The sequence below is a fragment of the Dermacentor andersoni genome, chromosome 10 (genome assembly GCF_023375885.2).
Source record: "Dermacentor andersoni chromosome 10, qqDerAnde1_hic_scaffold, whole genome shotgun sequence".
NCBI classification, from domain to species: domain Eukaryota; kingdom Metazoa; phylum Arthropoda; class Arachnida; order Ixodida; family Ixodidae; genus Dermacentor; species Dermacentor andersoni.
This window is the reverse complement of record NC_092823.1, coordinates 100,910,230-100,982,318: the sequence shown is the minus strand read 5'-3', so window position 1 is coordinate 100,982,318 and position 72,089 is coordinate 100,910,230. Positions and strand designations below refer to the sequence as shown.

Sequence of the window (72,089 nt, the reverse complement as noted above, 5' to 3'; positions counted from 1 at the left end):
CCGTAGGTTGTCGGTTCGAGTACCGTAGGAATATCTTAATTAATTGTGTCTTAATTAAAATTGCGTTCATTAACACACCAGGGGTCATGGGCTCGACTCCCACCAAAGGTCGTGGGTTCAAGTGCCATTATTAACTATATCTTAATTACCTGCACGTTAGCACCAAGGATCGTGGGTTCGTAAACTTAAATAACAACACAGGTAGTGGTTTAGAATCCCACGAAAGGTCGAGGGTTTGTAGTCTTTTTTGCACCATCGTCTGCTAACGCCGACAAAACGGAATTTTCCGCCTCATAAGAAATTTATTATTATTGAATCAAAAATTTCACATCTTGGCGTCTTACACATTAATATTTGATGTGCTTTGACATTAGCAATAACAAAAAACGGTTTTCTAGTCCTCTGATCAGAAATCTTAAGGTGCATTACCATTTGAGTCTCTGTTGTGCTTGTGATAATAAGGGACAGACCAAACCAGTTCAGAACAAACAACAGATTCCAAAGAGAATTAGACGATACATTTCTTATGCCTGTGTGATGTTACATTAGGAATACATAGCGTGCTCCTCAAAAAGTCATAGTTCGTTTTCATGCGGTATAACAAGAAATATAGGGAGGGAGGGAGGGTGACTCTTTTGCCCGTGTTCAGTTTAGTGGAAGCGGTTACGAGAGCAGAATAATTAGGATGTTATATATGCAATTATCACACAGGATATATTGGCATATCAAGAAAGTGCTTGCAATGGGCGCTGCATCTGTATGCTTCTCTCAGAAAGGCATCTCCCAAACGACATCTTCTATGATAGAATGATTAATGAAGTGAAATGCATATTAAGGTATGGAGTTTCCGTTGCGACTCTTCGTTAGCAGCGGAGTTCATTAACCAGAAGGATATAACGTCACAGGGCAGGTGAACGGGGTGACGTCTAATGGGAAAATTCGAGGAATAAACCTATGCGATAACTCCCAACATATATAGAAGAAAAGCTTGAAATGGTGCAACCAAATATCATCTGTCTGCTCCTCTACCTTTACGATGTGTCAAGAGATCTACTCTCGAAGACGAAGCAGATTTTCTAGGTGCACGTTTTGAACAAACCTTCAGTTCGCTCACGATTCTCTAAGATTCATAAGATACCAAACAGGTACAGTGACCGCCCTTCTATCTGGAAAGTTCACAAAAAGACTTCATTAACACTTAGGAATAACGTCACAGGGCAGATGAACATAGCGATAGGCTAAACGGGAAAATGCTGAGAAATAAACCTACGCGATAAATTCCAACGTATGTAGAAGGAAAACTTGAAACTTCGTCAACAAAAAAAGAGTGAGCTGTTTCATGTAGCTTTGCCAAACACCCACACATTTATAGTCGATGACAAAGCCAGTTTAATACGTGGACGCGTTGTACATACTTTCACCCACTACTGTTTTGTATTCATAAATCACAAACAAGTGCAGTGACGGCCTTTCTATCTAGAAATGTCACAGAAAGAGTTGTAGAATGATTCTTTCAGCGTAGTTGAGTTTCAGGCATCCTTGAAGAGTTGTAGGAAATCGGCAAGTCGTCGAACTCAAGAACCGACCGTCAAGTGTTCAGCGCTGACATTTCTCAAAAGCCAGTGATCTTTGAACAATGTGGGAGTGTTCGAGAATGCCTACGCTGAACGCAAATCAGTTTTTCATGGCGTTGGCGTGGAAGAGTTCCCGGAAGACAGAGTTCACATACGAGCACACAGATTGTGAAGCTGGAGTTGGAATATAAATTCCAGACCTGAAATTGTGTCTAGCACGCAACCACTAAAAACATTTCATAAGCACACGAATAAGGTGCTTGACAGCTACACAGCTGAAAAAAATCGAAGGTGACTTGAACTGGTAGCCGCAGAGGAATGTAAATGTTCAAAAACAGGGACCAACTGGTTTATTACATGCCTCTTATTATCACTAGCAAATATGAAGTTGACTAGCGTGTTTTTAAATCTTTGAACTATTCCTTTTTTCAGTTTGCACATTTTTGTCAGGCAACACCTTTCAGACATAACGGTCTTTCCGGAACTGCTCCACCATAACCTACTTTTAGGATAGCTCTAAAGCAAACTTATTTTCACCATCAAAATAGTTCTTGGCATTTCTTCGATTGCAATAAGCTATGGCATATTCAGCGTACGGTGTCAAGACAGAAAAATAAGATGCAACTTCAAGAGACGACATTTTTACACAAATTCCAAGTGAAAACAAGGGACCGTTCTCATCCTTTAATATATGTCACCGTTAAGGAATCATTTTAAAAAGAGTAAATGTATCTCTTCCATATTACAATGTTAGGTTATTATAATGAAATATGCATTTGAAAGAATAATTTGTTTAGTTATAGATAATTGCTTACTTCAGGGTGCGGAAGTAAAGGGGGACCAGCTAAGAGGAACTCTGATGGCCAACGCAGGTCACGAGATAGTCGCTTCACTGGCACCGTTATGCTGTTCCTTGCGGCCCCTTTTATTGCATGCGCCTCCCCCCCTCCAGCTTTGTATAGAATAAATATAATTTCATGCGTAAACATTTATATTTAAATTCCCCGCAGGGGCGTCTGCGCAAGCAGGCGTTTGGTGCGTTGCGACACCACGTACCCGAGCACACGAGGGTTGGACCCTCCCGCGTGTAGCCGTGCGCGGCTTAGCCGTGTCTGGGGAAAAGGGGATCCTGGGGGTTGAGTCGATGCTGGGTGTTTGGACCTTTAAGGCCCCCCGGCGGAGGCAACACACCTCTTCGGCCTCGGCTTCACACAGACGGCACCTCCAGGCTGACCCACCTGGAGGAAATCGGCAGTCGCCTTTTCCTGTCTCTCTCTCCTCGAATCTTCGTCTTTATCTCTCACTTTTTAATCTTTCCTGTCTTCTTCTCTTTTCCATTTACTTCCTTTCTCCACGGCGGCAAGGGTTAACCTTGTGTATGTGCCCTCCCTTGGGTATAATATATTAGGTTATAGTGGCAATATACGGTTGGCGCCTGCAGCCTTACGCGTTAAGTCCTGCAGCGTCCCCATGTTGGGCTCCGCGGTGGGTGGCCGCCATTGCCGCTGAAAAGAAACTGAAATACTATGGGAACACCCGCATTTCCCCGCCTTCTTGATCGTCACCCTCAAAAGAGGGGACGCACCGATGGCCTAACCATATGCTTAAACAGAACAAGAGAGACATATCCGAAATACCATGTTGTGCACAGCGAGAACTCCGAAAAACAGGCCAGATTCATTTCCCCTTTCATAGTTGCAAAATCTTTAACCGAAGCCATAGGGACAGGTTATAAAGTAACGAAAATGGCTAGCGGGGACCTTCTCCTAGAGATCCCCCAGAAACATCAGTACGAAAAGCTTGGCAGTCTTGTAACATTTGGTAACATACCAATCTCTATTTCACAACACCGAACAATGAACAGCTCACGGGGAGTCGTGTCAGAGGCAGACCTCCTAGACTTGACAGAAGCTGAACTCCTGGAAGGATGGAAAGAACAAAATGTCACTGATGTAAAACGTATTATAATTAGACGAGACAACAAGGAAATCCCCACTAAGCATCTCATCCTAACATTTGCATCCAGCGTACTCCCAGAAACCATCGAAACAGGATACATCAGATTAAATGTTCGACCATATATCCCCAACCCTAGAAGGTGTTTCAAATGTCAGAGGTTCGGCCATGGCTCGCAGAGCTGCCGTGGTCAAACGACTTGTGCAAAGTGTGGAGTGCAGGGCCACCCCTCCGAGAACTGCAGTGGCACACCTCACTGTGTGAACTGCAGTGGTGACCATCCAGCTTATTCACGCTCCTGTCCGAACTGGAAGAAAGAAAAAGATATTATCACCCTTAAAGTCAAGGAAAATATTTCGTTTAAGGAAGCCCGTAAACGGTGCTCACCTTTCCACAGCACACCTTATGCTGATGCGGCGCGTCGGGGGGCAGCGTCGCAGCGGCCATTGCCAAGTACCCAGCCCGCGTACAGCGAGCAGGTACCTTTGGCTCCTGCCCCCAGGGTGGAAGTAGGTAAGCCTACTCCATGCAACCAGCAACCAGGCCAGGCTACCTTCGGGTTGCCGGCCCCAGAAGAGTTATCTGCGGCAACCTGCGCTACACGCAGCGATCCCGCAGGACCGATAGCGGCCACGAAGGTAGGCGCAGCTGAGGCTGCCGCGACCTCCCCGGCCCCCCCCCCCCCCCCAGCGCTGGCAACAGCCGGCGCAGCCAAATCCCACAGGGAGCCCCATCGACCTCCGGGCTGGTGGGCGCAGGGGTCTCACCTTCCGAGGTGAGACTCTCCCGAAAAACTTCTCGCTCGCAAGAGCGCGTGTCCGGCGCCTCACAAGAGGCAATGGACACAACACCTATCCCCACGGCGCACCAAGCGCCTAAGGAGCGGCGAGGCTCCCTCGAACGCTCCAAAAAAGGCAAAACCCCGGTTACAGGGCCTCGCAAGAGCCCTGTAATCTAATTAATCATTTGTTTCCGTATACACAGCACCAATTTACATTAAATATGGATACACAAATCATACAATGGAATATCAGAGGTCTTCTGACAAACCTTGATGATGTACAAGAACTCATCCACCAACACAATCCAAAAGTGCTGTGTTTACAGGAAACACACCTAAAATCAAAACACACAAACTTTCTCCGACAGTATATAACCTTTCGTAAAGATCGCGATGATGGTGTCGCATCATCGGGCGGTGTTGCCATTGTCATACATAAAAGCATTGCGTGTCAACATTTACAGCTACAAACGCCTCTTGAAGCAGTGGCGGTTCGAGCTGTTCTCCTAAACAAACTCATCACTATTAGCTCTGTTTACATACCCCCACATTACAAATTAACTAAACATGAATTCCAATCCTTTATAGATCAATTGCCAGAACCGTATGTTGTTCTGGGTGATTTCAATGCACACAGCAGCTTGTAGGGAGACTCTCGTATCGATGCGCGAGGTCGTCTCGTTGAACAATTTCTTTTTTCGTCCGGTGCATGTCTGCTGAATAAGAAAGAACCCACCTATTACTCTCTTGCAAACAATACCTTTTCTTCAATTGATCTTAGCCTAGTTTCCCCGTCAATACTGTCTGAACTCGAATGGGAAGTTATAAACAATCCTTACGGGAGCGACCACTTCCCCATACTGCTGAGAACATATAAAGAAAACGCATATCTACCACATGCTCCTAGGTGGAAGATCGATACAGCCGACTGGGAGAAATTCCGAACTCTTACTAGTATCTCCTGGAATCACATGTCTTCTTTAGAAATTGATGCTGCTGTGAAGTATTTTACAGCGTTCATAATAGATGCCGCATCAAAATGCATATCCGAAGCAAGCGGTTTGCCATGCAAACGACGTGTACCATGGTGGAACAACGAATGTACGATCGCCCGTAGGAAACAGAACAAAGCGTGGGGATCGTTACGCGCCTCTCCCACTGCAGAGAATCTTATTAACTTCAAAAAAGCAAAGTCTCAAGCCAGGAGAACGCGCCGACAGGCCAGAAGAGAGAGTTGGCAGAAGTTTTTATCGGGTATCAACTCTTATACAGATGAGGCGAAAGTCTGGAACAGGGTTAACAGGGTAAAAGGACGACAAACTTATTCACTCCCCCTGGTAAACACACAAGGCGATACCCTGCTTGAACAAGCAGACTCACTTGGGGAGCACTTTCAGAGCGTGTCAAGTTCCAGCAACCCTTTCTCCAATATAAACAAATAGAAAAATGCAAGCCACTCATAAAAAAGTGTCGGCAGAATGAACCGTTCAACCGCCCCTTTAGTATTGCAGAGTTGAGAGCTGCCTTGAACGCATGCAAGAGCTCTGCACCGGGATCTGAAGAATCATGTACGAAATGCTCAAAAACTTACACAATGACACGCAAGTAACACTACTTACACTTTTCAACACCATCTGGGACGCAGGGTACCTTCCAACGGCATGGAAAGAAGCCATTGTGGTCCCCGTTTTGAAACAAGGGAAAGACCCTTCTTCAGTGGCAAGTTACCGCCCGATAGCCCTCACAAGCTGCATGTGCAAGGTATTTGAAAAAATGATAAATCGGCGACTCATCCATTTCCTTGAACAGAACAAAAAGCTTGATCCCTATCAGTGTGGCTTCCGAGAAGGGCGCTCCACTACCGACCATCTTATACGTATTGAAGGAAATATCCGGGACGCCTTTATACACAAACAGTTCTTCTTATCAATATTTCTCGATATGGAAAAGGCGTATGACACAACGTGGCGATACGGGATCTTGCGAGACTTAACGGAAATAGGCATTAATGGTAATATGCTAAAGGTAATAAAAAGCTACTTGTCCAATCGCACTTTCCGGGTAAAAGTTGGCAGTGTCCTGTCACGTCCTTTTACACAAGAAACTGGAGTACCCCAGGGTGGCGTGCTCAGTTGCACACTCTTTATTGTTAAGATGACAACACTTCGTGCTTCCTTGCCACCGGCCATTTTGTATTCCGTCTATGTGGACGACATTCAAATAGGTTTCAAATCCTGTAACTTCGCAGTGTGCGAGAGACAGGTACAGCATGGTTTGAACAAGGTGTCAGGTTGGGCAGAGAAAAATGGATTTAAAATCAATCCTCACAAGAGTTCATGTGTTCTTTTTACACGAAAGAGAGGCCTGGTCCCGGATCCTTGCTTAGAACTGTGTGGTCAACAAATTCCTATCAACAAAGAGCACAAATTCCTAGGTATTATACTTGACGATAGACTCACTTTCATTCCACACATCAAATATCTCAAAGAAAAATGTCTAAAAACAATGAACATAATAAAACTTCTATCCAAGACTACGTGGGGTAGTGACAGAAAATGTCTAATGAATCTCTACAAGAGCCTAATACGGTCACGATTGGATTATGGGGCCGTAGTGTATAACTCTGCCGCCCCGAGCGCACTAAGGATGCTGGATCCTGTCCATCATCTAGGTATCCGACTAGCCACTGGTGCTTTCAGAACAAGCCCGATCGAAAGCCTATATGCCGAATCGAACGAGTGGCCGCTCCAATTACAGAGATCATACGTCAGCTTTACTTATTTCCTTAAAGTGCATTCCATTCCTGAACACCCATGTTTTAATACCATTACCGATATGACGTATGCTACACTTTTCCGCAACCGTCCGTCTATAAGACAGCCTTTCTCGCTGCGTATGAAGGAGCTTAGCGATGAAATGCATGTCCCACTCCTGGAGCACCGCTTAATGCGCCAAACCAAGCTATTACCTCCTTGGGACTGGCAGGTCACAGAATGTGACGTATCCTTTCTGAAAGTTTCAAAGCATGCTCCAGAGGTAGAAATTCGAATGCATTTCCTAGAACTTCAGTACAAACACTCGTGCACAGAGTTCTACACAGACGCTTCCAAGTCACATGCCGGAGTATCCTATGCAGCCGTCGGTCCTTCTTTTTCGGAATGCGATGTACTACATCCAGAAACAAGTATCTTTACGGCAGAGGCCTACGCTATATGGTCGGCTGTAAAGCATATAAAGAAAGCAAAACTCCCAAAAGCCGTAATATATACAGACTCCCTAAGTGTGGTGAAGGCCTTAATGTCACCCTACAAACATAAAAATCCTGTACTTACTGAGGTCTATTCCGACATGTGCAAAGCTTATCTATCTAACCAGCAAATCATTATATGCTGGGTACCCGGCCACAGGGGAATCGAAGGTAAGGTCTTGGCAGACCAGATGGCTACGTCAATTGCACTCCCTTCTGTTAATAATACTGATTTGGTGCCTCTCACAGATCTGAAACCTTACATACGAAAGAAACTGCGAAACCACTGGCAACGCATGTGGGACGCAGAGATAAATAATAAACTGCACGTTATAAAGCCGCAGTTAGGTTTTTGGCCCTCGCCAACAAAATCTCGGCGAACAGATGTCCTATTCTGTCGCCTCAGAATAGGACACACATTTGGCACCCATAATTATCTGCTTACTGGAAGTGAACCTCCAATCTGTGGTAGATGCGGTCAGGTGCTTACTGTCCTCCACGTGCTCCTGGAGTGTCGGGAAGCCGAAACGGAGAGAAAGAAACATTTTCCGCTTGCTTACAAACATCACATCCCTCTACACCCGGTTATGTTTCTTGGTAAGGAACCGCTTTTTGACACCAAGACAGTCCTAAGCTTCTTAAATGATGTGGTACTACACGTTATAGGCCCAAGAAATTCGTAGAGCATCCTCACTCCAGAGGATGCCGCTGCGATAACAGTTTTGCCTAGCACATGCCTCCAGGCCCTTGTTTTTTCAAGGGCTCTAAGGAGGCAGTAGTGCTCGAGCATATCTTATAACCTTAGATATTTTTACGCATCGTATCATTCTATTTAAACGCATCCCAATGTTCATAGTACACGTCATAAGTCATCGCCATAATCTTATTATACAGATTTTGCGCACTTTAGCGCGACCGTTTTTAAGGCCCCTCTACAGCCACGTCACACCAACTTCATCGAACTCATAATTTCACTGCAAGCCCATTAACACGGACATGGCGCTCTTTGGCCATACTTGGCCCTTGCGCCACAAAACATCAAACATTCATTCATTCATTTATATTTAAATATAATGGTAAGAAAAGGAGTTCTAGACATATGCTTGCGTAGAGGTTGGGTTATGGTTCAAATTTTTCTATTGTACAATTTCTAGCTACCTATCGCAGCGGAGATCTCTCAATGAGTTCTTCCGCAGAAGTAGCTGATACCAAGAAAACGCTTTTGGCACGTGGGACCGCAAAATCAATTTATTATTCAAAGATGATTCTTAGAAAATCTAACAAACCTGAATCTTATATCACCAGACATGCGAAGTTGCAATCTCGCTGGCAACCAAAATGCCAAATGGTGCACGACAACGTTATACGTCGCTCCATAACAATAGTGCGATGCACACTCCGCTGCAACCTCAATTATCTCTAGTATCTTCACTGCAACTTCATTTCAGTGGCTATCCATGAAGCGGTCGCACTCAACGCGGATTTATCTGTTGCAGATTGGCCTCACTCGGCTGGCTCTCGGCCAACTCGTGTCCTACTACCCTAGTGCGTGTCCTAGTCCACATGACTGCCAACCAAACAGGTAACTTGCTCTCCTGGCAAATTTGCAAAGAATGGGCAAGCACCAATGTCGCATACGCGGTGGCGATGTTGCCTGTTTGAGCACATATCCGCTAGAAGATACTCAGTCTTCCAAAACAGTAGCAAAATCAGTAGCATTGATCTGCATAATAAAATGTTTTTAAGCACAGCACCATGCGTTAGGCGAAATTTGCTGAAGAATGCAGGAATTGAGCATTACCGATTCTGCTTCGGCAAATCCGGTTTCATGTGTAGCTCAGACAAAAACATTTCACCTGTTTCCGCACATACCCACTCCCTACCGGTCCCGCAGGATTTCGCAGCACCACTAGTTGTAGTAGGCCGTTTTCATGCCAAGGAATCCCGACAAGTACGGTTTGTGAACACATCTATTACGAATGCTAAACTTGAAGCGCACGAGATGACGGGTTGTCGATGGGCCTTTTGTGTAGTTACACTGGCCTGGCTGAAGCGTACTCTAAAATTTTAGTTAATAGAGAAAAGTGGTATTTATCATACTCTCGAAAGGCTTACTTATGTAGCTTGTGGCCGCCATCGGTTAGAAGCTTTTCACTTATGATGTGTAAATAGCTAACTTGAATTTGTGGCAACAATAACTTGTTTCCATTTAGTTGGAAGGCGCTCTGCAGCATGAATAGAGTTAAAACCAGCGAGAAGCATCATTTTCGTGTCCCTGAGCAGGATCCTAATCATGTCATACATTATAATCTCAGTTTGCGGTGACGTTTACGCACGTTACGCTCGGCAATCTTACAGGCATGGTTGTATGATTAGTTTTGTGTGCACTGCCTGTGTGTGCTTCCTTCTTTCTTTTTATTTGACGAATTATTCTCACTGGTGCAAGGTGATGGATACACGCTCGACGTGTTCGTGATGAGAATCTGCCTGCTCTTTCATGTTGTTTTCTGGGTCACTCACCGCGAACAACTGACGAGTTTCATGCCCCTTTAGCCTTCTGAGCCCTTTCCACAGGTGTGTTTCGTGCGTAAAAGAATTGACGTCCGAAAGAAGCCTTTTCCTGCTTGCTCTTATGGCCGCGCGTCGTGTCCGCCTTCCCCGTGATTACTGTGTTCAAATTTAAAGAGAACTTTCGCACTTGGAAATCAGCGAAGTATGCTTTATGCCTTATTATGCTTTCATTGCTCTTCCCTGCATTCATTATTCTAGCATTGGACCCCACCTTTACGTAAACTTCCGTTTGTTTGTGGAGTAACATTTTTCTGTGCCATCAGTATTAAAAGCAATGTATTATGCTACTACGTAATCTGTGTTGAAATTACACAGAAAACTTTCATGATATGTGCGTCGATACTTTAAAGTATTTGGAGGAGAGTTTGTTGTTGTATTAAGTTCAGTGGTATGAGGAAACTGTCCCTCCCAATAGTTCCTGACGACGTTCCACTGTAAGTGGGAAAAAAGCGATTGAAAGAAACCAACGACTGAATCAATAAAAGTACGAAATACGCGAAATATTTTAGTCAGCGGGCACCTTTTATATTGAATAGAAATGCATCGTTTGTTATAAGAAATTGTTCCATCCGGGCCACGCCGCAGGTCGCGACAGAAGTCTTTCTGCAAACAGCCATGGCGATTAAAATCACCAATGATAAAGTAACATTGTGGAGCTCGTTCATGAGACCTTAGAATTCTGGTTTGCTCAGGTGATATGAGTAGTTAGCTGGTATGTAAATGCAGAAGGTGGTTATTGACTTGTTAAAGGGAAGTTCTTTCAAAACCACCCGTCACCTCGATGGTCATTTGTAGGGCCAAACCTTGTCAAGCAACTTACTAACCTACAAATGTTGCTACGCCTCAACGTGAAGTTTTAGCATCTTCTCGTTGTTTGCGGGAGAAGGCTATTTGCCTGAGAAAGCAAATTGTGGGGTTTAGATGGGTTTGTTGAGCACAGAGCACTTTCAAATTGATTTTATGCAGAAGTGCTGTGGTATTACCGATGTTGTGGAGACGTCCTGTGATGTTCCATTGTGTTATACATGTCGATAATAAAAAAGAAAGCCATGCTGTGCGCATAAAAGAAAAAAAATGTTTGCAACGTAATTCATCTGGGCTGTCATCCTCGGCGAGGTCTTGAGACACGCGCCGTTCCTTTCGCGCTTGCTGGGCCGATTGATGAGGAGCTGTGTGCATCGAACCTTGCTGGGCTTGGACAGCTGATTTCGGGAGCACTGTGTGGCTGATGGACGTCTTACCTCGTGAGACGAAGCCCTAGAGCCCAAAATTCCGGATGTCGATGGCTTGTTCTTGTGGGATGGCGGAGCAACGCTGCCTACAGCGGCCGCGGGCGTGGACAGCGTTGCCGCCTGCTTGCTGTGTACGAGCCAAACAGTCACCGGAGGCCGTTGTGTTGGGGCCCACTGATGTGCTATTTAAATAAAGCTATTATTCAGCAGATAGCACACCCATCTTTGTGCCTGTGATGAGTGCAGTGATGAGCGCGAAGTGCTGTGGATGGCGAGAAGAGGACAACAAAGAGTGAGCCCGTGGTCGTCAATCAAGACGAGGTCGAAGAGCGTGAAGCACGAGAACATGCCGTACAAGAAATACATTAAGGGAAAATGAACCAATCATTGGAAAACATGCAGCTCGAGAGCTCACCAAATCTGGAAAGACACAAGGGCCAGAGAAGACGAAAAATTTGAGCGCGGGGTTCGGTGGAGTTCCAAGGAAGCGACGGGAGAGGAAGGTCGGCCACGGGACCAGGAGCTGAAGAAGGGCTGTCGGTTTCCAAACCCGGATCTCCAGGGCTTCACCCGACCAAGGCAATTTGTCGACCTGTTCCTGCGCTTCGTGACTTGACCGGGACACCGAATTTCACCTCGATAGCTGTGGACGCCTGTACCGGTTGGCTGAACGTAAGCGGTCGGGTTACGGGTCCGAGCTTCCTGGTCCGGACGTCCCGGCCTTCTGCCGCTTCCTACTGAATGTTCCAATGAGACGTCTGCGTCTCTTGGCAAGGCAACTGTGCGCCACTCATCAAGTCGTCTTTCACCCCCATTCTCACTTTGGTAAGATCAGCACCGCTGCCATCATAGCCTTACTAGCCACCATTCACCGGTGAAATAATTTAACAATAAATACCTTGAACAATAAATACCGTATGGTTCCGATGACGATTTGCTATGCCGCCACCTTGTTTGTTTGTTGGTATTTAGGTTTGCGTTGCAGTGGCCTCTTTATGTTAATATTTTAAGTGTGTATTACCTATATTTTTATCGTTGGTATATATATTGTATTGCGTGTATTGCTGGGACAAACGGCCTTGCCCTTGATTGGCTACTCTGGGGTTCTGCCTCATGGACCTGTCCGAAACCTTACAAAACGAACCTGCATTATAAATTGGCGTGCGCGACATTGGGATTCAAGTTCTCTAGCTGGATTAAAACACACCGGTACAGCAATTAAGCCGGGGTAGATGATTAGGAAGGGGTTATTGACGTCCTAGCCGGGCACCTGTCGGCTAGCTCCAGCCTGTAGCCGGACCATTCTTTTCGGGTTTGGTGATCTTCAGAGCTCCGTGTTTAAAATGATGGTTCTTTTTCCCCTGATTTCTTACTTGCGCCGCGTGTTCTCATGCTTGACGCTTTGCGACGTCGTCGCCTTTTTCCTAGCACGAAATTCGCGCCCGCACTCTTCGTTGACCACTTTTCTTGTCGCCAGCTACCTCCCTTGGTTTCACACCGTGCACTACTCACACTGCTTTCTCATTGGCATGTTCTCTTATACTTTGCCATAATTTACTTTTCTTCCTATTCAGGATGGGCCGGACCACGAATATGCTGCGCGCTTCCATCATGGTTCGCACGGTGTAGAATCCTTACACAAGACTAGGAGGATGTTCATGAGCAGTGCATTTACCTGACCTCAATCAGCATCAGCGGTTCTGTCAACTGCTGCGGAATCTCTAAACTTGAAAGGACGGAAGAGGAGTTCTATTGTATGGCCTTAACAGCATCCTTGTATAACCAGCCACGACAGTTTTGGGCAGCACAGTTGAGTCGAAAGTAAGCATGTGGTGCTTGATTTGTATCTCTTTGACGTTACGACTCACCTTATTTCGTTTAACAATGATCACGTTCTAATTCCTATAAGCCTCAAAATGTTTAGCTTTAGTCTACTCCATCAAATTATCATCGGAAATGACACCACGGGTAGTGTTTATGGCATGACGCGGGGTCGCTCTCACTAGATCATCACAAAATGGCACTAGAATACGAAGGCTTTCATGCTGTTGCTTATTGAGGCATTCCAGAACAATGACACCAAGTGCTACTTTCGAGGCTGTATAACCAAGACCAAAAGCACCAGTTTGTTATTTCGTAACGAGAAACGATGAGATTTTCGTATTGTTTTTTTCTTGTTTCTAAGAAATAATAGCGTGGAATTGTGGAACGTTTCCTCTTTGGCCTCCGAATAACTGTAAAGATTCTTAGGCATGCCCTCTTTTCTGAGGGCGATCTGTGAGCAGGGAAAATAATCTATCTATAATTGTAACTGATGGTTTTGAAGTAGTGCCAGCCAGCATCGTATAGCTCAACAAAGGGACGCCACAGGACTTGTAAGAAGCAAATCAGGTGTTCAATAAGTGTATGTTTCTGCTATGCCTCAATGCGTACAGTCAAGATAGGTTGGTTCACTTCAGAGTAACTCTAGCCGCTAGGAAAACATGGCGCTGTAAACGTGACGCGGTGGTCCCGCGGTTCCGGTGTGCGAGAAGGCAGGGAGGGAAGGTAGCCTGCGGAGAAAAGGTGAAAGTGTCAACGCTATAAGTGAAACGCGCCTCCTGACAGCATGACGACAAAAAATTTTCATTTCTTCTATATGTCCTGTTTTGAACTTATTTCCTACTTAGGAGGGAAGGGGGCGGCGTTTTTTTCTGGCAGGAACGGCGCACTTGGTGACCGGGCGGAAGGGGAACTGATGATCACCGCTCAACCTCGCGCGCGCAACAGGAAAGTTGGGAGGTAGCGCTGGAGGGACTGGGAGAGGGGGCGGCTTTAGCTCCGCTAGCAAGTGCATACTTTGCGCAGCGGCAAAGTACGCGTGCCGCTTTCAACATACGCGTGACCGTATCTTGAAAGCAATCTGCTGACAACTCATAAGTTTGGTCGTATTGTTTTCTTGTCGCTGTTTGCATTGCAGCAATTGACAGCACGATGGTCGTCTTCGCTCGCTGCTGCTGCCGCGCTTACTCACGCCAGCGTTCTGACACCGAGTCTCCGCGGTCATCGGGTGTGACGTGTTCATACTTGCCTGTGCGCGCTGGCACCGTGCTTCTTATTTCAGTTAGCGAATAATTCCAAGTTTATAAATCGGAGAAAACTATTATCCTTAGTTAGTGTATATGGCTACGAATTTTCTATCGTAATCGATGCTTCGCCTTTCGGGTGAAACTGCAACTCCTTATTCTCGATGATGATGTTGTACTCGCGGCATAAAAAATAATTCACTGAAGTGTTAGCAGTGATCATTCTATTGGTTATAAATAAACTGCAAGAAGATAGAGTGTTGATGTTTTCGTAAGCGAGCATCGAAACGGCTCCAGCGTGAAGCTGCTGCCTAGTGTTGTGGGAGTGCATGCTCTGCGTTCATCTAGGGAACACTTGTCGGTTTTGTAGTACAGTAATCTGAAAGACGCCAAACGAGAAAAGCATGAAAAAACAAAAATGAATTAACACGTTACGAGAATTAATCACCAAAGAAAACTTGGTACATTTCGGTCTTGGTGGGAGTCGAACCCCGATCCCCGGGCTGCGAGACGAGCATGCTTCCCCGACGCCAGAGTGGCTTTTTTTTCTTTATTACCTTCATTACAAGCTTACTAAACGCGTGCAAAGCAGGTCACTTGGTGCTGAAAAATATTACATCATTTGGAGAGACTGTACAGATTTCAAAGGCCTTCAAAGAGGATATAGCAGACACCAAACTGTCAAACTCCGGAAACCACTCTGGCGCTTCAATCATGTGCTAGAGTGCATCAAGCGTGTACCTAAGACTTTCACTTAAGTTTCCCATCGCGGATCTTTTATCTACGAGGGCAGTCCTGATATCCATGCACGTTTTCCACTCGCTTCTCATACACAAAAGCACTATCAAGTCCGCCGGGACTCCCCCTGTGTCTGTGCATGGTGAGAACCGAATACGGAAAGGTTTTAACGGCAGTTCTTTCTTCAGGGTTCGTTTGAGAACATCCCTCAAGAAAACGGAGGCGTGGCAATACAAGATGTGCTCAACAGTTTCAGGTTCCTTAAATATGATGCAGTTAACAGACCATGGAACAAAGAAGCCCTTGCTTTGTAGCCGTGGCTTCACAAGCGAAGTGACAGAATGCAATTGAAAGAAGAAGGTTTTCGGTGAAGATCTAACTGGCATGTTTTAACGCGTTTCAGCACATTGCGCTCCGGTCCTAAGCTATACATCGTGTTGTAAACAGGATGCGGCAAGAAAACATCAACCAGGTCAGTATAAATTTCATACACGTCGCAGAAGTAAAAAATTCATTCGAAAAAGGCTCTTTCAGTAAAGAAAATGACATAAGTATTTCCCTGAGAAGGCCCATTGGTGGTCGCCTTTGTTCATTTGTTGAGGAGACAACCCACACAGGCAAGGAAGAACTTAACATCACTTGAATAACAGTACGAAGAAATGTATCACTTGGGTCTTTTAAGAAAAGAACCCACGAACAATGTGTTTCAAAAACAAACGTGTTAGCCCTAGTCCTCCATTCTTCACCGAATGAAGCAAGTTAGGCAAGCTACTTATTTCCCAAGTAGAACATTATATATATATATATATATATATACCGCGAATGCTCTTTGAAGTTTCTGCACCGAAATTCGTGCCATGCCTAACACTGGTAGTACATCATACCCCTTTGTAGCTAAAATCAAATTGGAAACACTTGCTCTTAAAAACATCGAAAAATAACGTACGCCCCACTTTTCTGTCTGATCTTTAACTCTTTTTACTTCATCGATCCAATACGTGGCACTGTCACGATAACGTTGTAATGGCACCCGAAGAGGTTCTCCAGAGGTAACGCTCCTGTTCATATTGCAAAAATACTCCGGTGCCTGTGGCCAGCTGCCGTGCCATAAATCTAGGCACTTAGTCCAGCTGGCAACACTTCCAGTTGCGGCGCAAAAAGAAATAACCTCTTTTATAGTTTTATTCACGCTCTCTTTATCACGGAAAAAAATTGCCATGTCATCTGCATAAGCCAAAACTCTAGTCTCAATTCCTGCATAGATAAACCCACGAATAGACTGGCTTTTCATTATTTTCAAACAGAACGGCTCTAAATACAAGGCAAATACCAGGCCACAGTGGCTCCAAGGTTATGGTTGATTAAAGTGTTGCCTAGTGCGTGTGCCATTGCAGACGTCACTTCGCTGCCTCACGCGCGTCACTTGGTCTTCGCATTGTATCGATGCTGTGCTTGCTCTAAGGCGTCGACTCTAAGGCGTCGACCTTAGCGGCATCTGTGAAAACCGCTCGTCCACGGAAGCACGCGGCAGTTTACGAAGCAAAGCAGCACAAAAAAGAATTGTGTGCATGTTTACAACGTGCACGACGACATACGGAAGAACACCCAAGTGAAAACATTTCCCCAAAGTGACTTCAATGCTTTCTCATTCTCACACATAAGCAGTATAAAGTGCCTGCCTAAATTTTAAGTTTTCAAGGAAGATTGGCATACTTTTGCTTGCTATGAAGGGTTATTCATAATATTCCGGAGAATTGAGTTACAGCCAGTCGTTTAATAGAGGATAGTCAAACTTTGTGACATTGAAAACGGTCTTAGCCCTGCTTCGCGTTTTCGAATTTTATAATGGCTGCAAAAACAAAGACCCATCGTCCTCAGGGGATATGGCTACAGGTGAAGCAAACCTGGAAACTGGCACTCTGGTGATGGGGTCAACATCCAACATAGCTTGAATTGAATTCCCAACCAATCTTTTTCTCAGTTGACACATTGTAGGAAAATTTCTAACCACGGTTCTCTCTTCGAGTTCTAAGGGAACTGCACATGACATTGTCCGTAGAACTTTGCTTCCTATGCCCAGGAGCTCAGTACACTTCGCTCTGACATATTTTTCCCAATGAACTGACACTACAGGCCTTGATCTTTCCACACTTTTCGTCAGTTTAATAATGTGTTCAGCGAAAATGTTGCCATCACCCTACAGGTATGTATTTCGCTTTATTATGCCAGGGCGAGGCAAAAGGAAGTGATAGGTGATGCCGGGTATTGCCAACACGACACTTGGTACGCAGTCTGTTTAAATTTCTTTCACCGCAGACCATGTTTATTGTGGGAGCATACGGCACTACCATTACGTTAGACGCGTGTAGTTCGACCTCTGCGGAGACAGCTATGGGTAAAGACGTTCCCATGCCCTCGTGTGCATTCACCCCAACACTATGAATCTCTACATGCTCGACATGGTATGTTAAGTAGGCTAGAGGATACCATATTGGACGGTTTCATAGAAGTCTTGCATGGAAGGTGGTCGTCTTTACCTAGTTTCGTTCATGGTCGCGGTTCACATGCAATCGGAACACGAAAAGTGCCGCCAAGGTTATTCGGGTAGCAATTTAAGAACTGAAATCGTCATTTAGGCTCCCTGCACATTCGGTTGGTCGTACACGTGACTGTATTTCTATTCTGTCATTCATGTCATATCTTTCCAAGAGAAATTCTTGTCTGCAAGGACGACTTTCTAGTTCTGGTTACACTTATAAGTTTTTCAGACACCACATTAGGCTATTGTCTCTGGGACTTTCAATTTGATCTGCTTTAGGAAACTGACAGAGAGTACCAGGGTTATCAAGGCTATAACTGCGAATAAGAGTTCAGGCTATGCCATGTGCCGCGTAGAACGATTCTTAAGGTTGTTCTCTCCTAGCTTGGCATGTGTATATATGAATCCATCAAGGAACGGTGTTTCTGTTTGCCCCAATTTGTTGGCTTTTAATTCAGAAAACTGCAGATCGAATCTCTAGATTCAGAACTGGCATCAACGCCAAGGTGACGCCGCTTTTTCGGAAGTTCATCGAATAGCCACTCGTTATTGTTACAAACATCCCCATAATGCCATAATAAATGTCGCGGATCTTGGTATCCTGTTTCAAGAACATCTAGCTCAAATATATCCTGCGCTCGTTTTCTTCTCCCCGGGGACTCGGGTAGTATTGGCACCAGATGAATTTGTTGGATCATCTGTCCCTGTTGCACTTGAAAACTTGCACTTTTTACTTCATTTTAAGCATCGCCAATAACACACAGACAAGAGAGCACACGGCCAGCGCTGACTGCCAAAAACATCTTTATTGAAGCCCTCACAAATGTATACTATTCTCAATAGACTGAAAGAGAGAAAGCAAGAAAGGAAACGCGAGTCGCTGTGCCGGCGTCACAAACGTAAAACTCTACAGATGTAAAATACACAATATGGACACAACCGAATCTGATGAACTTCAATTTAACTGAAGTTCCTTATTGTAGACAGCTATAGAAGGGGTGCTTCTGTAGCTATCTGTCATCCTTGACGGAAGTCTTATTGCATGGAGGTCATTCCCCCACGAAACCACGCGAAGTGGTAAAAGACATAACCAAGAGTGCTGTGATCCCGTATGTGCACTCTGTGTGCCACTGCATCGAGGAAGCCGCGAGCCCGGCTGCTATTAAGGCGGTGTTTACCGCTCCTACCAAGTTGGGAAGGTTCTTTAAAAAGTCAACGATAGCCTGCAAGCGCCGGGACTGTGTAGTAAGCGACATACCGCCAAGCCCGCAGATTGCAATACGAATGTATTTTATGACATTCCTACCTCTGGCGTCTGCACTTACATAGGGCAAACAAGATAAGGGACGTTTACGTGAGTAAGCGCACTGTGTCAATATTAAGACTGGTAGTAATCTAGCTGGTTATTGTGCAAAGTGTGGCTGCTTACCCCGCCTTGAAGACACACGTGTGCTGAGAAGGTACATCCATCAGATGGCCAGGGAAATCTTCGAGGCCTTGTCAATTTGTGAGTTAGGAGCTATCTCATACGCGCCCCTTCTATTGCTCCTTTCGATAAGAAACTTAAGTTCCGTAGAAGTTAATCAGTTTCGATTGCGTCCATATTTTGTATTTTACATCTGTATGGTTTTACGTTTGTCACGCAAACGCAGCAGGACTACATTGAGGATGTCTCGCCTACCCTTTCTTCCTTTATCACTTTCAAGCCCTGGCGAATAGTATATATTCGTGCGGGCTTCAATAGAGATGTTGGCGGTTAGCGCTGGTCCTGTGCTCTTCCTTGTGCGTGTGTTTTTTGGCGCTGTTTAAAGTTACTTTTCTAAGTAACTTTCTACACTCGCGTATTCTCTGTTGCGGGACTACGGCTGATGGGTGCTGCAACAAGCTCTTTTCCTGTCGATAGCAGCGGGTTAACCTAGAATGTCTGCAAAAGTTTCCCACGGCATGTGGACGCTTCTGTGAACGGCCGGCGCGTCCAATAAAGCCAAATTAAGCTTCTGTTATTTGGAGGAGTTGCTCACGGCTTATCTCTTTTTAGGTTGCTACTGAACATAAATGGCGCAACAAGGCGCTTTTTGGCGGTCATTTATACTCTGTATATAAGGCACGATTCAAAAACTTGAACTGGAGTTGATTAGTTATCATTGGAGAAATTCCCTGTCCTTGTACATGTAAAGCCATCTTGCACCAATGTTTCAAAGGCTGTCACAAATGATCGCACGAAAAGCAGGCATGCGGATTGATTTATTTTCCCCAGGACGCGCCCGACTGTGTTGGTATGAATGTGTTTTAGCAGGCAGCAAGGTTTGCTCGGTAACCTATTTTCTGCGTATTGCGAGAAAAGGGGGAACAAGGTTTTGCACAACTTGACAGATATTTCTACCACAAATCGATAGTAGATTACACGGAATGTGTAGCTGTAAAAAAATACCCTCTGAATTTTAATGCGACAGCAGCGACGAAGATGCTGCAGCGGTAATGCAGCACTCTTCCAATATTGCGTTCTTTAAGCATAACGCTGCTGTTCTTTGGAGTGAATTTCCGTATAGGGCGGCGCTTTAATCAAAACGAGGGATGGCTGTTTAAAAGTACCGATTTCTTCGTGGGACGAAAATTTTTATATTTTGGTTATTCGATCTTCTTAGGAAAGAAAGCGCTGATAATATGTTAATATTGTTTGTTTCTGTCTTATACCTTTTATTTTGAGAGTATCCTAAATATAACGGTAGTTCTCTTTAAGTATATTTTATTACTCTTCTCAGATGCATCTGGAAATAGTATACTCAGCACTGTACTGAGTAATTTTGTGCCGAGTATTTAGTATTAGAGCGTAAATGTGTATGGTATTGCCTCTGCTTGCCGCTGCTTGCGGAGAAGGTCGAGCTCCTCCACTGTAAAATATGAGAACCAGTGAAGAATACGAATGCAGCTGGATGAATAGGCATTTAGTTCAGAAGATTTGTTAGAAGAAATATAGTGTCAATGTACTCTAGCAAACGCTTGCAAGGAAATTTGACGTATTTAAACAGGCCAAAAGGCATTGGTAAGGAGATTTGTCTAGCTTAAATATAGTACAAAATGAGAAGTGTACTCATTTTGTCGCAAACCTCTTGGTGCAGTTTAAGCTCGGTGGTGGAAAACATCCTTCTGCTCCTATATTATTGACGTCAATACTTTACCGTTAACGCGTTGACGTCAATGCTTTGACGCGAAACCATCGTGTCCTTTCCTCCTTGGAAGCAGTGGAATTAGTGCTGAGAAAGTCATGACTAAATATGTCAATCAAAGACAAGTGGTAGGCGATGCAGTTGGTCACACCAGATATTCCTGTTTAAAAAAAGTGTCAAAAGGCTCCTTTGAACAGTGAACGAAGTACGAGAATTTTAGCGTAAAGTTCGTGATGACGGAAATATTTCCTCCCAGCTATAAGAAATGAGGAAACAAAGTTTTAATAATATGTTTACAAGGAGCAATTTTCACATTATTTATTGGTAATTTTTTTTTGCTCGTAAGAGGTGGTTTTTGTTTTGTTATAACTGAAATGGGATGTTAATCTTCTTTGGAACTCTGGCTTATTTCTTTAGCATGACAGTGCCTGCAATGTAAAAAAAAAATGTATGAGAACTGTAGAAGCCGCTGTAAATACCAAAATATAGATTTCTTTTAAACACTTTACTTGTAAAAATAGCTGCTTAAAATCACACTATATCGTTGTTGATGAAGTGAGGGATGCCATTACCTTAGCGGTGTTGCATACATTGGCTGAAAACACATTAAAACCTATACACTTTGTCAATTCAAATTTGGTTTAGCATTTGCAGTACAAACACTGATTTCTGATTTGTGAAGAAATACTAAGATCTGCTTCCGAAAATGCACCTTCAATTGTTAAATAGCGATATTTTAGGCCGGAATAGGCGATATCAAAGTCTTTTTGAGGTGTTTTTTAACTATTTTCTTTTGTCTACTTCAACACTGCGAAATTTTATCTGCAAAATTTTGTCAACTGCTCGTGTAGCTAGCCGGCAGGAAGGTCTTGATCTCCAAGGCAACCTCTACAGGCAGTGCTCACAGGGCAGTCATGTGCCGCGCTCCTGTCTCTTGCAAATGGCGCTCCATTGAATGTGCAACAGAACGGCAGTTCCAGTTGCATTTCTACAATAACTCTTCGGATCTGAGACCTATTTCACAAAACTGGTTAATGAACAAATTACCGGTTAATAACAGTATTGTAAGTGCTGCCTTGTTTTGTATATACCGCCACAAACAGACGCGCTACATTTGTTAAGCAATACAAAACCAACGTGGCGAAGCTTAAATATTTTGGTTCTAGCGGGAAAGTCGCGTCACTTCAATAACAACGCTAGGATGGTTGCAAGAACGATGGGCCTACCAGCTAATCCAGAATGTACGTCTAGCCCGCCCTGACAAACCGCATGGCGGTAACGAAGTTGGGGCTGCTGTAGCATGCGATTGTAACTTAACAGTCGGCTGTGCATGTATGGAGCTGAGAAGTGATAAACGTGTGGACGGACCCATGTTCCATGTGATGGATAGGTTTTGAAACTTCTATGTGGTACTTCACACTCTTGTGACCTCTCAACACAACAAAGGCGTGAATTGGATGTTTGCCACGAGTCAAACTATCATCAATCCAGACGTAAACGCAGCATGGACACCGACTCTTGACGGGTGCCGTGAAAAGCCCCCCCCCCCCACCCTTTACCTGGAAGCCTGAGGGAATGATGAAAAGGAGGGGCACAACGACAAGAATTTGGGCGACACAATTTTTTGGACGTTTACCACGAGTCAAACCACCACCTATTTATCAGCGCCTATGCAGAGGTCAACGCAGCATGGACACTAACTCTTGACGGTTCCTACGAAAGGCCCTCAACCCACCCTTTACCTGGCAGCCTGAGTGAAGGATAAAAAGGAGTGGAGCAACGAATACGACCTAGGACTAGCAGTTTGCTTTTTGCCACATATTCGAAACCAGTCTCTTCGGAGGCGGAGTGACTGCGGGTTATTGCGAGTACGGTCGTGGTATCACCAAGAAGTCGAGGAGTGCGATTTGCGGCTGGACAACCATCAGACTCCCTGGTCAGTTCGCCTAGGGCAGATGACGGGATTAAAAGCGGATGCTTTTCGAGAGTGAAGACACAGGGTCCTGATATGAACTCAGACGTTTACCTTGCTCCTGCATGAAGTGGGCTTCCGTAACAGGAGCCGTGCAAGTTAATAAACCATTTCTCGTTCATTTTCTACAAGCTGACGTAGAAGTCCATTGGCTTGCTGGATTCTTTGCCCTAGCGCCACTCTAAGCCGCAACACTCTTTATACGTGAGCCGATCCTAAAAATAATGCATTGCTGGGCCGACGTGCAGCGGAAGTGAAGCAGGCTTTAAGCACTCCGCATACGAGGGCTGATCTCAGAGACAGTGCAATGCTGGGACTACGCGCGGCGGAGGTGCAGTTCGCTTTAAGGGGCCCGTATACACAGCTTCGCTGGTCGTCCTTCTTCCCAGAGTGGAAGGGCACTGAGTTTTTCTGCCGATACTGCTGATTTCGCATTGTAACGTAGCGGAAATCATGTCACGCCTGGTGCCCTGTGATATAACTGTCATAACTGCGCCTGGTGCCATAACTCTGATTTATTTGGCAATACTACGCATGAAAACAGGAAAACAATCAAATCCCCCTCCCGAGACTCCACATCAACTGTAATGCTTTGTGAGATCGAAGAAAAATGTTCACATTCCTTAGTCCACAATAAAAAACGCGCACGTCAGACCCTGCTGACTCTCATTCACCTGGAATGACTCCACATCATTTGCTTCTTGCACTTCAAGAAAAAGCGTTAAACGGGGAGGATTTGGGGAAAAGCGCTTGTACGTAGCAATCCAGCCATGACTATAGGGCCGACGGTATAGCATTAGAGACATTCTGCTTACCGCCTAACTAGACCCTTTTAATGATCTTGCCAAAAATTGGCAACAATTATACTTCGATATATTATCGAATGTTCACTTAACGGCAAAAGATTCAACACAAATGTATACGTTCACGTGGAACATTTGCGTAAGCCTTGCAATTTCTCCACACAGGAGAACGTTTTTTGCGAACGTGAAGATATTTACATAAGCTTGTCTACTTCTCTGGCTGTAGCTTTCGCATCTAAAATTCTTTTGCTTGTTTATTTGTTTCATTTTATTTCAGGCGCTTCACAGTTAGGAAGTTTATAATCGACTTTCTCTTTCTGTATTGCCTCATAGCTCGTCTGCGAATTTCCCGAAGGACGCTACCCAAGTGCATCAACATAAACGTTGGGCTCGTATATTTTAAAATATCTCGCTGAGCTTGCATCGGTTGAAAGACAGCCATTTCCACATACAAAACGAACCGTTGCTACAATTACGCTCGACGAATACGCTGAACTTCCATGAAACTTCGGTGTAGAAGCAGACGAGAAACCCCGCTCATAGTGAATGCTTACAAGTTCTGGGTCAGAGGTTTCCATAATATAAATTAGGCTCCAACCAGCCGGTATTGTCATGTCTCTGGGTAGCGGGATAATGTACACTCTGGATAGCTCTACGTAGGGGAAACATATTGTTACGTGTAGCTGATGTACGAGTCTATTTACAATATATTTACACGTAGACAAACGGTGGCAATGATGGCGACGCTATATCAAGCGGTGGCCACGTCGTCTTCTTTCTCCTCAGTGCAGCCACACTGTGGCGGCTGTTCCGTAGCATCACCCCCGGCAGTAGAAGCGCCGTCCCGGTGCTTAATCTACACATCCGCGGCGAAAGGTGTGTGATATGGCTTTAGTCTCGCCACGTGAACGATGTCACTTGCAGCCGACGATGACGCTGAGAGGTTGGCGGGGATGACTTCATACGTGACATCGGTCACTTGTCGCACCACACGGTATGGGCCAGTGTAGCGCGACAGCAGCTTTTCGGAAAGGCCCACACGTCGAATGGGGGACCAGAGACACACCAGAGAGCCCGGAGTAAATCATACGTCGCGATGGTGGCAATCATAGAGGCGTCTCTGATGCTCCTGCGAGGCCTCGAGACGGGTGCGGGCGAGCTGGCGCGCGTGGTCGGCGTGTGCGATGGCATCGCGGGCGTATTCAGTGGTTGAACGTGTGGCCGAGGGCAACAAAGTGTCCAAGGGCAACGCGGGTTCTTGGCCATATAGGAGATAGAATGGTGAATAGCCGGCGGTGTCGTGACGCGATGAATTATACGCGAACGTCACATATGGTAAGTGAAGATCCCAGTCGTGGTGGTCGGTCGCGACGTACTTGGATAGCATGTCGGTGATGGTCCGGTGGAGGCGTTCCATGAGGCCGTTGGTGTGTGGGTGGTAGGACGTGCTGAACTTGTGCTTAGTCGAGCAGGAGCGGAGGATGTCCTCGACCACGGCCGACAGAAAGCTGCGGCCACAGTCAGTGAGTAATTGGCGCGGGGCACCGTGCACTAAAATGATGTCATAGAGCAGAAAGTCAGCAACGTCAGTAGCACAACTTGTCGGGAGGGCTCTGGTGATTGCGTACCGCGTAGCATAATCAGTAGCGACGGCGACCCATTTATTTCCGGAGCCCGAGAGAGGAAACGGTCCAAGAAGGTCTAGACCAACACGGAAAAAGGGTTCCGGTGGGATGTCGATCGGCTGAAGACATCCAGCTGGAGGTGTGGAGGGCTTCTTCCGGCGCTGACAGGGCTCACAAGCGGCAACGTAGCGCCGCACGGAGCGGTCGAGACCCGGCAAAAGAATCGACGGCGTACACGGTCGCATGTGCGCGAGACGCCTAAGTGTCCAGCCACGGGAGCGTCGTGAAGTTGTTGGGGGACAGTTGAACGCAGGTGTGATGGAATTACGAGCAGAAGGTCATGGCCGTGTGGATCGAGATTGCGGCGATATAGTGTCCCGTCCTTAAGGAGAAACATCCGGAGAGAGGCGTCGCCAGGCGTTGACTCCAGATGGTCGATGAGGGCTCGTAATGAAGGATTGCGGCGTCGCTCATTGCCGATTTCGAGCAACTGGGACACAGAGAAAATGCAAGCGATGGTGTCCACATCAGCCGGGTCGTCGACGGGGTAGCGGGACAAACAATCGGCATCCTGGTGCAAGCGTCCCGTCTTGTATACCGCGGAGAAGGTATATTCTTGCAGGCGTAACACCCAGCGAGCGAGTCGTCCCGTGGGGTCCTTCAGCGAGGATAGCCAGCAGAGCGCGTGGTGATCAGTGATGACACAGAAGGGGCGTCCGTACAAGTATGGACGAAACTTGGCAACAGCCCACACAAGAGCGAGGCACTCGCGCTCTGTGATTGAATAATTGCGCTCGGCGGGTGATAGAAGTCGGCTGGCATAGGCTATAACGCGATCATGTCCACGCTGGTGTTGTTCTAATACTGCTCCTATGCCGTGACCACTGGCATCAGTTCGAACTTCCGTTGAAGCAGATGGGTCAAAATGGGCCAGAATTGGAGGCGTGGTAAGGAGAGTAGTGAGCTGCGAAAAAGATGCGGCATGGTCAGGTCCCCAAGAAAATAGGGCGTCTTTCTTCAAGAGGCCGGTAAGGGGACGGGCGATGGTCGCAAAATCCTTCACAAAGCATCGGAAATATGAGCACAGCCCTACGAAACTACGAACGTCCTTGGTAGACTTCGGAACAGGAAAGTTCGTAACGGCGTGAATTTTGTCCGGGTCAGGTCGCACGCCTCTGGCGTCCACGAGGTATCCAAGGACAGTGATTTGGCGGCGAGCGAAGTGACATTTTGACGAGTTCAACTGGAGACCGGTGCGGCGGAACACGTCAAGAATCGCTGAAAGGCGGTCTAGATGCGTGTCAAATGTGGGTGAATAAACGATGACGTCGCCCAGATAGCACAAACAGGTGGACCACTTGAATCCCTGAAGCAAAGAGTCCATCATTCGTTAGGTGGCGGGCGCGTTACAGAGACCGAAATGCATCACCTTGAACTGATAAAGGCCGTCAGGGGGTAACAAATGCAGTCTTCTCTCCATCCATATCGTCGACGGATATCTGTCAGTATCCGGACCGTAAGTCGATAGAAGAAAAATAAGTTGCACCGTACAGGCAGTCTATAGCGTCATCAATACGTGGCAAAGGGTAGACGTCCTTTTTTGTGATCTTGTTCAGGTGGCGATAATCTACACAAAAACGCCACGTTCCATCCTTCTTTTTGACAAGTACGACGGGAGAAGCCCAGGGACTACAGGAAGGCTCGATAATGTCCTTTGCAAGCATCTTTTTGACTTCCTGTTGGATAACAGCTCGTTCTGACGCAGAAACACGATATGGGCGTCGGTGAATAGGGTTCGCATCGCCAGTGTTTATGCGATGGGTTACGACGGACGTTTGACCTAATGGTCGATTGTCAAAGTCGAAAATGTCGCGATAGCCTCCAAGAACGCGGCAAAGGGTTGCAGCTTGAGCAGGTGTAAGGTCAGAGGAGACCATCTTCTTAATGTCGACGTCAGTACTGTGCGACGACGTCACAGTATGGGCTGAGCTGTAACGATCTTCCACTGTGAATGGCTCGACCTCATCATCCTGCAAAGCGTGAATTATAGCCAAAGAGATCCCCTGAGGCAGAACTTGCGCGGTTAGCGCGAAATTGACGAGTGGAAGGCAGGTGCGGTTGCCAGTAATTTTCAGCACAGTGTGCGGCACGATAACACCATGTGTAAGCATAACGGCCGGAATTCGTGCGGCCACGTAATTGCCGTCAGGTACAGCTGGTGAGGACAACAAGTCTACGTGTGTCATAGAGTGAGGTGGTAGGCGAATAAAATCTATGCAGCTCAGATGGCTGGGAGGCGGGTCCACAGGGTCGGCAAGAAGAGGCAAGTCAAGGCGAAGTGAGCCGGCCGAACAGTCAATGAGGGCAGAATGATGGGCAAGAAAATCCAGACCGAGAATGAGTTCGTGAGGGCAATCGATGACTGTGAAGAGAACGACGGTGTGTCTCTCAGCAATGGTCAGTTGGGCAGAGCACATGCCAACAATAACGACAGTCCCTCCGTCGGAGACTTGTACAAATCGGTTCGGGGCAGGCGTCAGAACTTTCTTGAGCCGACGGCGAAGAGCAGCACTCATAAGGGACACATGCGCCCCGGTGTCAATCAACGCGCACACAGGAACATTGTCGACGAGAACGTCCAAAAGATTCTTGTTCGTCGGTAAGGTGAAGCGAGGATTTTGAGCCAATGTCGTCTTTGCAGCTTCACCTCCAGAAGCTGCGCTATCTAGTTTTCCGGTCTGGGGTGCGGCGAGTAGGTCGGAGAAGGAGCACGGCGAGACGGGGGCGAGCGAGATTGACGACGGGAGGGAGAAGGCGAGCGGGAGTAGCGGGGTCGTGTGAAAAGCGTCGCAGGGTCAGATGATGGGGTGGGCATAGAAGGGGCGAAGGAAAAGGACGCACTAGAGGGGCGAGGGTGGTAATTAGGAGAATAGCGTGTCGGGGATGTCCAGCGGCTGCGGCAGTGGCAAGCGACATGTCCAATGCGTCGGCAGTTAAAACAGATCGGCTTGTTGTCCACGGTTCGCCATTCGGAGGGGTTGCGCTGTTCATAAGAGTAAGAAGGGCGTGGTGGGGCCGTGCGTGGAGAGAGAGGTTCCGAGCATGCGGAACGAATGGAGTGCAGGCCGACGTTGGATAACTCTTGACGGACGATGGCCTGGATCAAGGAGATTGTCACCGGATAATGATCAGGTGACGGAAATGAAGGGGCCGCCGGTTGTGCCGCTTCGACCTCACGACGAATGATGCGGGTCAAGTTGTCACATCGCGACGGCTGGTGGAAGAGGTCGTCACAGGATGACGTAGCAGCTGTGTTGGGAAGTCGCGTGATGGGCTGGGATACCCGGCGGCTTTTAGCATGCTCAAGACGGCGGCACTCCTTGAGGATCGTATCGATGCTGGTGACGTTGGTAAACACCAGTAAATTGAAGGCGACGTCAGCAATCCCTTTGAGGACGTGATTTACCTTATCGTCCTCAGACATGGTCGGGTCAGCCTTGGCACAAAGGGCCAACACGTCGAGAATGTAGGACACGTAGGACTCGGTCGACGTCTGTACACGTGTGGCTAGGGCTTCCTTGGCATTGACTTGACGACCGAAGGGATTGCCAAAAAAGGCCGCGGAGCTTCTCTTTGAAGAGATCCCAGCTCGAGATCTCCTCTTCGTGAGTCTGGAACCATGCAAGTGGAGCTCCGTCGAGGTAGAAAAGAACGTTCGCGAGCATAATAGTCGAATCCCACCTGTGACTGGTGCTGACACGTTCGTATAAGCGGAGCCAGTCATCAACATCAGGACTGCCGACTCCGTTGAAAACACCAGGATCCCGAGGTGGGGAAATGGCGACGTAGGTCGGGGCTGCAGGCGGAGATGGTTGCGTAGATGAAGTGCCGCCAGCCGGAGCCGAAGTTGCACTGTCGCCGGTGCGACCGCTGCGAAGCTCCATGACGGGTACGGGGAACGTCCACCTCCACCAAATTAATATTACGTGTAGGTGATGTACGAGTCTATTTACAATATATTTACACGTAGACAAACGGTGGCAATGATGGCGACGCTATATCAAGCGGTGGCCACGTCGTCTTCTTTCTCCTCAGTGCAGCCACACTGTGGCGGCTGTTCCGTAGCAATATATATCTTAGTTGTGTAAAACATTGCTCCTAGATTGAGCATTCCAGCTCGGCTTCCAAGGAGAGCAGCCAAGAACAAAGCAGGGACAGAGCGGACAACATCATTCGCAGGTGCTTATGGTGCTTTCCTGTTTTTTTTTGTACTTCTTACCAGACGGTGGCAGGGCTGATGACGGCCGAGGCCGTGAAATCATGGAAATTTAAAACTAGGAGAGCCCGCCAACGGCCGAGCATTGACACGGCTCTTCCTCCATCTGGAAAGAGAATCTAGTTGTCGTTTGGTCAGATAAGTTCTTCTGATCAATACCCACAATTTCTTCCGCTTCAGAAAGAAAGAGTAAAGAAAGGCATGAAGGTTAACTATAAAAATGTCGGGATTGCTACCCTCTACCGAGGAAAATAGAAACTTAATATGTGTCGCGCCAGAAACGTGGTTTTACCACTATGATAGTCACTCTCATTTTTTTATCTTCATTGTAGTTAAAAAGCAACTGTAGCTGAATGAATATGTTTAGAGTTGCAAACAGGACTCCTAAGGTTCGAAGTGTAAATTTGGGCGTGAAAATAAAAAAATAATTGTTCATACAAGAAAGTCTTGTTCATTTCTTCTATGTCTTCCACCTTGAACTTTGCAAAGTTTCTTGTACCAAACCTGGAAAAGAAGTGAAATGATATCAGATTTGGTGAAGAACAAGAATCAAATAAGCACAATAAATGAGAGTTGTCGAAATTTTATTACTCTTCAGGTTACATTCGTATGTTGTGAAAATATAAACTTGAATAAGTAGATGTTTTTTTTTGACTGAACACATTTTTTTTATGACCGCCTGTGACATCAGCCATATTGTACTGCTTCAGTTGGCTTGCTCTAAAATTTATACAAGGTTTCTACAAGGAAGTTAAATGCTTCTGAAAATCTTTTTAAAACTTGGTCTACTAAGATTTAAATTTCATACTTTATTACATACAGTGCAATTTAAAAGTGGCAGCCGATTAGTTCACAGGATGTATCATTGATAAATAATTTGAGGATAAGAACACTGTCTGTATATGCACCCTGAAATTATGAGAAATGCATGGGGGCTTCAGTTATTTGCGACCTTACATTAAAAACATCAAAACGGACTTGTGGGACCTTGGTGACTCACAATCCTCTTTCGAGCGAATCTGTTTCGTTAGAGTAGTTAAAAAATTGTCAGTGGCCCGCATGCCTTAAATACTCACTGTTGCCCTCATATGACCAGCCCCTTTGAAATCTTGCCCGCATTGGTTGCTTTCGAGTACTTTCGAAGGAATGATTCTCACATTAGGGTAGCGATTAATCGCCACTCATCTTAATTCGCGAGAACATAAGCAATATAGCTACCACAACTTTCGGTTACTTTCCTCTCGGGGGTGTTTGCATTTTGCTAAAGAAATCAGGATAAAATGTGCGCTGTCGTAATGCATGCATACAACGTTTCGCATCGTTGGAATGTGTGACACTCTGCAAAGGGCGTAATTATTACATGTTCAAGTACGCCTACACGTTACTTCGTGTACGGTTCATGGTATTGAACGAATATAAAGTAGGTGGCCCCATTAGTCAACTCGGGACAGCAGAAGAACCAACTACGAACCTCGTATAACACCTAAAGACAAGCAAATAACAAAGGATAGTTGTAATTTGCAACTGTTTTAACTAGGCCAGCGACGTTAAACTTTTGTCAGACATTGAAATTGGCATTAGCCCCACTGCCGCTAAATATAAGCATGGAGTGACGTAGAGTTTCCTGACGAGGTTGGCGACGATGAGCAAAATGAGAACAAGATGAAAGCAGGAGCCAACGTTTAGACAAGTTGACTTTTCTTCAAGGCGACGCATGCTTTCCTCGCCACAGTAAATATAGGTGGCGTTCTTCTAAAGGGGAGAGGGTGTAAGGCGAGTAGGTGCGACAACGAGAGAAGGTGTGTTAGCGCTAACAACGCTAACACACCTTCCCTCGTTGCCGCACCCACCCGCCTTACACCCTCTCCCCTTTAGAAGAACCCCACCTGTATATCCTGTGGCGAGGAAAGCATACGTCGCCTTGAAGAAGACAAGTCCACTTGTCGAAACGTTGGCTCCCGCTTTCACCTTGTTCTCGTTTCGCTCATCGTCTTGAATTTCCATATCCCGCATTCCCCGTGTTTTCTCTGGATTTCTCATGAGATTGGGAAAGATATCATGAAATGGCCAACTACCGCTATGAAGCACTTCATAAGTAAAATTTTACGAAAGCGGTTTAGGTGCACAGGCAAATGAATTTCCTACAAAAGATTGGTCATAACATTGCACGATTTCTGCCAAATTTCTTATTAGTGGCATTTGTATTGATCCGTGGGCGGCGGGATAAGTTTTGTCCCCCTCGTGAAGCATACTAACCACTGCGGAGCACTTGAACACGTATATATTTGAATGGCCGCAAGACGCTGAGAGTTTGAAATTGCTTTGATGTTATTCATACTGTTTCCCTTATATTCACCAAATAAAAGAAAGCGCTGTCTACGATTCAAGGAAGACACCGGTGAAACCAATAAGGAGCCTTGTCTAATGTATGAAAATAAGAAAGCACGAGTAATAAGCAATCATCAGGGACGCTTCGATTTAAGCGAGAAACGCCAGACTTCCGTCACACATAATACTTAGGATACAACTTATTCCTCGCACGCAAGCTTACAGAGACTCTCTGGAACACCAGTAAGTTCCCGAACGCACGCAATCATAGATTGGATCCACGTCTACAGCTCCGTCTTCCCCCAGGGTCACCACGAGCGGAAGGAACACTTCAGTGCCACCTGTGGCTGGGCGTTGCATTCGGGAACGCCTGTTCCTTCCGCTGGAGTGGCCGACAGGCCTTTTTGCGACACCTGCTGCTGCGAGGATACGATCGAGCACCCCATCTGTGACTATCCCTGTTACAACGTGTAAAGAAGTGCTCGCGACTGCGCTGGAAAAACTGGACTATCGCCCCTTCATAGTAGGAAATGTTCTAAGACACTGGTCCAGACGGGTTCCAGCACTCAAGCCCTTAACGGCTTGAGTGCCGTTAAGGGTTTTTTAAAAGTTTTTAAGTTTCTAAGGGTATGTGAATTGTGCGACCGTCTCTGAATGTTGTAGCGCGTAGCATCGCATCATTATGTGAATTTTTCACAATTCACTTTCTCTTTTTTTATTGCTTTCAGCCAGCACAGGGTAGCCAGCCGGTACATACACCGGCTAACCTTCCTCTCCTTTCTCCCTTTTTGTCTTTCTTTTTTGTCAGCAAACTTAGGACTGCATTACGCAGTCTCGGCAGCTATGTTTGGGTGTAACTGTCTATGCTTGTATCTAGGTTTGCTTCTAACCTATTCTCGCCTGCCCGAGTCACTAGCTTATCCGTAGTAGATCGGGTAGCGCATTGGACTAATCCGCTGAGGATACGGGCTCAAAACCAACCAACAAACCAATTTGAGTCACTGAGTATGTGTCAATGTGTACATAAGTGCCACTCTTTAACAAACATAATTCACGTCGACAAGAGCCATTGTAGGTGCCACGCTGGGTAAGGAGCACCGTTCGCAGAAACATTTTGACGCCGAATTGGAGCAAGGTGTATCCGCCACTATGTCTGTTCTGGTCTCTAATGAACTTCTTTGATGCCAACTTAGGTCGCTCGGTATGTGCCAGTAGCGGTGCGCTGCACTTCAATGAACATGTTTGACGCCAGCTTGGGCAACTAGGTATGTGACTCTGCGAATGTACCAGTCTACAATGACGAAAAATATCTCTAAAATTTAGCCGGCACTGAATGGAATCGAAGGCAAGTCACAAGAGTTTGTCAAAGACAACAACCCGACAAATTATCAGGCTGCATCATAAATGCATTGGATATGTGCTACTTTTCAAATGAACGCCTTACATGCCAACGTTTGCAGATGTAGATGTCGCCAAGGCTCTAGCGAGCTGCGCCATGCATACATTAGGTATGTGGCGCTCTTCGATGAACCTTTCTCCAATCTGGGTCTCTGAGTATGCGCCACTGAGATTGCAGCAAGCGAGGGACGAATTCGTAGTGTTAGCAAGCACTGGTGCGCTACGCTTCTCGTCTCGGAGGCCACGCACGGACTTTTTGACAGTGCCACTAGAGAGCGCAGCGTGTTCAGAAAGAAGTGCAAAAGCGGAGCCCGACTGTCGGATGCCACGTTACTCAGCATTTGCACGCAGCGGCGCATCATGCATTTTGCAGGCCAAGCGCAGGCTTCCTGGTGGCGGCGCTCGATGGCGCCGAATGTTCAGAGGCAAGCGCCAAAGAGGAGTCTCACTGTAGTACAGCTTAATGTATAATTCGTTTCGACGGCGGCAGTGCGTTGTGTTGTTTTGGTTGAATGCTTACGTATTATCGTCTCCAGCAATTGTGAGATGGGTTCTGACGCAAGTTTTGTGGAATAATAAATAAACAGTATGCTCCACACATTTCACATAGAAGACTAAGCAAAAACTCCTCGTATACCAAATGAAAATTAAGAGCAACAGATATACACTAAATACTCACCTAGTGCCATACATATTACCTACACGCTTCAAACCTTGCCTACAAGTCTGCCACATTAAGGCCTCATTTCCCCGAAATATGAAATTGTTGGCCCCTTTGATTCTTTCAGGGTAGTGATCAACCTTCGTAAACGTTTTATACAATGCCTGTAAAAGTTCTGTTAACTAAAAAAAAAAAAACAGGTGTTATTCACGCCGACTTTGAGTGTTCGTCACCAGTTTGACTATGTGCCTCGATTCACCTGGCGGTCTAATATCCTGAAGTGAAAAAGCAGTACTACAGCAATTTTACCACATTTAGTTATACAGAGTATATTCTCTATAATACAGTCTTATTGTCTTAAAAAAGCACCTGTTAGTGTCAGCCTGTGTGACATCGACAATTGCCCTGTTGTTCCAAAGGAAAATGGAAGTTACCGAGATTGTGATTTGTCTTTCTGTATTTTAACAAGAATCACATTAACTTATGCGTACTTTGATTGACAGTAGCCTGAAAATTATTGGTTTCTGATAGCGCACATACACTTCATTGCGTAGGTGAATGCGCACCAGTGTCTTCTGAGAACGTCCTGCTCGGCTGATTGTGCCAAAATAATTTTTATTTCTACATAGAAAGAAAAAAGGCCTATGCTCACATTTCTGCCGTCGCTTGCACAGTCAGCCAATAACTCCAACTGCTTGGTGGCTGACTTATAATTGCGGCGCTGCTTGTGTTACTGCAAAATGTTCCAAACGTGGAGAACGCTGCAGGGAAATAGGTATATTGTTTGGTTTATATTAAACCGCATACAGGTTCATTTCTTTTATATGCTTAGACACAATATCTCTTGACAAATTTTGTCACAGAACTTAAATTACACCGCCGTGGTGTTAAATATACTGGATCTCCTACAAAGATTAGTCGAGATTTTAAGTTCGCACATTATAATTAGGAATGTTTCGCTTGGTTCAATTGACTAAGAAAATATTATTCTTATTGTGACTCGAGGTAGTAAAAGGCATAATTGAGACATGTAGACTTCTAGAGCGAAATATTCAGACAGCTGATAGTCAAGATTTGGCCGATATAGCAAGGAATAGCACTTTCAAAACATGTACTGTAGAAGACTAACATCGTCAATAGTTTGCTCGCGTTTTAATGGCGCGATTAATTTAAATAAAACAGTGAGCACTCATGTATAGCAGAAATTGTCTCATCTCAGGAGTACATAACAGTTTATCAGAGTGCGCATTAAGACGTCGAGGCAGCTATTTACCGCAACGCAATGAATTTCTGACGTCACTAACATAATTCTCATACCTTTATCAGATTTCCATTGTGAGGCACGTTTGTAGTCAGGTACTCCAGATTAATTTTGACCCCTGGGGTTCTTTAACGTGCACCAAATGCGCGATACACGGGTGTCTTGTGCATTTCACCCTCATCGAGAGGCGGCCGCCGCAATTTGGCGCCCTCGGTCTTAGCAGCGCAATGCCATAGCTGTCACGCCACGATGACGGGCTTACTGTGCTTCAGCTCACACAGAAAACAAAGGTGAATCTCTTCCCTTAACTGCGAAAGCGGCTGAGGTGGGTGTCAAAAGAGCGCAGGACGTCCTGCTTGGTTGTTCTCTGCTAGCGCTGTGCACGAAAAGGCGGACATCATCTCTATTTTGAACAATTCTCAACGAATACTGTCATACGGCAGCAGAGCTTTCTTAGAGCGCGCTTAGTACGTTCAGCACACGTGCTGATTGGCCCGAAAGGCATCATGTCATTCTTGAAGTAAATTCTGTTATTTCAGGCATTTTCAATGAAAAATGAATGCCAAGAAAAGAAACAAGGCTTTCAGAAAGGTTGACAGAACCATTGCTATAGTTGTCAGCGTATCATACAGTAGGTACGTTAAGAACAGTACGGTAATCATCGACATATCGGCAAATTCTGAGGATAATTTGGTTATCAATGCCAAATCGCCGAGGGAACATGGTTCCAAATAAATGGTTGGGCCTAACGTAGGTTATAGGGTATCTTCCACTATGTGCGAGCCGCATTATTATCGAACCTTTTTGACGCCAATTTGGGCCACTAGGTATGTGCCCGAGGTTATTGCCCCTCTTTAATAGCAAAAAACATTAACAGTTGTCCAATGCTGGGTGATATCGAACCTGCATCATATATAGTCAGGCAATCTTGCCTCGCTATATATTCATACACTGCCACACGTGCTATGCGCGCACGTGGCAGCAGGGCCACTAGATAGAGCAGCCTATCAAGTGCCAAGTGCGAGACAGGGGCCCGGCCGCATACAGCCTTCATGTAGGCATGTTTCAAGACGGACAGTGCAGTGTGTATTATACATTGCTTTAATCGTAATCGCATTAACGTCGACATTTTTTTCGTACGCTCTAATGAAATTTGCGAAAGGTATAAGTGAAACTGGGACTCTCATTGTTATTGCAACAGTACTGTGCAAACATATAACAGAGCGTTATAAAGCTTGGTGGAATAAGTGATTGTCTTAATGGAACGTTGAACTCTGCCGCCGCGGTGGCTTTGCGGTTGTAGTATTGCGATGCTAAACACGAGGACGCGGTATCAAATCTCGGGCATGGCGACAGCATTTTGGTGGGGGACAAAATCAATAAAAAACACCTGTATCCCTTGTGTTGAGGGAACGTTAAAGATCCTCTGGTGGCCAAAATTAACCCGGAGTCCCCCACTACGGCGTGCCTCATAACCAGATCGTGGATTTGGCTCCATAAAGCCCAACGTTTCGTTTAAACGCCAAACTGAATAGTCAATGAGTGGAATTTCGGATGACCTTAGCATTCAATGTGAATATAAAAGGAATTTCAAATGAACACAGAACCTCTTCCTAACGTGCGCGTATATTTACTTTCTTGGCATCATATTGAAACGGGCTCATGCTCCCAGACGTTAACACCACTCATCAGCTAGGTTGCAAATGTGGTAGATCGTTTTGAACGGCAGGTGTTTAAAGTAGATAATTTACTATCCTGGGAATGACTCACGAACACTCGTTTTCTAATCAAGCCATCGATTCCTTCATGTAGACGTAGGCAACACAGCGTGATTGCATAGCTAAGAACATAGGCACCACAGACCATGCGGCATTGTAAATGTTTGCTGACGGCTACACAATAATATCCTTAGCATGGGTTCTGAAGAAGCTCCCCTCATAAACAGGCGTAAAGCTCCCTACATATTTCACATTCCAGTGGCTTACTTGAAAATAGACCTGGAAGCGCTGCACCAGAGTAAACTTTGTCAACAGGGGTCCTACTGTAAAAAAGAGAAATAATGCAACTTTTGATTTCAAAACCTTAGCCGACAAATCCCACTGCTTGGCCACTGTGGTAAAAGCAAATTTTGTCTGTATTTTATCCAAGGAAAATAAATATATGAACGCGCATGAAATGCTCATAACGGCCTCACTGGTATGTAATTGCAAACACGGTGATGTTTCCGTGCATACAGCTACAGCACGCCTGTGACCGTGATCCCGACAATAATCGCATATGCGAAAAAAAATCATTGCTAGACGACGTTAGAATCTGAAGGTGGCCTCAATACTTTGGCTTCTGCGCAATTTCATCTTCTCGGAGCTTTATCGCACCCAAAGTGCTGCTGTGTGCTTTGCTGTAAAGCGTACCTGGATGTCGTCGCTAAATTAATTTCTCTAATTTGTTTACTCCCAATATCTTTGCGCTTTCTTCTGTATTCGCTTGTGCTTGCATGACTTGTCTAGTTTCAGAAATGGTTATGTCACGGAAATATGGAAATGTTAACGGCGTTGTTGAAATATTGTTACGTAAATAATAATGTATAGAGTTATGATGGCCAAAGTGTGACTATATGGAAAGTATGTGCATTTAAAGCGAGCACGTCTGTTGATGAGCTTTGCATTTTTGTCCGACCTGGAATGTGGCGAGAAACACCTGAATCGTCGCCGCGAGGGCCTCACCCTCTTCATATCGTTAGATGGTGTGTCGTGACCGCTCGAAGTACCCAGTTCTTTGTCAGTGCAGAATTATTTTCCCTGTACTGAAGCACCCACATGTGCTCGGATCAAACGTGCCGTACTTTACCAGCCTTGCTTTTGACTAAGTGATATTGATTACTTTAGAAGAGTTAAGTGCTGGGCTAGTTGGTGATCTTGCATAGTGAAAAGATTTTGCGCCAAAAAAAAAACAGCACACACAAGAAAGACGACGACACCACGCGCCCGTGGTGTCGTCGTCTTTCTTGTGTGTGTTGTTTTTTGGCGCAAAACCTTTTCAGTATGATATTGATTACTCTTAGGGTTGGTGCACGAGCCGTGGTCAAAAAAGGATCAGAATTCGCCCTTAGATTTCGCATGCTTGAACAACATGCAGAGGGATCCAATAACCGGCCAGCCACTCGCTTGCGTGGTGGGCAGATCAATTCAGAAATAACGTATTCTAACTGTAGTCGATGATTATAGCTACTATATTATTAGGTGTAATAGGTCGTGTCAAGGTGAAGTATTTGACACAGCAACGTATCATATTGAAAGGTAGAAGCGGCAGCAGTTGGAAGCTAGACATTTACAGCAAGGACTGGAACAGTCAAAAACCGACAAAGAATAATGTACCGCGTTGAAGGAAAAACAAAATGACCCAAGTTTTCAGTGATATCTTCAATGAGCGGAGGCATGTTGGCCCCATCCGAAACCTTTTCTTTCTTTTATTTTATTTCATATCGCGTTAGTGGGGAGTACAAGATATTTAACAAACTGAGTAGAAAGCAATGTTCAGAGAGTTCTACAGGCGATAAAACGCGTATGAGTGTTTTTTTTATAGAAATAATATTAACATATAAATATTTTAGTGGGATGGTCAAAAGGAGCTATATATACCGCATGACTGTATCTAGTACATGTGGGCCAAGACCACTTGAAGTAGTTACTGAGCCAAGGAAATCCTTGAGGGTCAATCCAAGCCTCAGATTAGGTAGCAGCTCAATGTGAGGTGCTGTGGAATTGGTGTTATTTAGCTTCGCAGAGCAACTTATATTGTTTATTTTTTATCACTGAGGTTCTTTTAGGATATGAAGTGATCGGTACGTGAACGTATTTGCCTGTAGTGTCAGTCAGAATGGGGTCACAATTGCTGGAAATCAAAGGGAAAATACCATGGTCTGCACGAAACGGCGTATACTTTCTCACTATATTACCTAGAGGAAGAACTGGTGTGGCGCCACTGCTGTAAGCATGGGAAGTCTGCGATGCGTTGGCTTCGGATTGGCATTGTCACAGAGCCAAGACGCCTAGAAGCCGTGTCTCGGTACCACCGTTCTGACTGTCACAATCTGTCATCCACTTAGAATGACTTTCCAGAAAGAAGTCATTTCAGAGGCATGCGCCATCAAACGCCGTAAAGATGCACTGTTGTTCCACTTACTTTTAACAAAACACTCTTTTATGCATTGACGCACAAACTAACATGCGAACTTTGGGAAATAATGCCTAGAACTGGTGTCATCCTGGAAATTAATTTATAGCGGATACGTCTTGCAAACTAACCATGTACAATTAGCCAACTGCAATATGTGCCGTAAAGTAAGTAATGAAGTCAATTAGTGATTTTCGATAATTATTTGAACATGTGTTTATATTTTTCGTTCTGGTAATGCCCACTTCGTATAATGCAGATGAAGGACATCAATTATGCCATCTTCCGCAGGCGAATTTCAGAAACTACATGAAACTTAAATATGATCACCCTGTATTGCAAATTTCTGTGCTGCAGTCCGCTACGTTTACAGATATTCGCGCTGATAATAAATTGGAATAATCTAACGGGTTTTGATATGCGCGCCGTTAAATTTGTGGGTAAGCTGCATTATTGTTCTCCTTACTTTTTTAACAAAGCGCCGTTTTACGCAAGGAAGCAGAAACCAATCTTGAGCGCCCATCTTTGTCATTGCACACTTTGGCAATGAATACCATGAAACTGTTGCAATTCTGAAAATTCGTTCTATTGCAGACACATTTAAAACACACCGGCTAGGATTCGTAAATTGCGGTATGTGCCATTAAGTGAGTAATTAAGAAGGTAATTAGTGATATTGCGTTAATTTGTTGAATATGTGTTTGGGTTAATTGTGTATGTAACGTCTGCCTCTGTGAATATTCCAGCGCAAGGAATGGAATTATTATATCTACCATTGGTGCTTCAAAAAATTTCCGTAAACCTTAACAGTGCCCACCCAGTAAATGTGCAGGATGGCTCAGGAAAAATGTTCGGCAGCGCAACAATGTCAGCGAAAACAAAACGCAGCTTCGGGCTAGCTGGTAATCCATACTTAACACTGTTAAACGCAGGTTTTACAAAACCCACAAAGGGGCCCAAACTGGACAGGCGCTAACTTCCGTCGTCCACCGGCTTTCCAGCCGGTGAAAAGCCAGAAGACGGGCGGTGCAAAGTGAAGCACAAGGAAGAATTTGTCTCATGTGCCCAAGATGTCGTCTATCGGATACCACAATATTGCGGCAAAGTATACCTAGGGCAGACGGAACGATGCCTAAACGAGTGTTTAAGGAAGCACGACAGGAATGTGAAAAAGGGAGGACAGGGATGCCTGGCGTTACACTGCTAAGACTGTAAGTGCAAGCCATACCTTGATAACACTGCAGTCTTCTTTAAAGACAAAGGTCATTGCACGCGCGAGACCATGGAAGCTGCAGTAATGACTAGTGATGTTTATGGGTGCGTCAGGTCACCATCTCTTTTGTTTTCTGCCAAAGAAATTCATTTTCTTGAAGTCAGTTGGTTACAACTGCTTAGTAATGAACACGTGTTAGACGGTACGATCAAATGATTGGTTAGGTTCATTCTTGTCTTTTGTGTTTCTTTTTGTCTGTTTCACTGTATATAATGACTGTATCTTGCATTGAACATTAGATGGAAGTTAGCGCCTGTTCCGTTCCTGTCTCTTTGTGGTTTTTGTAAACTCTGCGCTTAAATTGTATTAAGTAAAAATTTAGGCGACTTGGGCCAATTTGATTCGAAATTTTCTGGAATGCTGAACCGTTAAGTGTAATGTGTGCAGTACTGCGCAGTGTTTGCATCTGAGCTGGAATAGTTGATATAATGAAGCTGGTAAACAATGAAAACTCTTGCGTTGATCGTTGTGGTTATGTTGTCTGATTAGCACTGGGCTCTACTATCTGCCACGTGGGCTAACACATGCACGGCATTAAGACGCTGTAGGCGACTGCGCTGGCAAGCTATTACAGTAAAGTTTTTTATGGCTATGGTTCCTTGGAGTTTTTGTGTCTGTCATCAAATATGCTTGTGCAAAAACTCGCTTCCCTAATCTGATGCAGAATCGCTTCATTTTGTGAAAAAGCTTATACGTCTCATAGCTTGGATATGCGTGTTGGGCAGATTAGTTACCAATACGCATCATTTTCAAGATAGACTCTCAGACAATTATTTTTTTTTGTCTATGGGGGGGGGGGAGGGGGAAGAAGTGCAGCGTCCATAGCTTGTGTTCAAATCGGCTCCATCTTCTTGTAATGTTTTCGCCGCGATTGCCTGTGGATACCAGCCCTAATTTTGTACCATTCGAACCGTGAGACCACCAGGACTCTGTAGATACCAAGTTATTAGGTGGGGCATTTATTTTTCCGGGATTGCGACCACTTTTGTGTTACGAGCATGTCGTCGCCGCGCTAAGGCTAAGCGCGTGCGCCAGGTGCTCGGCCTACAAGGCTACCTGGCACGTTTCCGCGCGTGTCCGTGCGAGCTCTGCTACGACGCACAAGCTCCTGGCCAAATCTGCGAAGCATGGAAGTCCAAGTATGTGGCAAAGATATTTCCCCAGAAGAGTTAACCGCCGAGATTGGCTGGTGTACCGCCCGTTCCCGTCGGTGTACCGCCGGTCGCCCAGACGAGTAGCGGGGCCGAAAACTATCCCAAGAACAACAACCTAGGACGCAAGACTCTCGCTCTCGCTATAGACTCAGTTATAGACGCTAAGTTAGAACTCAGGTTCTCAAGGCCGGGCGCATGCTCCCACTACCAGCAAATGAGATCAAGATCATCGTCAGACCCAAAGGAGCACTCAATATTTACAAGGCCGGCAGCCCTACAGTGACTGCAGTTATTCTTCATGCAACGCAACTTAGCTCAGAAGACAGTCGAAACGACACAATAGGCTCGAACAACCAGCAAAATATCATGGTGATCTACACGCCCAGCCCGCAAAAACTAGACCGGTACGTAAGAATCAAGTCCATCCCAGTCAACGGGGTAACTCACGAGGTCAGCGCGTACGAAGCCGCCCCAGATAATACTACCAAAGGAGTCAGCAGAGGCATCCATCTAACCGATAACGCCAGACAAGTCGATGCTGACATCATAAATGATCTTAATCCTCTAGCCCTGGCCGCAAAGCGAATCGGTTCTACCACGACCATCGTCATTGCCTTCGACGGACCTGACGTACTATACATGGTTCGGTATGGCGCAACACTGATCCCGTGCTCCCTGTACCGCAAGCAGATCGATATCTGTTACCACTGCGGCCGTCTCGGGCACCGCATGGACGTTTGCCCGTTCCCTAATAACAAGATCTGCCGGGGCTGCGAAGCTCGCAACCCAGATACAGATCATCAGTGTACACCCAAGTGCACATTGTGTGGTGGACCCCACCCCACAGCGGACAAAGGTTGTACTGCCAGGTACAAAACACCGTAGGTTATATGAAGACGCCTCGGAGAACGCCGAGTAGCACAGCATTCAGCTCTTCAATCAGAATATTTCCCGTCCATGGAGAACAAGCACCAGTCCCAGTCCCGCTCTCTCTCCAGACCGAGGTCGGACTGAGGTCGTTCCAGATTAAGATCAACGTCGACTCCAGGAGCCAGAACTACCTCAGAAAAGGTGAGCTTCGCAGAGGCCCTGACGGGCGTCTCGCGAGAGGGTCACGTAAAATCCCCCCACTGCCTAAACCCAGCATAGACAACACAGATATTGAACACCTTAAGAAAGAAAACGCAGTTATGCGTGATTTAATCCAAAAACTTACCCAGGAGGTTCACAGCCTCAAACAACCCAAAACCCTACCCACACCCAATACCACAGAACCCGCTACCAACAGCCAAACCGAAGAGCTCTCAAGACCAGCCCCCAAAAGCGAGCCCTCTAAGAAGGAGCTCAGGCCCAAGTACGCTCCGAAGTCAAGGATATGCTCGTAACACTCCAAAGCACGGTGGAAACTTTACAGAACTCTCTAATCGCCCTTATGCACAGAGTCACCGCCATGGAAGCTAATATTCAAACCCTTTTCACACAAATAGCTTCCACCGCTGAAACCATAGCCATGGACACCACAGGAACCGTCGCCGCCACCCTGCCACCTGTGGCATCCCCTATCCATCATCATGGCCCACACTAACACTGACACAACATTGTGGCAGTGAAACTGCCGAGGCTACCTCCATAAACAACCCGTTCTCCGTCAACACCTCCGTACTACTTCATGTCAACCCGACGTAATCTTACTCCATGAAACGCACGATACTCCGGTTAGCCTTCCAGGATATCAACCTTTCACTGCGAACAAAGCTCCACACGGAGTCTCCACACTCGTTCGAAAAAGATTTACCGCAATCGAACACAATCTCAACGATCGGCGCATCAAACATCTCTTCATTGAGCTCATCCCGCAAAGAAAAACAAAAGTAAAGAATATTTATCCTCAATATCTACAATACTCCATCTCAATGCCATAGCCGATTTCTAACCCTCTTCAAAAAGGCCCTTAACATCGCAGGTGACTTCAGTCTCCCGCACACAGGATGGGGTTACAGACACAGCTCTTCTGCAGGTCGTAACTTATGGCAAGACTCCCATGATCTCGGGCTTACACTCATTACTGACCCAGCCTTCCCCACACGCCTCGGCACTTCTACTGAACGAGACACGACACCAGACCTCACTTTCACCAAAAACGCAGACAACGCCTATTGGTGCAACACCCAACACGACCTCGGGAGTGATCACTCTATCATCGAAATTACTCTCCCACACCTAACAGCCGTTATGAGAAGAACAAGGGACTTTACTTGGACAGACTGGGATGCGTTCCGTAAACGCCGTGCAACAGCAATGACGGACACTCCCATTACCGACATAGAATCATGGTCATGCGATCTACTGTCTGATACTAAATCGGCCACCCGTATTATCACAACAGATGCCCCGACTGAGCGCATGGACAGCAGACTCGCCCACCTTATTGAGGCGAAAGCATCCATCCTCTCTAGATGGAAGGGGCAACGGCTCAATAGAAGACTCAGACAGAAGGTAGCACTTCTCAACAAGGAAATTGAAGCACACTGGCGCGTTCTAAGTGAACAACAATGGACAGAGCTCTGTCACTCTCTAGACGGGCAACTCCACCACCCCAGCTCGTGGAAAATCCTCAAACATTTGATTGATAGCACCACCACCCGCTCATATCAACAAGATCGCCTCATCAAGCTTTTATTCACAGAAAGCAAGACGCATGGCCAGGACCACGTTAAAAACAGCTTATCTCAAAAGTAGATCCCATCCGGGCCCACTCAACCTCACGGGCCACACACAGGGACCTCCAACCCTGCCCTTGATGAAGAGTTCAGCGTGGCAGAGATTCATGCTGCCCTGCATAAGCTGAACAGCCGTTCGGCGCCAGGCCTAGATGGTGTTACGAATAAAACACTAAGAAATCTAGATGAGCCCTCGGTACAACAACTCACCGAACACAGCAACAACTGCTGGCGCCAGGGATCCATTCCCCCGACATGGAAAACGGCCAAAGTATTTCTCATCCCCCCAAACCCGGTAAGCCATCTAGTCTCGCCAATCTGCGCCCAATATCGCTAACTTCATGTGTAGGCAAGGTCATGGAGCACGCACTGATAACCCGTGTAAACACTCACCTCGAAGACACATGTGCTTACCCCCACTCGATAATTGGCTTTAGACAGCATCTTTCCACCCAAAACGCTAAGCTCCAGCTTCAGCATCAAATCCTAGATGGCAAATCCCGTCACACGAATGCGATCATGGGCCTCGACCGCGAGCGCGCCTTCGATAACATAACGCACTCCACAATCCTCGAATGCATCTCCTTGCTCAACCTTGGAGAACGCACTTACAACTACGTAAGAGACTTTCTATCCAATCGGAAGGCCTTCCTGTCGGTCGGAGACATTCGATCGGAGGAACTCTCCCTCGGCAGCACGGGCACACCGCAAGGCTCTGTCATTTGCCCAATACTGTTTAATCTGGTAATGCTTGGGTTAGCACAAGAACTACAAAAACTCGACGGCATTGAACACACCATATACGCCGACGACATTACAATCTGGGCTGCAAAGGGCAGTGACGGCCAAATCGAAACTGCCCTACAAGACGCCATTGACGCCGTAGAAAACTATCTTGAAGGCACGGGACTCCGCTGTTCCCCTGAAAAGTTGGAGCTTCTTCTAAACCGCCCCACACTCCATGGACTCCCCCCGCAGGGCTCCATGAATAAGCGCCAATACGAGGAAATAGAGCTCAACCTGAGGGATGGTAGACCTATACCCGTGGTCCCTAGCATCCGCGTTCTTGGTATGACCATAGAAGCCAACGGAGCTAACTCTACGGCTATCTCCAAGATCCTTCGACAGACCGCTAATACATCCAGACTGCTGAAACGAGTGACCAACCGGCGAGGGGGTATGAAGGAAGAAAGTTTCATCCGCCTTGTCCAATCTTTTATCGTCTGTCACATTACTTACGTTGCGCCCTTTCTCAACCGGTACAAAGCTGAAAAGACTAAACTGGACATCATCATCAGAGGAGCCTATAAGCATGCCTAAGGACCACTCAACCACACCAGCACGGAACTTCTACTACAATTAGGTATCCACAACACGCTAGACGAGTTAATCGAAGCCCAACGTCGATCCCAACTAGAGCGGCTTACGCTAACGGAAACGGGCCGCAGCATTCTAAACAAGCTTGATATCACCTACCATCGTCAACATGGAAACAAACACCCAATACGACGCCACATTCATCAATGGATACACGCCGACCATATTCCGAAAAACATGCACCCAGACTACAACAAAGAACGCAGGAAGGCACGAGCTACATCCCTCGTCGAAGCTTATGCCAACACCGCGGGCGTCACTTTCGTCGACGCAGCTGAGTACCAAGATGGACGGCGCTTTGCGGTGGTTACAACGGCAGGCGCCTTGCTCCGGCATGCTGCCAGCATCGTTACCAAAAATGCCGAGACGGCGGAGGAAGTGGCCATCGCCCTGGCCACTCTTGACCCAGCCTGTCACACCATACTGAGCGATTCTCGCGTAGCAATCAACAACTACATCAAAGGTCGTATTTCTCAGCAATTACTCGGTATCTTACGACAAGCCCCGCGTTCGCCTGAAAATCAAATCACCCTCGTCTGGATCCCAGCACACGCCGCCGTTGTCCACCCGCGCCTTACCAACCTCAACGAGGTTACACACTCCGTAGCACGAAGACTAGTCAACTGTGCCGGAGACGGTGCAAGTGCACCCGCAGGACGCGACCGCCTTAGAAGATGCAACGACCTTGTGAAGTCATTTTACCTCGCAAGAAGAACCTTCCCCACCCCTCACCGCAAGTTAAACAGGGCACAGGCAACCACCCTTCGCCTGTTACAAACGAATACATACCCCTCCTACACACGCTATCACACTATATACCCCGACATCTACCCGAGCCAGACGTGCAAGGTCTGTAAAACTGAATCAGCAACACTCCCACACATGCTATGGGAGTGCAAACATCAATACCCAGACCTTAATCCCGTGACCCTCTCGTCGAGATGACACGCCACCCTGCACAGCTCCCATCTCGACGACCAACTCTGGGCGACCCAGCAGGCCTACAAGCAGCCAAAAGGCAAGGCCTCGACGTCCCATCGTGGGAGGCCTAGGCCCAGCCGACTGAACTGCTGGTGCTCATTAAAGTTCAATCTCTCTCTCTCTCTCTCTCTATGGGGTTATGAGCCATTCATCGTCTTACGTGACGGACAAAGTTTTCTTTGGGTAGGCATAGATATGTATACGCATTTATTAACAGAGGTGATACGAGAATGTTTGTGCGTACGTATCGTCACGGTAGCCACCAATCAGGACAATAAATGTGTTTATACCTCTGTTGTCCTTTTTTCTAGGTGTGCAAAAACCTTGGGATGATCCCTGAGATTGTGCAATAGCAAACCGACCCGCGGCTTGTTATTGCGGAGATGAAGCAGGCTGCAAGCACTCCGCCAACTTGCTCAAATCAGTTTAATACCATGGCGCGAAATAGAACCCGTATCAGAAATTAAGCTGAGAAAAACAAATACTACGCATTGAATCGCGTCGTCCACGTCCATGTTCGCCCCGCTCTCTCTTTGTCGGTGTTTGAAGCGCTTTTGTATCTACTTTCATGTCCTTCCACTCTCCCGCCGTAGAGGTCCAGCTGAAACTTGAGACGTGGCTAGTTTCTCCGATTCCTCAGGGTTACGGTCCCGTCTTCCACGCGAATGCATATGAAGACCACGGTAACTGAGTTCTCAATTATGTTCAAAATTCTGTGTCACCTCTGTGTCGTGTGCTAAACAGCTTCGCTGGTCATCGACCTTCACAGAGTGGAATGGCTCACGATTTTTTATGTAACTCACGAAGCCACGCCGGCCACACTCATGAAAATTATAAGCCTCACCTTTCACGGACGATCACACCCTGTGATGGTGTATCTATCAACACCGAGGGCCTGCTTAAAGGTGTCGTACAGGGCATCGACGACGCAGGCACCGGCGAAGAAGAGCTTATGACGAATCTTCGGGTCCGCACACATGGAGTCCGCATCGTGCGGGCCCGTACGCTCGGACAATCCCAGACAGCCCTACTCCACTTCGAGGGATACCAGGTGCCTAGATTTGTGTACTAGTGTGGAGGGGAGATGCCTTGCCGAGACTACCAGCCGAAAAGGCAGTTCTGCTCCATCTGCAGAATCACCGGACACCGACGAGACGGCTGCCCCAACCCAGCGGTTCGTGCGTGCAATGTTTGCAACCAGATTGACCCAGACGCCGGACACACTTGTGTTCCGAAGTGCGCCCTGTGCGGAGGGGCCCATCTCAAGGCCGCCACAGAGTGCAACAACAAGCTCAAGCGCATTCCACCCAGATGGAAGCCTGCCCACACCACCACACCCAAAACCCAACGACAGCTCCGCCCACTCACTCAGTCGACCAAGGTGGCTGACCTTCGCCCGCGATGGTTCAGCTCCGAGTGGGAAGACTCCGACTACTCGGAGTCTCCGAGCATCTACGGATCCCGGCCCAGTTCCAACCTAAGGTCCAGGTCCCGATCCTGCTCTTGTTCCCAGTCTCACTTCCAATCACCCAGACGGTGATCTCGGTCGACGCTCAAGCAAGGACAGCAGGCAGCACCAGCCACCGCGGCACTCAAAGACAAGTAGCCCCAGTAACACCACCGAAAGACCATGGAAGCCTCACCCAAGAGGACTACCACCAAAGAACACGAGGTAAGCTGGGCAGCAGTAGCTTCCCCCTCGTATAAAAAACCACAGACTCCACTATCTTTGAAATTGGAACAGGAATTCGCGACCATGCGTGGACAGATACAAACATTCACTCAAGAAAACAGACAACTCAAACAACAAGTGATACAGGTCATACAAATACCACATGAGGTGGCTCCACACAAGGACCTACAAACCCATGCCGATGCCATCCGCACCCAAATCCAAGCCTTCGTGAATGCTACACGTGCCGAGTTGGAACAAATACCACAGACTGCAATACAACGCACAGATGCAGTAATAAAACACATGGAAACTACTGTAGACTGCAAGCTTAAGAACCAGCTTCACTCCATAAAACTACGGAAGACACTACGACAGAACCTTTACAAGGCCACACCTGTAGCAGCACCGAATCAAATTGTAACATCACCGACTACAACTTCCAACAATGCATAGACTATACAGGCAAGTCAAAGAAAACTTAGAAATTTGGCAATGGAACTGTCATGGGTACCGGAGGAAGAAAGGGCTGCTCACACAACTGATCGCTCATTCCTCAAAGACACCGGGGGTTATCCTGCAAGAGCCCGGTACCCGACCAACACTACATGGCTACGAAGAATACCACACAAGTCAAGACGACAAGTGGGAGGTAGCCAGAAACATCACAACAATACAACCCAAACCCATAGACGACGTGCAGGTATTACATGTGCTTCTCTAAATAAAATACAGAGGCAACCAGAAACAGAGCGCCTTCGTCCTCAACATTTATTGCCCCTCCCCCAGCCAAAGGCTGGTAAACATAGAAAAACTCTTTGGGGACACCCTCCGCCTCCCTAAAGACAGTTCCCTGGTAATCATAGGCGACTTCAACGCTCAGAACACGCAGTAGGGGTACCAGAGGCAGGATTGGAAGGGTCTACAGCTACGAACACTAGTTGAACAGCGTCACCTCACACTCATCACAGACCCGAACATACCGACGAAGGAAGGGAACAGCGTAACACGCGACATCACTCCCGACCTCGCCTTCATCACTCAAACCACGCGAGCAGAATGGCTCAACACACTTGAAAATCTCGATCACTACATATTAAAAATAACACTACAGACTGGACGACTACGCAGGCAGATCAGCACAGCTAAACTCTCTGACTGGCGAAAAATCTGGAAAGCCCAAGAACAGGACGCCGACACAATCACGAACCCGGAAGACTGGTGCGACAACCTCCGTCAACATAAACACCGCCACACAAAGGAAATCACCAGAACGGAAGAGACCCCGGAGGTGGATACCCACTTACTACACCTGTGGGATGTAAAAGCGGGCCTTACCCACCGCTCGAAAAAAGAGAAATATAATAGGAAACTTAAGACGCGCATAGCAAAAATAACAGCGGAAACAGAAGAATATGCCATGCAACTCGCCTCCGCGAACTGCTATAGATTCTGTGACTCCTTCGGTGGCACGCTGGACACGGCCAAGACGTGGCACATCCTCAAAGCCATCCTGGACCCCACCAAACCCAAAGGAGAAGGACGCAGGGACCTGGAACGGTTACTACACACCTACCCAGGCAGCGAACCAGACCTCATTGATGCCATCAAGACCAAGTGCTATGGAGATCCCACTCCCACACAACCATGTAGACCACCCTACACAGGACAACCCAACCCACTAATGGGCAAACCTATCCCCGAAAATGAAATGAGAGCGGTTATCGCAGCCACCACCCGTAACACAGCGGCGGGCACAGACCAAATCACGAATTCGATGATCAGAAACCTGAGCGACAAGACTATCTCCGCGCCCACGGCCTTTCTCAACCAACACTGGGAACAAGGTACGGTGCCGGCGATGTGGAAACACGCACGAATAATCATGATCCCCAAACCGGGCAAAAACTTGGCAATTGAAAACCCCAGACCGATATCGCTCATGTCCTGCCTCGTCAAGGTACACAAAAAATTATAAACACGAGACTACAGAGAGACTTGGAAGATAACAAACACCTGCCGGACACCATGTTCGGTGTCCGCGTGGGCCTGTCCACACAAGATGTGCTACTCCTAATCAAGGAAGAAGTCCTCAGTAACGTTTCCCGCAGCGGCGAACACGTCCTCCTAGCAATCGGCATCAAAGGGGCTTTCGACAACGTCAGCCACCAAGGAATCCTAGAAGGGCTGGCCAACACCAACTGCGGCGAGCGAACGTACAAGTATGTGCAGAGCTTCCTGAGCCACCGCATGGCGGAGCTGAAGATGGGAGAGATCCAGACTCCAGTGTACCACCCTCCCAACATGGGCCCACCACAAGGTGCTGTCATCTCTCCCACGCTTTTCAACGTCGCCATGATCGGTCTCGCAAGCAAACTGCAGGACGTAGCAGGTCTTCGGCACGCAATCTACGCAACGATATAACACTCTGGACCACAACAGGGTCCCTCTTTGATAATGAAGAACGGCTGCAAACTGCAGCAAATCTCATTCAAGAATACGTCAGCCAACGGGGACTGCAATGCTCGCCCGAGAAATCTGAGCTCCTACGAGTCTGGCGTAGCCGGTGTAACCACACAGTCCCCACAGACCCAACAAGAAAACTTGAGGTACACCTCAACGGGCGCCTCATACCAGAGAAGCCATTGCTGAGGGTGCTCGACATGTGGTAGCAGTCCAACCAGCGGGCCACACACACCCTTACACTCCTCAAAACCAGCGTCAAGGCGATATCACGCGTGATCTCCCGCGTAACATCTAAGAACAGAGGCATGAAGGAAAGGGACACCCTCTGACTGTTCAGTAGCCTTGTGGTGAGGAGAATCGCATACGACCTGCCTTACTACCACCTCACACAGTCCGAGACAAAGCAGGCCGACGCACTTTTGCGGATGGCTTTCAAGACCGCTCTCCGCCTGTCGATGAGTACATCGACTGAAAAATTAATGGCGCTAGAATTGCACAACACCCTCAGCGAACTGACAGAAACCCATTACGTCTTGCAACAACAGAGACTTGCGCGGACTCGCACGGGCCGGCACGTCCTACAAACCTTGGGGTTCCCAGCAATAACACGAACCCAAGAAACCTGCTTGATACCTCGTCACGTCCAGGACAGATTTCACGTTGCCCCGATACCACGCAACATGGAGCCTAACCTATACTCCGGCAGGAGGAGAGCAAGGCTCCAGTACATGGAGAAAGCGTTCAAGTTCAATACCACGGCCCGCTTTACGGACGCCGCCATGTATGGGACGAACAACAAGGGCGCAATTGCAGTGGCATGCGACCACCGAGGCCACGTTACCTCCGCTGCATCGACCCACCCCTGCACGATTACAGAAGCCGAAGAGCTGGCCATCGCATTAGCCATCCGCGAGGGCCTATACGCAAACCAACCACTGACGATCCTTACGGATTCCCAGCAGGTCTACCGCAACTTCCTACAGAGATGAATTGGAAGACCTGCTGCACAAGTACTAGCTGGAATACTCAAGGAGGACCCCGAGCACTTCACCACCCAAACCATCATCTAGATACCGGGCCACACTGGCATCACGGGCAACTTGCAGGCCGACTGACCAGCTCGAGGATCCGTACATAACCTAGCACTCATCACGCCGGCTGCAGAAGACGCGGACCCTGTGGACCTCGAGTATTCAGCCATCGTGAACTACCACAAAGGGCGTCGCTTGCGATATCCACCACCCCACCGAAATCTAAAGACAGAGGGTGCCGCTGCCTGGCGTAGCCTCCAGACAGGTACTTACACGAACCTACACATATTACATCGCATACACCCCACAGCCAACAGGGACGAATGTCCATGGTGTGGGTACACACCAACCCTATAGCACATTACGTGGGAGTGCACGCTACACAACATAGAACACCCAGACGCGAACACCACGAATGAGCAATGGGAGGCACGGCTGTCCAGCTCGGCCCTGGACGACCAGCTCAAGCTGCTAAAGAGAGCTGGGAATATGGCAAGAGCCAGCAGAGCCCTGGACTAAGGGCCCCGATCATTAGCGGTTTTTCTGATTATTCTTTTAATAAAGTCTATCTATCTATCTATCTATCTATCTATCTATCTATCTATCTATCTATCTATCTATCTATCTATCTATCTATCTATCTATCTATCTATCTATCTATCTATCTATCTATCTATCTATCTATCTATCTATCTATCTATCTATCTATCTATCTATCTATCTATCTATCTATCTATCTATCTATCTATCTATTCTACTAGACTGTTGTAGATATTTACAGAAAGTGGACCCATTACTTACTTAGTGTATAGATAAATAATGCTGTCGTTCGTTAAACGATGAGTCTCCGAGTAGTTCTGCAGAAGTTTTAGTGTAGCATTTCCGTCCAATACTTCCTTCCCTCTTTCCTTGACCTCCAGGTGCGTATTCTGTAAAATAGTTGGAGTGATTCTGCTTACCAAATCAGACTGCTTCTGTATGGTACAAATTTAAAATTGCATTAGTTACTGCTATATTGCACAGTTCAGAACTCGAAGACAGTTCCTTTAACATTGTGTGAATAGCATTGCTCGTCTGAACTGAGATATTTCATAAATTTTATTTCTTGTGCCATAAATATGTTTGGGTAATCATCATTTAAATATCCCAGGAGTAGATGAAAAGCATTTCCCAGCGATTTAGGCTTCAGCACGCCCTGCATCCGGTAAACCAAACCTACGGCTCCGGACTATGTGTTCATAAAAAAATCTAGATATTTGCAGTCCTCTATGCGTGTATATTTATATGAATGTAGAGGTTCCAGCATTCAATAAATTTTCAAGGTGAGACCAAAGCGAAAATTGTTTTTATTTAGGAAAATAATGATATAAGAAAGTCCAGAAATATCGTATTATTGTGAAGTGAAAACTTTGCGCAAGCAGTAACAAAGGAGATGACTGCCTACAGCAAGATTTCTACATAATTATTGTGGTAGTTTCATAATAAATTTGGGGGTTTTGGGTTCCAGAACCATAATTTAATTATGCGGCAAGCTTTAGGGGCGGAATCCGAAATATTTTGACAACCTGGGAAACTTTATCGTGCAGCCAATGCGTGGTATACGGGCATTCTTGAATTTAGACCCCGTCAGAATTAGGCCGCACGGCGGGGAATGTATCCCGCGCCCTCGGGCTCAGCCGTGCAACACCGAAGCTATTACAGGACCGTGCTCGGTGCTATGGTAGTCTCCTTTTCGCTATTGGCTACTTACGAAGCCCACTTGAATTTCAAAATTATTTTTATGCATTCAAAAGCAACGACCTCAATGGTTGAAATAAATGTTTTTTCTGTCATTTTTATTCATGAGAACTCCTATTTTCTATTAGTGAAGGTGAAGCATGTGAGCCCTGTGGCAGTGTACCATACCGTGGCATCCTGTAAATATTGTGTGCCCGCGCAGTTATTCCGGCAGCGTCGTTCAACGTGCTCGCCTGGCATCCTCGAGTGTCACCTATGACACCCACTAGGGACACTGTCACTCAAATATGCAGGATGAAGTGGCCAGTAAATGGAACATATACCGGGAGAAAACGTTGATGGTTCCAATACTGGTGTAAGCAAAGATAAAATGTGAAAGTGAACGTTGGTTGTAAGAAATACGTGCGAAAGAGAAGGCTGCACCTAGAATATTTTGTAACCGCAGAAATTTTTTAGGTTGGAAATCAACAACGATAGAACATATCCTAGACGAGCATGGAAACAAACTGGAAGAGTAAGTGGCACTAAATTACATCCGAAAACTTCCAGCCTAATCTTTCCAAGGCCATGACCAGCTTGTATTTCAAGAAAAAAGAGCATGAAAGAGAACCAGATAGAAATGGAGCGGGTGCTGAGAAATTTCAACGGGAAGCCGAAAATTCCTAAGCGCATAGTCACATAGGCGAGACGAGGTTCCCGATAGGCTGGTGAAAGGACTACAACGATAAGTAAGGAAACTCTAGTTAAAGCACTGGAAAAAACTTCAAAATGTAGAAGAATACCGGACAGTTGGCGACAAAATAAAATGAACTTAGTTTATAAAGGTGTGGGGGAGAAAGATAAAATTCATTCGTATAGACCATTTACCATTACATCGATAATATACAGGTTAGCCATGCAGGCAATCAAATTAAAGCTGCAAGCATGGGCGAAGAATAATAGCATTTTGGGAGAGTGTCAGAATGGCTTCAGAATAGCTTGGCGTTTGGACAATAACTCATTTTCTTCTTACTCAGTGTATTGAAATATCAAGAGTAGAAAGCAGACCGTCATATGGTGCCTTTTTAAAGAAATACAGGATGGTATGACAACGTAGACCGTAAAATTTTGTGGGATATTCTAAAGGGCGAAGGCTTAGGCGACGATTGTCTACTGCTTTTGAGAGGGATTTGCCTATAAAATATAGTTTCCGTTGAATGGGAACGGATGAGGAGCCAGGCGAAAGTTGGTATCAATAAGGGATTGAGAAAGGAGTGCCCTTTATCTCCGCTGCTGTTTATGATGTACATGGTGAGGATAGAGAGGGCGCTAGACGGACGTAATATCCGGTTTAATCTCATAAAATAGGCGGGTACAGTAATAGAGCAGCAACTTCCAGGTTTATTCTATGCGGACGGGATTGTGTTGCTAGCTTACAAGCGAAGTGATTTGCAACATCTGGCTAATATCTGCGGACAGGCAGGCAACAATTTAGGTTTGAAATTTAGTGTTAGAAAATCAGGTGTTATGGTAGTGAATGAAAACAGTGAACAGACAGTGGCGATACAGGGACAGGAAACACCTCGGGTAACAGAACATAAATACCTTGGTACATGGATAAACGAAGGCAATAGATATATGGAAACACAGTAAAAACAAAAACAGAGAAGGGGAAGAGACATGGAGCCATAATGAAACACAGAACGCTATGGGGATACAATAGGTACGAGGTCCTCCGAGGTATGTAGAAAGGTGTAATGGTTCCAGGACTTACTTTTTGGAAATGCGGTTGTTTGCTTGAAATCAGAGGTACAACCAAAGGTCATGGGAACGCCTCGCATTGGACGCTCACTGGAATACTACAAATGAAGCTGTGCAGGGTGCTTTGGACTGGGCAATTTTTGAAGTGAGGGAAGCTCACAGTAAAGTTGATTATGAAGAACGACTGAGGAATACGGAAGAAAGTAAACGGGCTGGCAGAGTGTTGAGCTATTTGTACAGGAAAACATTTATTCACAGTGGAGGAAAAGAACTAGCAAGCTTATCAGCAAGTATGCGGCCTGTAGGGTGAGCCACGCAGCAAAAAAGAACGTCGAACAGAAAGTCACAGAGGCTGAAATAATCTCACGGGTGGCGGCAATGGAAAAGAAACCTGCCGTGAATAACTACTTAAGAGGAAAAAAGAAAATCTGGAAAGAAAGAATTTATGATAACTCAAAGGGAAGCTCATTACTTTTCGAATCAAGATCAGGATGCCTTAGAACACGCACCTATAAAGCGAGATATAAGAAGGAAGAAGAAGCATGTGCTTGCTGCAGTAAAGCTAGGGAAACGATGGAGCATATTATATTACAATATCAGGATATCTGTCCAGCGGTCGATTTAGTCACCACTGGACAGCTTGAAGCTCTTGCGTTCGGCGATAGCAGGGGAGAAGTAAACGTGTGCGCAATAGAGATTAGTACGGGGCGATTGGAAGATTGGTTGAAGGAAAGTAGGGAAACGACAAAAAAAAATGGAGACGTACAAAAACAAAGTTCACACTAGGGGGTCACATGATTTGGTTATGAGAATTCATCGAGCGTTTTTTTTTCTTTTTCTTCTTTTTTGCCCTAGGTAGGACATTAGGCAGCATAATAGCTCGAGCTTGGGGGCCGAACCCACCGCCCTGTTCCAAAGGGGACGTTCATAACATGCATCTATCCATCCATGAAATGCTAGGAGAAATATATGTATAGTATACCTGTTTAGCTCAAGCAGGCTAGGTGACTATTAACGCCAAAGCATTATATGTCTATTACGCAAAAATGTGGTGTTGTCTTCGGCGGCATTACTGAAAGATGGTACAAAAAAATGGCCGACGACGTGAAGAGTAAAAACACTACAAAAATACCCGGATTGACGTATAATTCATCAGGCAGGTGTGCATAAACAAAGTGAATTCATGGAACTGAAAATAAAATTTGGTACATTTCCGTCTTGGTGGTAATCGAGCCTGGGCCTCCGAGGTGTGTGACGAGCACGCGTTCCCGACGCCACGGTGGCTCCACGATTATCCTTGGCTAAATTTGCGGCTACGACGGGCGTCCTTGGCCAGGTCACGTCACTGCTTCCTGGGCTGCCTTCTAAGTGTCACTTGCTCTTCGGATTTCATCGGTGCTTGGTCTACTGCGTCTACTGCTACTCACTATCGACCCCGAATCATGAGTGTATAAAATGAGGTGTGGCTAGTGCGTGCGCCATTCCACACGCCCCATCGCTGCCGCCCGCGCGTCACTTGATGATCAGATTTCATCGGTGCTGTGTCTTCTGAGATGCTTTCCAAAGCGTGTACATCAGCGAGGGCTGTCAAACGTGGTCGCAAACGGCTGCACGCCTCAGAAAACGACGCAAGCGAACACACACAAAAAGAACAATTGTTCTACAGTAAAACGGTTAGAATGTTTCCGTTCTGTGGATAGCGTATACTCAAACACAAACACCAATCATCAAACATCAATCAAAACCTTTTGACACAAACGATTATAGTGTTTTCACATTCCAACACCTAAGCTGTCTTAAGTGTCTATGCAGATTTTTTTCCCGTCCCGCTTCAAAGGAGATGGCAATAAATCACCATCATCATCACATCAAGCGTACGCAAGCGTACATAGTGATAGACGATTTAAATGCGAAAGTCGAGGTTGACATCTGATATGAAAAGAAAAGGTCACTCACCCCACATATCGAAAACATGGGTAAATCAAGCAGGCCAGGTGACTATTGGTCACCACCTTGTTTCAAAAGGAAAGTCAGTGCACCTCAGCAACATCATTATAACCCTGAGCACCGCACGAGCCGTGGCTGGCGTGCGAAAGTGGCCAAAGGCAAAGTCTGCATGTGTGGAAGTCCACTAAAACTTGATCGAATGGACGGAAAGAGTGTTTGCCTAGATAATTCAATGCCATGGGCAAACCGTTATGAGTATCTTTGCAATGCATTATGTATCTTTTAACTAAGCGATATACTGGTAAACTTAGTTTTAGTGCAGTCTTAGTATACAACGTACTGCCATGGCTTATGTCAGGGTTTAAACAAAACGCATGGGTGATAACCAAGGAGTGGCAACAACACTTTCTTCTTTTAAGAAGTGGTCATGCAGACATGACTGGAAGGTATTGTGCGTGAGAAGACACCTTTTAGAATCTCTCAATGTCTAATTACCCCAGGAAATCAAATTTGACGATTTTATTTACGCAGTAGCGCAGAGGCACATGAACGGCGAAAGAAACAGATGAAATACAGCGCTAACAACTGAGTGTTTATTGCGCAAAAGCAGATATCACCTCACCAAAGGAAGAGAGAAAAAAGGCAGAAACAAATCAACCCAGCAAGGTCAACTGACAAAGACCTCTAATGCGACAAAAACAACTTTTTCCACGGTAAGGAGACTGACGGGAAACTAACATACGCCCTATCCCTAATCTCTCCAGCTGCTACTATTTCTCTGGTGAGTCGGTGAGGGATTCTGGCCAGCTCACCAGAAAAATAGAAGCTCCTGAGATTAGGAATAGCGATTCTGTTAGCTACTCGTGCTGTCGGAGCTACCTGTCCTTACTGTAGAAAGAAAAGTTGTTTTTGTCGCATGAGCCGCCTGAGTCAATTGATCTTGCTGGGTTGATTTGTTTGTGTCATCCTTCTATCTGACTTTTGCTCGGTGATATATATATAACCTGCTGTCGAGCAATAAAGGCTTAGGTGTTAGCACTGTGTCCCCTCTGTTTATTTCGTCATCCACGCTTACTGTTTAAACAATGTAATATGAACTAGCACACCAGTCTGTCCTTTTTACAGATTTCATTTGAGGTTCTTCAACTCACACCTGACAGTGTCATCCTTAATGATCGAATGACAACAAAGAACCAGAACCACTGCCGTCGTGAACTGGACTCCTCTGAGCTACACTGTCGCGCTTGATGAAGTTAATATTTGCATTCGTTCCTCGCTTCGCTGAAAATGCTGTTTGAGAGCCTAAGCAATGTCCCGGCCCAGGAAGCAAAATTTATAATGATTTTGTTACCATTGTTATGCTCCTTATCGCTGTTTCATATATTCTGACGTGGTATGTCCATCATTAACCGATTCCAACTAGCACCCGCAAATTTCCTAATTTCTTCGCACCACTTAGTCTTCTGCCGTCCTTACTGGGCTTCCCTTCTCTTGGTACCCATTCTGTCCTCTCATGGCCTAACGGTTTTCTAATCTGCGCATTACATGACCTGCCCAGCGCAATTTTTTTCTCCCAATGTCAATTACAATATCGTCTGTACCGGTTTGCTCTATGATCCAAAGCGGTCTCTTTCTGTCTCTTAAAGTTATGCCTAGCATTCTTCGTTCCATCGTTCTTTGCGCGGTTCTTGTTTTCAAGCTTCTTTGTCAGTCTCGAAGTCTCTGCACAATATGTCAGCACCGGTAAAATGCATTGATTGTATACCTTTTCAATGATAACGGTAAGCTTCCAGTCAGGAGCTCACAATGTATGTTGTATGCGATCCAACCCATTTTTATTCTTCTGTGAATTTTCTTATCATGGTCAGGGTTCCCTGTGATTAACCTAGGTAAACGTACTCCTTCCCATACTCTACAGGCTAAATTTGCGATAATGAACTCTTGTTCCCTTGCCCGGTTATTCATTATTATGTTTGTCTTCTTTATATTAAGCATCAACCCCACACTTACACTCTCCCTGTTAAGGTCCTCAATCATTTGTTGCAACTCGTCTGCAGTGTTGCTGAATAGAACATTGCCATCAGCAAACCGAAGGTTATTGAGGCATTCGCCGTCGATTCTTACTCCTAAATCTTCCCAGTTTAATAGCTGGAATACTTTTTCCAAGCACGTAGTGAATAGCAATGGAGACATTGTGTCTCTTTGTCTGACCCCATTCTTTAGAGGTATCTTCCAACTTTTCTTGTGCAGAATTAATGTGGCTGTGGAATCTCTGTAGATAATTTCCAAGGTATTTACGTAAGCGGTCTGTACTCCTTGATTACGCAATGCCTCTATGATTGCTGGTACCTCTACTTAATCAAATCCATTTTCGAAATCTATGAAAGCTATACAGACAGGCTTATTGCACTCTGCGGATTTTTCGATATTCTGAATAATGACATGGATGGGCTCCATTGTAGAGTATCCCTTCCTGAAGCCAGCCTGTTTCCTTGGTTGATTAAAGTCCAGCGTTGCCCTTATTCTATCGGAGAATATTTGGCAACTATTTTATATATTACTGGGAGTAAGCTAATGGGCCTATAATTTTTCAGTTCTTTAACGTCTGCCTTTTGTGGATTATTATAATGTTTGCATTCTCCCAGTTTTTTGGCACCCTTGCAGTCGATAGACACTTCGTATATAGAGCCGCCAGTTCTTAGCAGTATGTTTTCTTCATCGTCGATTAAATCAAATGCTATTCCATCTTCTCCTCCCGCTTCTTCCCGTTTCATGTCTTGCAAGGCCCTTCTGGTTTCATCTCTAGTTAAAGTAGTTTCTGTATCCTGTTCATTATTATTTCTAACGGAGTGCTCCTGGGTACTGTACAGGTCAGTATAGAATTCTTCCACTGCTTTTATTATACCTTCAAGATTGCTGATGATATTACCCTGCTTATAATTCAGTGTATGCATCTTGGTTTGTCCTAAGCCAAGTTTTCTTCTCACTGAATTCAGGCTGCGTCCATTTTTTACGGCTTCTTCAGTCTTTGTCACGTCATAATTTCGAATATCACTTATTTTCGAATTTTTGATTAGTTTTAACAGTTCCGCGAATTCTATCGCTTGAGTTGGGCACTTTCATTCTTTGTTGTTTCTTTATTAGATCCCGTGTTACTTGGGAGAGCTTGCCTATTGGTTGCCTTGGTGCCTTGCTTCTCACTTCTATTGCTGCCTCGTTAAGGATTCATTACTTCTATGCCATCATCATCAGCTCTGTTCTAAGGCCGCATATTTGTTTGCAAATACCAGTCTAAATTTGTCTGTTTTTACCCTTACTTCCTCTAAGTTGACCTGTTTCTTCTTGACCAATTTTACTCTTTCTCTGTTGAAATTGAGGTGAATCCTAGTCCTCACTGACTTATGATCACTGGACTTTACCCTACCTATCACTTGTACATCCTGTACTATGCCGGGATCGGCAGAATGTATGAAATCAATTTCACTTCTTGTTTTACCATTACGGCTTTTTCAGGTCCACTTTCTGTTGCTACGTTTCCTGAAGACGGTGTTCATTATTCTCACCTTATTCCTTTCTGTGAGTTCTACCAGCATCTCTCCTCTAGTGTTTCTAGAATCAGCGCCGTAGTTGCTAATTGATTGTTCACCCGCCTGCTTTTTTCCCACTTTTGCATTGAAGTCACCCATTGCTACTGCATACCGAGTTTGCACTTTTCTCATCGGTAATTCAACATCGTCACAAAACTGATCTACTTCCTCATCGTCGTGAGCGTAGGCTTGTAGTATATTTAATCTATACATCTTGTTAAGTTTGACTACGGCTACTGCTGCCCTCTCATTAATGCTGTAGAATTCGTCAATGCTGCCCTTTATGTCCTTATGGATTAGGAATCCTAACCCGTATTGATTCTTATCCAGGAGACCTCTATAGCAGAGGACATGGCTGTTATTTAGCAATGCTTAGGCCTCACCATTTCTTCTAGTGTCACTAAGGCCGATAATATTCGAAACAACGTCTGAAAGTTCCTCGAAGAGTCCTGCTAAGCTAGCCTCACTCGACAGAGTTCGGCTGTTAAAGGGTGACAGGGTCGCTTTCCATTGACGGCCTGTCCGGACCAGGAAATCCTAGCACCCTCTGCCGCGTTACAGGTCTTACCACCACCTTGGTCTGGTGCTCCACAGCTGCTTGGGACTGAGGGCCGTGGGCTAACTGTAGATATCATCAGGGAGGTAGTGGCCGAATACTGCACCACGGAGGCCAATTTCTGCTCTGGTGAAGGAGTGTCTTTGTTCAAGCTTAGTGGGCCTTCTTAATTTGGTTTTACCTGGATTAGTATAGCCCTACTCGCTCTTAGCACCTTTCGGCAGTGTCAAGCGTCCCTCCAAGCCTGCAGATGTAGCGCACTGGTATATCCAATGGTTATCCATACATAAAAAAGTTTGTTCAATTGCATTCAATTGTATATTCAATTGCAGCACAGGACCCGACATAAAATTTGTTACCCACTCTAGACGACCCAATGTTTTGCAGAATATTTTAATTTACATATCCTACTTTTGCTCAGTGAGTCGTATCTAGTCTGAAAAGTTTTTGGGGTTTAGAAAGCAAGTCATCAAAATAAACGCACTTTCAAAAATTGCCTTACAAACAAATTCTGTTGTTTTACGCGGCGAAATCACGATGGGATTAGGTGGCACACCATAGTCGGAGACTCCGGAATAATTCTGCCTACGTGGAGTTCGTTAAGGCGCACCCAATGCAAGGTGGATAGACGTTCCTGGATTTGAATTCATTAGAATGAATCCACCGTAATCGGGATTTGATCCTGAGCCCTCGGGATTGCAGCGCAAAGCCATAAAAGCCAGTAGGCCGCAATGGGGGCAAAAATTGTTTTTATTTTATTCGCTCGTACAGATTAACTATCAGGTATTTTCTACACATTATATATTAAGTTATGTTTACATTACTGCGGCCTGAACAACGACACTTGAAGTCTTATGTGCACTTAATTTCCGCGTAGCTACGTTTCGGTGTAAATGTGCTTCATGAACATGCTCTAACAAATCATCGGATATCTGCTCTATATGTTAGATCACGTTCTCCTTAGCTCACTGTGACCCAAGCAATGACATGTATTCTCTCCTAAACTTGAATTCTCAAAATAAACACACAACGCTAAAAATAATTGGTGGACATTGGCTTCGGAACAAATAACTGCCCATGTACTGCGGCTGTGCCTAATTCATCTCTCATCTCTAATCTAATCTAATCTCATCTCTAATTATAAGTGACCAACATGCCCAAATGTCGTGTCATATAGTTCATGTGTTTTTTTTTTTTTGAGTAAGACAGTGTCATGGACTGGCAATTTTAGTGAATTAAATGCAGACATCCCTGTGGTGTAATTTGTACTCGAACATTGTAGATACTAATACAACTGAGTAGATAATTTATTATGATGTGCCTCAGGTTACTACTTCCTGGTGCGACTACCACGCAAAGGTGTCGACGTGTACTGTTGTCGATAGCTTCGCACATATTTGATGTGTTGCCACGTTGTCTTGTGCTATTCTATTTCTTTACAGTTCATTTGAAGGCAATGATACAGCTGTATCTATATATATATATATATATATATATATATATATATATATATATATATAATATAAACTATTCCGTAATTAAGCAGAGATTTGAGCACTTACCATGCTGATGTTTCGAATGTCTAGAGATATCATTACCGAGTTATTGTGGAAGTGTTGTTGAGCCTGTTCAAATCAAATGGCGATAAGGAATCACGTTAGTTATTGCACAGGTTGTAGTTTGGATGATATATAATTCCACAATCTGAAATCACCAACAATTCTCGCCCAAAAATCGCACATTACATGGCGTTGACATTATTACATACTACAACACATAGTATAAACAACTGAATTACCGGGAGTCCCAAAAAACTAATGTCGAGGCGTTACATACTAATGCTGCAGCTAGTGCACCTCAGTGTTTGGTTTTGACGCGTATTGAGACACTGCCACGTCTAAATGGCTCCATCATGGAAAAGTAGCAGATTTCATAGGCAACAATCGTTCATTGAAAACTTGGAAACGCCATTTAAATGTATATTTTTCATTACTTGCATATGCGCCCAGAAGAGTGTGTTTTGAGACAAGCTAACTTAGCCAAGGAGGCAATGCATGCTGCAGGAAGAAATCCTGGTTACAATTTAGGCCGATCGCATTGGAACTGCGCCGGATGTTTTTTTTTTAACGCATACACATGTTTTATACAAAGGCTATGAGATCGGTGTAGGGGCTGTTTACACAGAGGGGATCTTATTTGAGGTGGACATATATTGTCACTAATAAAACAAACTTCAGCGGAATAATATAACATTGCTTAGCTTTTATTGTCCTGTTCTGAGCGGTTGCTTATATGGCAAATCTTATAGCGCAAGCTTGCAGGCAGTTACACTTTAATACATGCCATTTCTTCACATCTTGAAAGTCTCACCTCATTCCAGATATACATTAACATCACATGTGAACGCCGCTCAATTTAGACAAGCTGGAACTGGGCGCCCTCAGCTCCTGCGTTGGAGGGAAACCCTGCGCGGTGAAGTTGCGCTACGAAGTTTGAATGACGGCATGATGGCAATGACGGCAAACAGGCATACGGTATGTCGCGATAGTTGCCGGCCCGACAAAACGTGCGGTATCAGCGACTAGCCGCTACCTTCTCTTCCTAACATTTTTGCGCTTTTTGTTACGGGGTATTTTCCTCTGTTCTGGTAGAGGGACCGCAATTTGTACTCTCGGCGTGCTTGCTGTTGAAATTGCCCGAATTGAGTGTTTAAATTTGATTGCGACTATTTCAAATGTAGTGTTATTTTGACGAATGAAAAAATGAGGGTGCACGAATGCAAGCGCTTTGAAGTTTGTCATATAAAGAACTGCCCTAGATGGGACAATAAAAAACTTGGTGCGAGTGTTTGTTTTTCGGTCTACTGAAGCTCATGTTATTAGTGCGAAAGTAAGGGTTCCTCGTTTGGATACTGGAATGCGAAAGCGCCACTTTACCTACGCTCAAAGCATTCTTACGGAAAGATAAGTATGGCTATGGAACAAAGACCCTGATTACACTAGAAGCCCGGGAGTTCAGTGCAAATAAAATTGAAGCCACTGACAATGCGCGTGATGTAAGAGAGCCATGACAAAAGCAGCCCTATGTGAATGTCAGCGGCTGGGCAAGGTACCCGACTAGCTCTAAATGCGCGCGCGCACGCACGAACACAGTTTAATATAGAGGGTTTCAACAAAAAATTGTATCCCACTGTAGGCAAATGTATAAATTGTTGTAGGTAAAGAAGTGTTTTTTCCATAAATATCAACTTGTCGGTAAAATGGTGTTTTTCGTATAAATATCAACAAAAGTAGCGCTGCCATGTGTGGTTCGTTTCTGACATTTGAGGCTTAAAGGCGCCATCGATGTGTATAAAAGTGGTGAATGAGTTTGCACCTCCTTTCGCACGTAGCTTTATCTTAACATGATCTAAATTACACCAGATGCCTCTATTGCATCGGCTTCGAGCCCACATATTTATCTCCAATTGATTCAAATATATGTGTGCACGTTACATTAGGCCACGTAGTTGCATTAGTTGTCAACAAATGAGCATTGTTTGAAGCCTAGTGTCATTAAATGAGGCAAGCAGTGCCAGGTACTTTAGAAATATATTATTATGCGCATTTCGAAAAATAGCGACCGTGAGTGGAGTGGGTGGGCGGTGTTCTTCGAGGTGACGCGCTTGTGTGGTTACACTTTTAAAAATCTGCGAGAAGTTTCGATGTGTATCACTGCAGACTCATACACATAAACACATTGCAAGTCGTAGAGAGGACTGAGCAGGACGCCTTGCCCTGCGCTGCGACATATTTTCGCTAGCGCAGTACTCGCTTCTTTTTTTTAACATTCTGCAAACATGCGTGCGTCTTATGTGTTTCCTGAGAAAGGGAACACAGCATGGCAATTTTCTTACCTGAAAGAAGATACGTGTGAAGTAATTGGTTACGTTTTGCTCAGGCACTTCTTGTCTATATTGATCCGTGTCATAGAATATGTACGCGTTTACTGTGACGCCTTCACCAATTTTTTTCTCGCCATTGCCTAAATATAATGAAAAGACACACAATGCCGGTATTAATGCTTAGAGGTTAAATGTCACAGATACATTCAGCCAACATGCGTTGAACTCCGATCTACGCATTTCATTGGTATAACAAGGTAACTTATTTGCAAAGCAATGTATTCATTTTGAAGCACATGGTGTAAAATCTACAGTAGCAGATCTAGTTTGTTGACTTTCTAATTTTGATAATCCTGCCGAAACATATAGTTAAAGTAATGCGTATAATTTGAGTGGCCGGTTGCTGATCCGAACGAAGGTGCTTTTGCGGAAAGTACAGTAAATGTGCAATAAATATTGCAGAAGCAAGGCATATCAGAGATATGTAGCGAACAGTGTCGGCAAATTTTTTTTTAGATGTCGTCTTGCTGAGCTTGAAAAGCCATTATTATTGAAGTACAATTATATATAATGTCGCTACCCCTCCAAAACCTACCTAACCCTGTGAATCCGTGAATCCAGTGTATTGCTATGAATCCTAGTGCGACCAGCTCCCAGTGCTATTCAAGCCATCGTCCACGGACGGCACACAAGCTCGTGCCAGGGAGTCACCAGTTATCTCAGTGTATGTCAGCCTATTCAAACATACTGTAACCATTGCACAATGCGACCAGTATAATCCAACGCACTAGAAGGCGCTGGAACGTACTCTTCTTCCTGATGCAGTCACGACTTCGTAAGGTCCGTCATATGCTCTGCACCAAATTCTGATACTACTGCAGGTCCCTTTTCCACAAACCTTGTCCGCACCCATTATTACCTCTGTCACACTGGAAGTGTTAACGTCACTTGTATTCAATGACATCCGATACATCAAATGACATTAGGTAACCGTGTGCTGCCACATGGCAAAAGTTATTGTCACTTGTAGGAATGAAATTCGTCATGCATCGAGGATTCCTAAATGAAGGCGTTTTATATTAAAAAAGAAACATTGCTCAGCCCGATGCTATTGATCCACAAATAACATGATAGGTTTTTGTGCTTGCACCGACTGAACTTAGCGGGAAAAACGTGGCTGACAACGCTCTTGACAACGTTGCTGCAAACAGGAAACCTCCGTGAACGAATACGCCCAATATCTTGTTCCAAAAGAAACTTTTTCGAGGCCACATCAGCGCGACTTGTATTACGATGGTAGATAATAATTACTGCTATTATGAGTTGTCTAATATTATTATTTTATTTCATCACTCGCACTCCTCGGCAACAAACTTATTTGGTGCAGAGATCCATTCCGATGAGTTAAGCGTTTTCGTTTCGTTTTCTCAATATAGACATTATCTATCTTCATGTAGCGGCTTACTTAAACATTGAAAAAAAATATCATTATGAACAAATACCATTCTCTCATTTCGCATGACACGGGTATACATGGCCTGTATAAACATAGACTTGCACTGATTCTGCAGGCTGACCGCTAGTGGTAAATAGTCGCTCTAGTGCTACGATACTTAGAATTACCTGAGCTTTCTGCAGAATCATCATAAAAAAATATCTGGGTCGTCGAGGCCATGGCGCTTAGGTTACGCAGACAAGGAAGAATGACAAGGATGAGTGTTAACTTTCAACTGATTTTGATTTCCAGAAGTGACCTATCTGTCCTGACAAAATGCCACCAAACGGATACAGAGGTTACCAGTCACCTCGTCGCATCCCTTCAACGTCGAGACAGGCCACTTACGTTCAGGTCAGAGCTACAGACCAGCCATTGGCGCCACTCGCACCTACTTTTGCTGTCAAATTCGCCTACAAAGCACGGATTATTCCTTGAGCAATGGTTCGCTACCACAATCATCACAGTTCCCTCGGAAAGCTTATATCGCGTCGCTCTTTGTATCTCTACGGATGACTTATTTGCCTTCCCGCTGTTGTTTTGCAGTTATTGTCTGCGTTAGGCAAGACAGTTGCAGTTTATTCCTATCATTTCTAGTGAGTGACTACGTTTTATAGCGCATGGTGCCCGTTGAAGTGCCACACGAGACACCCATCCAGGCACACCGACACATTTTGAAGTATACGTAACGTATTCCCGCGGTGCGTAGGTAACCTACTCTACACGCTATGGTCTGTTGTACTGCATTCTATGGTGTACGTTTGGCAGCGTACCGTTTATTACACGCATGCACTTTTCCACTGAGCGCTTGCGAATCTGCAACGAACTACTCACGTTTCAGCAGCATGGCCTCGCCGGGCGGCATTGCGAGACGACGTTGATCAACTTCCTTGTATATCCGAAGAAAACGCTCACTATAGTAGGGAAACGTACGCAGGTTGCACCCCAGTCTCGGCCACAAAACAAGCCTTCACCGCACAGGCGCCACAGTAGCTTTGTTCGGTGACCTCCTGGTGGATCGCTATTCTCAGGGTGGGCCTGTCCTGTATGAGCGTTTTTTTTTTGTTGTTGTTGGTGACCCTTCACTCTACCACAACTGTAACAAGGGCAGCTGAAGCCCGCTGCAGAGGCAAGTCCCTTCGGAACAGTTCGTCCCATTTTCTGCACTCAATCGAGGCCAGTCGCTCAGGATCGCGCCGCGCAATCTGGTAGAACCCAACGTTCACTTTTTCTCGCTGTAGTTGTTTTGCAGTACCTCTCACATTCGCGAAACACGGCTGAACCCCCTCCCCCGCTCTGTATTATGCTTCTGCAATAATTTGCGCGTCACTTAATTGAATTGGAGTGCTCAGACAATGCATTGAAATTTTTGCTGCATAAAAAACGAAATGTTTGCGGCGTAGTTGATGGTGCACGAACTAGAGATTAGTCAATTCAGTCGCATACACCTGATTTCATTGTCTTGACAACTAAAAAATATTCGCAGGCTTCATTGGTTACTTCGGCTCTGAGCTTATTCATTGCGACAGCGGTATGCTTTCAAAGCAAACATTGTTGTCTTCTCAGAAAGAAATTATTTACGATGCGCAAAGCCAAGCCGTAGTTCACTGCAGTGTCGTCCTCTTTTGGTATCCGTAATGCGTACAGAAACGCCACCACTATCACATCATGGGTAGCATGCGAAACTGCAAAAAAAAAAAAAAAAAGAATACCGACGACAAAACCAGCGCACAAGGCTACCAGGTATTTATGCTATCCCCAAGTGCGCATTCTCCGCCTATGTCACCGGGATACAAACTCATGTCCCTTTGCACAAGCTTCGTCCATTTTCCTATGGCCAGGCTGATGTGGGCTGATGCTTAGGACGCGACAGCGACGAACTGAGAATGACGGCAGCCGCAATAGGCGTAGGGAAAAGAGGAACAATCTAAAACTCTACAAGCGCGTAAACTGCGTTTAAGGTTTTTTGTCAGGAGTCAATATTTGTCAGCCTGTAAATAGCAAAAATGCCACATTTATATACCAAGTTGCATTTCTCTTCATTTTGACAGTTGCAAAGGCTATACGTTCATGCATGTATAGCAGGAACGCTACACTTCTGCATATTTCACCCGCTTCAATGATGACTGATGCTTCCGTGTTAGCCCTGGATAGCACTATGGAACAAGCGTAACTTACTCCATTTCAAGGGTGGCTGGTTTTGGAGGCTTGCGGCTACTTCGGAACCTTTAGTGCATCCATGTGCAATGAAGCAGAGAAAAATAACACTCACTCTAGACATCATGACTAACCGGCAAGGATCTGCAGAACCACAAAGTGTAGGGGCCAGTTCAGCTTCGTAAGCACATATTTATACGTTAAGCATTGAAATGTCTCAAAAACGACATTTCGTACTTACTCAAAGGTCGCACGAAGAAGCATGCCTATCGAAAATACGGCAGAAAGGCCTTTCAAGATGAATCAAGGTAAGTGCTCTTATAAAGAGTGCTTGAATGCGACGGACAATGCGACTGTACTTTGTTTTGTCGCCGGTGTCATGAGTGGAGGTGAAAACAAACTAGTGCCCTTTTACTGTGTGAAGAAGGATGGCCAGCGAAGCTGCGTATGTGGGCCCCTTAATGGCGAACTGCACCTCCGCCGCGGGTCGGCCCGGCATTGCAATATCTTCGGTATCGGCCCACGTGCGGGGGCGCTTAGCCTCCACCGCGGGTCGGGCCGGTGTTTCACTATCTTCGGGATCGGCCCAGAGATGGATAGCGTTTAACGCCTCCTTCACCTCCACCGCGGATTCGCCCGGCATTGCACTATCTCCAGGATTGGCCCACGTATGGGGAGTTTTTTGCTTGCCACAACGAGAGGAAAATTTGCTTGGACGGTAGAGGTATACAGCTTCAATGTAAAACATGAACTTTCAAATAACTAATGCAATTTGTCATTACCTAAACGCAATAAATAAGCATAACAATTGCTGATGGAGTATTTTGACTAATACACGAGTGATACAATATCAAGCTAGGGAAATCATGGTGTAACTAGGGGACGATTGCCGAACTGCTACCGATGTCACTGCTACCCGTGCAGCTATGCTTATCTAAAAAATTGCAGGAATGCTCAAGCAGTGCAGTGGTATTTACTGACCAATGCACGTTCCCTTTAGGTGTCGAAATTAGGCCATATCCTGTGCAATATCTTACGAGAAGTACGTTTTTTAATACAGCAAACTGATATTATTAAGCAATAGGCTTTCCCTGACGGAACATATTTCACACGTTCCTATGATCACGCTCGCTAATAAAGGCAATGTAATAATCTTTAAAGTTATACATTTACGTCTCCCCCATATTAACACCTTATTGATAAAGAACTGAAATGAAAGAATTGCACGTGGTGGCCTCTAACCAACATTGATGTCATTGCAAGTATATGTGTCTAGAAAGCAAACACGCCCTATGTCTTTTGAAACTAAAGCAAGCTACACTACACACTAAGAACAAATAATATAATTATTGTATATATTAGTACCGATTTATTAACGATGAGACAGAGATAAATAACATCTGACATGATTGTTCACTAAGAAATCAGTCATACTATGATACCGGTAGGTGGATAACGACATGGTATTGTAGCAAAAAAAAAAAACGGAAAAGGAAGATTGTAAGAGACAGACATGAGAAAAAAAGAAGGGCAGCACCACACTCACAGCTCTTTATTCGGAACGAAGCTTGCTAAATCTATACCGTGCAGATTCTCGCCATCAGGGGGCACAAAACAACAAGCGACAGGTCATCTCGCTTGCGTCAAGCGTGTGCCATTTCAGCACCATGTAACGAAACAGATGTTTCACTAACACATTCTTGACCACTTAGATGAATTCCATATGCCTATAGCAGCGCCCGAGCTGTTTCATCTCTACTCCTACCTAGGATTCTCACTTCAGAAACACGTGGCTTATAGCAGCAGGATCTGCAGTGCGCCGAGAAATGGGCGCTCACATTCTTTGTTAAACTGCCTGTGTGTTCCCTCATTCGGTCGTTTACACAACGGCCGGTCTGCCCGACGCAGATTTTCCGGCAAATTGGCGGTATTTGGTAAACCAACAGCAGTGGAACACTTTTCCACGTAGCGTTTGGCGTGCTTCACTTTTCACATTCACACAGCACATAGCGTGTTTGGGGGGCACCGGCGAGCCAGTTTATTCGGGGCGGAAAACACAACACGTACCCCATAACTTTTTGCCACCTTCTTGAGGTTGTGATTCACCTTGAGGTAATAAGGTACCACTTGAGCCTTTCTTAAGGTATCCTGCTCACCTCCCTCACCCACTTGGCATTACTGCTAAGTTTGAACATCTGCAGCAAGGTTTCTGCCACCGAGGTGATGAACGAACGAGGAAATCCGGCATTTAAAAGTCGCTGAACCTGATGCTCGAAACTAAACTGGAGCGGTGAACGCACGTTCTTCTAAGCGCGGACCCTAGGCAGAGCGTAGCTGTTCCCCTTTGAGCAATATTCAAGTGTTCAAAATCATAGGGCAAGAGTTGTTCTTGGGCTCACGGAGAAAAGCGCCACCAACACGTGAATGAACACGTGTTCATTTAAAAACCGGATGTTTAAATTTAAAAACTGCAGCTAATGATGAGTCGGAAGCTGATGCGTAAAAAGTAGGCTATTACCATGGAATTTAAAAAAGATCCAAACATTGTTAATTGTGTCAAGACACGTGAAGACTAATATTGGTCCATCGTAATTGAAAAGTCGTCTACGTATCTAAAAATCTTTAATGCATGTGTGCCCTTAAAACAGTCAAGATTTCTATCCACTTTAGAAAGAAGTAGGTAACATAATGAAGGAGCTCCGCACGAACCAATACGAATGCCCTTCTTTTGTATGAACAGTTCGTAGTAAAAAAGGATAAAAGTGCAACTCAGACAGGCGTCCAGTAAGGTTAAAAAGTCATCAGCACTCAGATCAACACCATTCGTAAACGCTGGTTAACCTCAGTCATCAATAGGCGTCTTTAGAGCAACAGGCAATTCACGATATGGTGTAAAATAAGAGGTTAACTATGTCAATAGAAAACGCGAAGCGAATGTTCTTGTTG

At 45.6% G+C, this 72,089-nt stretch overlaps 1 protein-coding gene across 1 annotated transcript; it reads right to left on the bottom strand.

The window, feature by feature from the left end:
- Nucleotides 1–21,010: 21,010 nt before the first annotated feature.
- On the bottom strand, nucleotides 21,011–69,297 carry LOC126544527 (uncharacterized). The gene is made up of 8 exons (XM_055077682.1): nucleotides 69,165–69,297; nucleotides 65,504–65,631; nucleotides 63,171–63,233; nucleotides 52,843–52,970; nucleotides 37,180–37,235; nucleotides 34,586–34,694; nucleotides 29,985–30,050; nucleotides 21,011–21,298 (listed from the first exon to the last, which is right to left on the bottom strand). The coding sequence occupies exons 1-8, from the start codon at nucleotides 69,268–69,270 to the stop codon at nucleotides 21,253–21,255; spliced, it is 702 nt and encodes a 233-aa protein (XP_054933657.1). The 5' UTR covers nucleotides 69,271–69,297; the 3' UTR covers nucleotides 21,011–21,252.
- Between the last annotated feature and the right edge of the window lie 2,792 nt (nucleotides 69,298–72,089).

Coding starts and splice junctions, on each gene's coding strand:
- LOC126544527 (XM_055077682.1), bottom strand. CDS start 69,270: ATGATGTCTAGAGTGAGTGTTATTTTTCTCTGCTTCATTGCACATGGA. Junction 65,632..69,164: donor CCAGCCACCCTTGAAATGGA/GTAAGTTACGCT, acceptor CATTATATTTAG/GCAATGGCGAGAAAAAAATT. Junction 21,299..29,984: donor GAAATGAACAAGACTTTCTT/GTATGAACAATT, acceptor TTTACATTGCAG/GCACTGTCATGCTAAAGAAA.